This window comes from Ischnura elegans, chromosome 2 (assembly GCF_921293095.1).
Source record: "Ischnura elegans chromosome 2, ioIscEleg1.1, whole genome shotgun sequence".
Taxonomy (NCBI): domain Eukaryota; kingdom Metazoa; phylum Arthropoda; class Insecta; order Odonata; family Coenagrionidae; genus Ischnura; species Ischnura elegans.
This window is the reverse complement of record NC_060247.1, coordinates 114,326,731-114,392,918: the sequence shown is the minus strand read 5'-3', so window position 1 is coordinate 114,392,918 and position 66,188 is coordinate 114,326,731. Positions and strand designations below refer to the sequence as shown.

General features: G+C 39.4%; 2 protein-coding genes across 2 annotated transcripts in view; one reads left to right on the top strand and one right to left on the bottom strand.

Moving 5' to 3' along the window:
- The window catches only part of LOC124154439 (serine/threonine-protein kinase 4), a 20,019-nt gene extending 17,673 nt beyond the window's left edge, over positions 1–2,346 (top strand). The window contains exon 10 of the mRNA XM_046528157.1: positions 407–2,346. Within this exon, the coding sequence (XP_046384113.1) occupies positions 407–565 (159 nt within the window). The 3' untranslated portion in view covers positions 566–2,346. The remainder of the gene's footprint in view (positions 1–406) is intronic.
- A 28,166-nt stretch (positions 2,347–30,512) lies between these two features.
- On the bottom strand, positions 30,513–53,540 carry LOC124154438. Its single transcript, XM_046528155.1, has 7 exons — positions 53,265–53,540; positions 42,816–43,104; positions 41,128–41,244; positions 39,246–39,427; positions 38,440–38,799; positions 35,500–35,643; positions 30,513–32,616 (listed from the first exon to the last, which is right to left on the bottom strand). The coding sequence occupies exons 1-7, from the start codon at positions 53,356–53,358 to the stop codon at positions 32,570–32,572; spliced, it is 1,233 nt and encodes a 410-aa protein (XP_046384111.1). The 5' UTR covers positions 53,359–53,540; the 3' UTR covers positions 30,513–32,569.
- Positions 53,541–66,188: the final 12,648 nt, after the last annotated feature.

The window sequence follows — 66,188 nt, the reverse complement described above, 5'->3', positions numbered from 1 at the left end:
AGGAGGTTGAAAGTGGAGGGGGTGAAGGAGATGTCATTTTATTTTTGCATACCTAATTTGAGAGCAGGAGCCCATGTTTGGCTTAAAATCAGCAAGACAACGAATATAATATATTATTGAAAGATGCACTCAATGGTGCATTAGAGTTAGTAATGTAAATATGATGAATTGTGTGATTACTGAGAATAGGACAGTCCCAAAAAGATTTTCTAAAGTGTTGGAAAAAAAATGAGTGGTGAATTTTAGAAAAAGTTGACTCTGTGAGTTGAAGAGGAAATTCCCTCCTGTGTTTCGTACTCTTAATACCCTTGTGTTAGTGGTTTCAATTTTTTGGTAAAAGTGAGAGCTAGAACTTTAAATTTTTCTTATTCTCACTCTTCTTTCCTCTGGGATCTTCCATTTTCAGTTGAAATTTTTGAGCTACGAAGACTTGCAGCAGAGGATGGCCAATTTGGATTCCGAGATGGAACGGGAGATAGATGAACTGCGTCGCCGCTACCAAACCAAGAGGCAGCCCATATTGGACGCCATGGACCAGAAGAGGAAGCGACAGCAGAACTTTTAATGGTCAAGTGTGTGCCTTTTGGCCATGGACGTGTTTTGATCACACAGTCAGCACGAGGGTTCTGTGGACGGGGGAGGGACTCCGTGCCATTGTCTTCGGCTCACCTAGGGTGCATGCATGCATGACCCGTCGACTGCCATTGAACTTCAGTGGCGCTACCATCAGCAGTTGGGTTCATTTGTACATATGTGCGTCAAAATATGAATTGACTTTCAGGTTTCTATTCTAAAGCCTTGTGATTGAGAAAGCGTCATGATCTATTCATTTTTTTAGTGGCGCAATTAAGGTTAAAGGAGTGATAGGTATTCAAGCCATTCGGAAAAAGAATGAGTGTTGTAATAATTTACCTTATTTCCCAGTACCTCACAACCTCACACCAAGATTATCATTCATAGCCTCTATTTTTCAATATTAATTGAGTGTGTGTACTAGTGAACATTTTTAACGCAAGCAGGGTCGAGGTGATCAGAATCGGAGTCACCCATTGAGGGGAAGCTGTGCAGGGATATTCTGTACCTGATATCCGGAACTTATGCTCAAGTGAGTTGTAAGGATGTCTTGTTGCCTTAGTTGAGGGTTTTTACTGTGTGGGCTTCTGTAGGAGGTGATCATCTCGAACACAACCGCAGATGGAGGTCAGACAATTAGGGTTTTTTCAGTCAAAAGGTTATTGCAACAATGTTCCTATTATAATGCTTTGAAGTATGGCTGTGTCTTGTTCATAGATGCAGTGTTAGGGGTGGCTATGTTAACCTGATCATTACTGCTGCTCCATCAGGAAATTGCTCTTGGCTCACCGTCTAGGCCACGCTGAGATGCTAGTCGTTTGGCCGAAGTATGTGTCAGTAGTGTCGCTCTGGTGCAGGATTCAATTATCTAATTACTAACTGAATCCTCATTTAGGTTCCTAACTTTGATGAAAATTTTTCCTTTCGATATTTTTAGTTGCTGTAATTTTTGAATTTTTTTTAAAGCATAAGATCATATTATTCATCTTTATTTCAGTAAGTCAGCCAGTAATTATTGTTTCCTAGAGGTTTTAATGCTGTCAGTGCCATGAGTCTGAATATGTTGCTAATTATTTTAGCTTTTAATTACTATATTTAAATTAGTGTTTCATTATTTTCATGAGGGCTCTCGTGCTCTAAATGTATTTTTTTGTCATTTTTATGTTGCCTGTCGTATTTACTTTTCCATTATGGTGTCAATTTTTTAGTAGTCAATATGAAAGTAATTTATTCATGCATACACTTCCTCCAACATATTCTGACTGATTTCCTTAGCCTTAATTAATTGTTTAGTTATACCCTAGAACTTGTGCAAACTGATCGCTCTTTGGGGAATTAAGGCTAGCATAGTTTAAATTAACTTCTTTGAAAATCCTTCCTAAAAGTAGTGCAAGTATGTCTTTCTGTTGGTGAAGGCTAAAATGCACATTGAATTGGCATTTTCAGTTGGTTGGTTAGTGTTTTTTTTTTTTTTTTTTTTTTTGACTGATCAGTTGTGGCTTCATGATAAAATGGGTGGAATTTGATGGTTAAATTCAGAATTAATGAATACTCTTGCATTACTTGCAGTAGCACTTGAATAAGTTTTTTTATCAATTGATTTACATTTTTAGTAATTTTTAGTAATATGTATTAATTTCACCATGTTGCATCGATTAACTTCTCAGAAAAACAAAATAAGGACAAAATATTTTAGTCAAAAGTTTTGTTTGGCTTGTACTTTGATAACCCCTATGAATAATCAGCCAATGGGATGAAAGGAAAAAAATATCATTTGCAATAAGGATATTGTGAAATATTGGGTTCCCTCATTTCTGGGGAAAGCAGGGTAATCATGTGCTCCCGAGAAGGAGAGTGCATAGTTCAAAGGATCATGTGGAGCTGAAAATTACCATTAGGTGCATTGAACAAGTGTTGCTTTTTTGCTGATTGTTTATTCATATGTGTTGTAAGTCTTCTGATTTAGCCACCGGTATACCTGACTGCAAAGGGCCTCCTCACTGTGCCATGTAGGCATTGGGTCACCTCTAGCCCACGCCATGTGGAATGTGTTTGAGATGGCCGACCTCCCAAGTAGGTGTGGCATTTTTAAGTGCCTGACCTCAACTCCTGCTATTAATTGTAATCATGAAGCGACCACCAATAATTTACAAAGCTGCTGGAAGTTGCAATAATCTGATAATACTTACAGTCAGAAGGTCAACCCCTATCATATATTTCGATAAGAAAGCATTGCCTAAGAAGATAATGATGTATTTCAAAATGGCCCGTTGGCTTAATCATATTTCTGAGTACTTTGGTAAGAGGAAGAAAAAAAAACTATTTTAGCAATAACAGAAAAAGTAGTACCAAAGAAACATTCTCCCGTTTGTATTGTGGAGGTATTTTTTAGGAGAGAGGCATAATAACCTAGATTTTCATTTGACATGCAGGAATTTTGAGTCAATGGTCATAAATGTAACCACATTAAGTTATAGGCTGCCTGAAATCTGCTGAGGGTGAACTAGGTTAGTATGATAGGTTTGGAGGTGACGTGAGCGTCATGTTATCGTAGGATTCTGTCTGATTATTTTTACTCTCTTCCTTGTAGTCACATCAATGAATGCATCACTTCTGTACCCTCCTCTACTTACAAGGAATGTATCAAGTGTCACAACCTGGTTGTGTTCAAACTTTGCAGTGTGATAAAAAATGAAATTTAAAGGGATGTGTTTTTGCTCGATCGTCCAATGGGCTGTGGTTTTAGAGATATTATCAATACAAAGTACTCGTAAAATACCTAGATTTATATAATCCATGATAGAACCTTTATCATAATACATATAATGGAAATACAACCTTGGTTGTTTGCGACTAGGTGATTTACTTGTAATTTCTACTGATAATATCTCAAAACTAAGACCCATTGGATGCTTGAACAAAACACGTTTGTATATCTCATAATTTCATTATTAAACCTCACCGCAAAGTTTGAACATGAACTGTTGAGATTTTGTAACCTTCCTTTGCTAGCTCATTCTGTTAGTATTGCCCTCATAATGCAAGTGGTCTTAACTTCTGCCATTAATTTCTCTTTCAAGCCAATCTCGGTGGTCGCGATTTTTCTAAGCCAAATAAAGCCACTGAGAAAGAGTGTAAAAATTGATAATGCTGTCATTATACAATTTTGCCAATATTACGTTATTAAGTTTTAGCATTCATTTATTGGGATATTTCCAGCATTACTTATTTTACATTTTAGGGTAAGGATGTCTTTGTCACGAGGGATGGTGGAACGTATTAAAATGCCAATCCAGGTTCTGATCATGTGAGCACATTCTTATGTGCACTGCTGATAGTTTGGAGCCAATTAGAATGTGCTAGTTGGGTAAACTCAGAAATTGGGAGTAATCAATTGAGTATGCTGTAGAATGTGACTTGAATGTGGGAGCAGTAAAATAATAGCTTGAGCCACTATTCTTTGTGGTGCTTTTAAGCTCTAGAACTCGAATGATCCCTGATCACTTAGTCAAAAACCAAATACATTTTGTGATTTCCTTTAAAAATTATGATGAAAGGTGTGGCAGAGTGTGCATTTTTGGAAATTAATGACGGAGGGAAGTTTGGTGATTGGCATTGGCTCTTGTAAATATCCTCATCACATCACAGGTGGATAGGTTTCTCCTTATAAATCTCTTTGTTGCTGTATCCTTTACTGCATTATAATTTTTTACGAGGAGATTTCTTTGAGGAACTGATTAGGATGCTGAAATGGAACAGAAAGTTACCTTAATTTTCCACAGATTTCAATAGGGATTGAGATAAGTGCTTAGCGTTTGTAGTCCCTCATAATGAATACAGCAGACTCCTGATTATCTGGCTGCAGTATATCCGTGTTGCAGATTATCCGTGCATAATTTTCACTCTCACTCAATATTTTCCGTGATCTTAGTAAAAAAAATTAAGCCAAAGGCAAAATCACCTGAATTACTATATTTTAATGCTAGGATTCACCAGACTTATTATTTCTATTAGAATCCCATTTGTAAAACATAAGCAATTGCAAGCTAGCTGCATTCACGGGAGCTCTGTGTTCCTGTTTTCCAAGCCTCGCATTGAGCGACCTTACTCCATGATCAAGGATACACGTTCTGCAGCGGTTGCAACCCAGACAAATTTTGCGAGACGCGAGTACATGGCATGGTGCCTGACAGTGTAGTTTCCAACACCGCGCATTGGTTTTGAAGCATTTGTGCGAATCGCTATTCTGTATACGTGATCATGCAGCCGCTAATGCTTGGTTTTTAAAGTCCGGTCTTATATGGAGCAGTAATAATACGAGTGCAACCATGTTATCACTGCTAGAAAGATTGCGGACTGGCGGAGAAAGCTATCAATGAGTCAAAGCACTCTAAAATGACTGAATAACTGCACAAATAATAATATATTGTTTGTTTTACGTAAATTATGAACATTGCTAGTCATTAAAGTGAAAGATTGGTTTATCCTTGTTTTCCGATTATTCGTCTCTCCCCGTCATTAGCCTAGATAAATGGGAGTGTGCTGTAATTCAAGGTCAGGGACACATACTTTACTTGAGATGGAGACTGCATTCGGTGCAATGTTTGCTTCGTGATGATCCTCTTTATGATTTTGTGGAGCTTTTTCAGTGAAATCAATTTTCTCACTTTTGATTTAGTTGAGCACTTTAAATTCTAATCCATCAGCACCCATTTTGTATCTTGCATTATTGCCAAGACTGACTTTGTAGGGTAAATCATGGAAAACACACGCGTTTCTTACCACATTATTGTTTCATTCATTGCTGTTACTGGGTACCACTCTTGAGTCTGGCTTGCAATACTGATTACAGGAAGAATTTTGTGATTTTGTTACCTATGATAGTCATTTTCATTATTCTGAATCAATTGAGGGTATCAAGCACACTGGAATCTTATTAACAAAGAGCATTGGATGAGAAAGAAGCATATTTCTTCTTATAATTTCTGCAAAGCATAACAATTATTATTTTAAATTATGGTAGTGATGTTTATAATTATTCTTTTCAATCACCAAGTTTGAAAGAATATGTACTTGTCTCAGATAGAGTTGAAGACTTAAGAAATATGTGATTACTGCATGGTAATGTGTAGATTCTTCATAAAATTGTTTGGAATTCATGACATGTCAATGGGATCAGTTGTATGAAATTCAGTTCTTTAATTGAAAATACTGCAGACTAGAGAAATGGACCAGACTTTGCATGCGTCACCCATAGACTTAAAACTGTCATTGCCAGGGTCCTGATGTTGCTGAATTGAAGTTGCTCAACTGAATGAAAATTTTCATTTTCGTTTTTTAAGTTGATGGAATATGGATGCATTCAAATGGATCAGATTTAACACCCTAGCATATACGTGTGTGCTACTTTTTGACTTTTCTTGCATTCTCTCTGAGCTCCTTTAATCAGGCTTTTTGTTGAAGACTTTGAGGGCTGATTGCAATCATGTTGTGGCTAGCATTTTCGTTATTTTAGCGACAGAATTGGAGAAACTTGTTCGGAACAGAAATTGAAGTTTTATTCCTCACTGCTGATTTATTTTTATTTTTTTTCTTTAACCCCCGTGAAGGTTATTGTCGATTTGACCTTATTCTAGTTTTCTTTGGTGATTTGAAAGTCATACACTTTGCCTTCCTCTTATCAATAATTTCACTATTTACTGTATTTTTTACTTAACCCAATATTTTATCATGAGATATTCGATGGAACCTGATTTGTGTTGCTAGCCAAAATTGAGGTACTATGTTTATGTACATAAACAAAAGTTATTGTTCAAGTTGTGTAGAAATTGTACATATATGTATATTGTCATTATTGATACAAACATTTGTCAAAACTGTTTTGAGAAAATGTTGAAAGTTAGAATCTCTATGAAATGTGTGAGTAGAGGTATTTGTTGTATTAGCTTTTTGGATAACGACGCCACCAAGCCAAAGGAAATTGATGCCCCTCTGAAAGGAGAGGTCTCCGAAGTGTTCATAATGCGGCCATTGTTGACAAAGCTGGAAGTTTGATGAACCAAACTGGTGGTTAGCTTCAGTGCTTGCTTGCGTGGTGGATGGGGGTACGCATTTGCGCGTGTATGAGTCTTTCTGTGAAGATGATCTGTGGAGAAAGTGGGAGTGACGGGAATATTAGGTGGTAGGGTGTGTGCGCAAGGTAATGCTTGTTGTCTGTGATTGTTAGAAAGCACTCGTGGGAAACTGCTCATGAAACAGTGTTTTGACTGTTGTGACCTCAAATCAGATCTTGAGTGGCATGCCGTGATGAGGCAAATGAGCCTTTCTGAACGTTGGAGCCCACTTTGAAAGCCTGAATCTCCTTCAAAAGCCATTGGAAATAGTGCCAACATTAAGTGTGCCAACAATGCTCCTCTTTGATTGAACTTTGACCCCTTCACCTGGAATTTATGGGTGGAGTGCTAGCATCCATACAATGTTTCTCTCTCTCACTCTACCTCTCTCTTTTTCCATTCCTCGGGTTATTTGTTTGATCCGTTTCCAACAATTTTTTTAGGTGGTTCCTTTTGTGAGAAAAGATAGACTTCACTGTGATATTGCAAATGTCGTGGTACCTATAAATTACTACATTCAATACTACATTCACATGATTATAAGACAATTTTCTAGTCTCTGGTATTCATATCAGGAAAAATGAATTTATTTGTAATATCCTTGAAAATTCAGGAAATTCTCCCTCAATTTTTTTTTTCTTGCATAATAAGTCAAAGGGTCCACATTTTTCAGAAAATGCCCGGAGGCAATAGAAAGTTTGCACTCTTTCTACTGTAGGAAATGACCTCTTGGTAGTGATCAGTCGTTTAGTTATTTTATTGGGAAATAAGAAGCTATACCCATTTTTCCTGTGGCTAAATTATGGAAAAACACTCCGTCTTGTATTCAGTTAAATATGGTCCTCTATGATTGAGGTATTTATTTCCATTCGATGTGTCTAGGACAGTTTCCGAAAGCCTTGGGGATTTGCTGTCAGCTGAGCGAACTCCCATTCAACCTTTAGGACCTCTCTTCTTTGTTTGTGCTCACTCTACTCTTGATATATATATATTAGGAAGAGGTAATAGAGTTCGTTGCTTGTTGTTTGTGAATTCTATTTGGGTTTTCCACCACATCTCACTCTGCCTTTTTGCCTAGCTTTCTTGGTACATGTCGTATATTGTCTTCAGGCTATTGCCCTCACCTTGGCATCATGCTGGCGTATTTTGCATATCGCAATATTCATTACATTTTGATCGTCACACATTGAAATAATATGTATGAGTGGGAAAAAATTCTGCCACATCAATAGAATTTGCTCATGGGGATGGGAAACCGTATTGAAATTTTCCTTTCTGGGATGACTATAACTCCTTGTTGCAGGGTGGTATCTGTATGTATGTGAATTTTGCTTGTACTTGGCAGAAGTACATGTTTGGTTAACACTTGAAGTCTCAGCCGGCATTAATTGTTCTGTTGGAAAACATGGTTGTTTAAAAATGTTGAGAGCCGTACTATCCACTAAATGCATCATAATCATGCCAATGACAATGTACAAATTGTACCCTATAATGAACCTCAATGGAATTCAGTACGCATCATCATTGTTGGTTCATTTTTCCCTTGTGAAGTGGATTTCTTAGCTCTTTGTAGGTGGGACTGAAAGTAAAATTTGAGAGTAATCTCTCTGATATCATTGCACAATTCATATTTTATGTTACGAGTTCCTTACTGCAATATCTCATTGCCAGTTAGTTTTATGTAACTGCCGAAATACCAAAAATGGAGAAAGAGAGATAGAGAGAAAGAGGGAAACAAATGTGCATACGTGAGTGTAATTGAATGAAAAGTGTTCTCGTTTCTTAATTTGATGCGTTAGTGCTCTCTTTGCCTGAATGTTTTTGCGTGTGATGAGAGAGTCTCTGTGTGTGAGTGTGTGAATTGAATGTGTAGCCAAAGCCCAATTCAGTTGTGATTGATCCAGATGTTTTTGTGCACTTTTGTTTTATTCACTCGGAATTTGGTTGGCTGGTCTATAGCAAAGGCAAACTTTTCTCAGCAAGCTGTGACTGTTGATTTTCGTGTTCGACGGGAATTCTTTCCTGCTGGATACGACCTTATCGAGGAGTGGCAGTCTCACCGTCTGACATTATGTATCAGCCAACGTGGATTTTGCATTTTCTGCATCTTAGTGATCTGCTTGTGGGTGAATGTAACTGTGGATTACTGACAATCAATTTTATCTCCATGACAGAATGCCGCACTGAAGGTTGCGTGACTGCCCTTGCGCAGTGCCTAACTACTACACTAAGCAGTTCAATTTTATGAAAATACACTACAGAACATATGCGTGCATATGGTACATATGGAAATTATGTCAATAGTGTTAATATTTTTATATTTTATGCCTTAAAAAAGTGATCAAAATGCTTAGGAAAGGAAGTGGTTGAGTCTTCTACTTACAAGGAAAACTGTCTAAATTTCATTAATGAAACATTTAAGAGGCCCTTTTTAAAATGTTTTGCCTGTGGATGCACATGGCCGAATAGTGTGTGGATGTGATGTTGAAAAAAAATAATTGAGTGAGAAATGTAGCTGTAAAAATGCAATTGCACTAATAAGGTGCTTCTCAGATTTTTTTAGATCTTGAACCAATAATGAATTTTTTTACTGGCAAAGTATTTTATCTGATGATAGTTCTTACTTGAGGAATGTAGCCACTTAAGGGAGGTATTTTGTTGGAAAATACAGCTGATGTTTTCATTAAAATAATACACAATCATATTGATTGAATCATGTGTCTTCATTTCTCCATTTACCTGTGATGAGATACAACCACCCACCATTGGAATCCTGTCACTTAAAGTGAGAGTCTCTTGCTAAAATCCCCACATTATTCCATCTTATTATAGCAGCAAAACGAAGGGTATAAGGCTGGATTTAAGCTTTTTTGTGTAGCTATACCATAGTTTTGTAGATATGTACTTGCATGGTTTTACTCTTAGTTTACATGGCTAAAAAAATGCCTTCACTGTAAAGTGTTTAAATGTGTGCTCGTGCATCTCTTAGAGGAGCAGTTCTCAACTGGTGGAACTCGTACTTCTGGGGGGTAAGCGACGAACCAGTCGGTATGCCAAAAATAATCAGTATTGGCAGACGCTAAATTCCCTCAATTTAAACAATTATTTATAACTGCAATTTTCTCCTAACCATGGTGATATTATGTTTTAAAATGTACACGTTACATTTTTGGTGCTGCAGTGTTAGTTATATGCGCATAGAGGGGTACATGAGGAAAAAAAGGTTGGAACCCCTGTCCTAGAGTGGAGAGAGTGATAAAATATGCAGAAAACTGGTTAGAATGTGGAAAAGGTGACTTGTTCATCTCATCATGACTAGAATATTTTATTGTGCTCTTCGTAGCGTTCAATGTTGATAGGTTAACTACTTATTTCTAATGACCTCTTCAAATTGAAATTAACCTAATCTTTGAATTTGCAATGGTTGAAACATAGATTTCAGTTTTTGAGGTGTGGAATAGTGTATTACCCTGCATCCACATTATGCATGCATTATTGAAGATGGATAGCTAAACTTTTCATCAAAAGAACTTTAACCCTTTCACTGTGGCCCACCCTCCGGAAACCTACCCGTCACATGTGGCAAAAGTGCTGAGCACATGGCAGGGAGGATGTTAGGATACGTTCACAGCAGCGAAAGGTTTAAATACCGTTCCCACATTATAAATTAGACCACAAAGAAGAAAATCGCTTTTTGACAATGTGCACTATTGTGTTATGCAGTTGACACCAGAGGTGTCATGGTGCCGAAACGCAGTTACGGCAGTGGTTAAGAAAAGACAGTCAACACTTTTATCAATTTTGGTGTCTCAAAATTTCTAATATTATTTGTAACCAATTTTCGATTTGTTCATTCTGTATTTGCTGAAATAATTGAAACACACAGAGTAGTATTTCTTTTGTAAAAAAAGTTAAGGGAAATGCGTTCTGGCACTGCTAATTTTGCCATGACGTCACTGGTTTTTTCCCTTGTCAAACAGCGTAAAATGTAATTATAGACTACGATCTTAGTAATTAAATGCTAGTTTTAACTAATATTGAAGAAAAATAATCAAGCAATTTTTTTAATGAAGTCTATCCAATGATGATGGATTAATGTATTAGCACTGAAAATATGCATTTTGAACAATGTCACACGAGCTTAGATGTAGGGGGCGGAGCCAAATCTCATGGTATCTCACGTGGGAAGAGGGGGTCCAAAAATTGCCAAAATCACCTCGGGTAATTAACGCTTATGCTACAAACGACGAAAATATGCAGCAGGACGTTTCTTGACCCGGAAGACAAAAGCTGCAAATTTTCGTCGGAGATTTTCCATCGCAGGCGATCAAATGTCGAAAATATGTTTCCTTGACCTCCCCCTTTTATGGCGGTGGCAAGTTTGCAAAGTCTTAGTTTCGGGACCTAACAAAGTGGGACTTAGGCTGTACCCTCAAACCGGGGGCAGTTACCTACCCGAACTCCATGTCTTATATTACCCCTCTTTGTGGCAAGGGGCAGCGGTCATGCAATTGTTCATTCAGTCACGTTTCAAAATAAATATTTGTTCCTTTCTCAAAAAATATGAACTAACAATTGAAGTCTTTGTCTTTTGAGCAGCGTTTACAATTTTTAAACGAAATTCTACCATAAACATCAACTTATATCTCGATTTCACTATAAACATTCTCATCGAAATTGTTGATGCATTATATCCGTTGATATTGACAGTAGAGCTTTGTTCAAAATTTAACAATTGTCTTAATAAATGAGGAATTCAATTTGAAGCCTGCAATTTACGTGCTAGCAACAATTATCCATACTCTTAATTCATATAAACAAAGCATGAGTTGACTGCAAACCAATGCCATTGGTAGGGTTATCAACCCCAAAGGAGGAAGCCCAACTACCCTCGGAGTCAGAGATAATTCGGAGTCCCTGTTAGGAAGGGTCGAAAATGGTTGGTGCTTGGAGTGTGTGATTATCCACGAGACCCTTCTTGACGAATGTCCTGCAGAATTGCTCCACACAGAGGGGACGGAAGAGTCTCTTAACTCAGTCTCAGTCCAGCAGTCATGCTAAGGAGAGAACTCCACAGTCTCAAAAGGGTTAATGGGCATACAGCATCGTAATTTCTGGAAAAGTTGGAAATATAGTAATCTTTAACGTTGCGCTCCAATGAAATTTTCTATTTCATGAGTTTAACAAATAAGGTTGAAATAATTGATGATTAATTGAAATCCTCTGGTCTAGGCGTATCAGATCTCAGACTTATTATCGCTGAGAGGTGTTGCATACCATCAAGGTGCGAGGGAAAGTTATGAACTGTCCCATACCCCCAAAAACAACAGCCTTAATCAGTGTCTGCACTTACTACGGAAGGCAACAGTACCAATCAATTTTCAATTGACTCACTGGTTTCGAAGTTAGCAGAGGTTTGCGTTGTTTACAATAACTCCGTTAATTTTTGTGGTATAAACAATTTGTTTTCGGCAAACTGCTAGTAATAGATGTGGCTTCTTTATATCAAAATTGCAAGTTATAGGAACGAAAGCTACGGGAATGCCAAGCGCTCAAAGTTGGGCAACTTGATTTTACGTGCAAAAAACGGGTACTTTTTTGAGAAAAAATTAAGTACAGGAAATACTATTGAGCCGAAGAATTTTTAAAGTGCATGATAAAACGTAGAACTAAATTCTCTTTCGTATGATTTTTATTGCATTGAAATCGATTGCTTCGTTTAGACGCTAGAGCTCCTCAAACTCGAGTATCTTGCTTTTTTTTTTACAGACAGTAACTATATAGTAATAATTAAATAATATTATTGAGAAGTACTGTCAAGAAACACAAGCTTTAACATAGGGAAGAGTCGTGAAGTATTCAATAATTCCTAATTTCAACATTACTCCTTATAATTTATGCAGAGGCTAAAACATTTACATATTATTTTGTATGCTTTTTTACTTGTCTTTAACTGACTTTAACATCATTGCACTATTGCCAATGGGTAGAGTGTTTAAATCACTCAAGGTTAAGTAAAACTAGTTTTATTCATTACAAAATGATGCTACGCTAACTCAACTCACTGAGGATTGAATTTATTAAAATTTATCCATTCATTATCAAATGCACAAATTATAATTTGTTTTTGGGAAATTAGATAATTTTTTATATCTATTTCAGATTATTATTTTATATTTTTTAATATTTTAAATTTCTTCTAAATAATAAAATTTTCCTGAATAAACTTCTTTGGAAATTATGTGAACTTCTCCGACACTACCAAAGTTATAATAAAAAATGTAAGCAATGTGGTGAAAGAGTCGAGTGACAAAAAGTATTATGATGTTGGCCTCATTCCATGTGAAGTCATCTCTCTCCACGGACATTATTCCTGTTCAATAATAATACTCATAGTGGTACATAATAGTTTTCATGCTGAAAATTGTTGCATACTTTTTGGTTGTGCATTACTTCTCATATTTTGAGCTCAATAGTTTCAATTTTCCTTGTTTTGTTTGTTGTCTCGAGGAAATAATTCAGTTGAGCTGTGTCTATATTGGGTGCTGTGAAGTGCTTAAGCCTCGATTGTGTGCCTCAGTGGTGCTTCATGACATCTTAAGAGGACCCCAAGACCCAGGGCAGTGGGATGCAAAGTATTGGATGTTTAAAATGAAAAGGTATGAAATTAACTTTTAATATTAAGTTTTATATCTTTGTATTGTAACTCTTCCCTCAGCAAGGCAGGTTACTTCCGAAGAGGAGTTATACTGCCAGACCATTATCCATTTTCTTCCAGCCCGTATTGGCTGGCATGCGCAAAGACTGCCAAGGGTATTTTCCGGAATTTGCAAGATTTCAGATTTGGAATTTTTATAAGTACTTAATTCTATTGAATGCATGGAGATTTTTTCCCAATGCTGAAGATTTATTTAGAGCTTAGAATCGTAATTGGGTTATGGGTCTGTATTTCTGAGAGACAACAAGAGAAATGGCTGCAATCACAAAATAAAATATGTAAATCAAAATAGTCGGTCCAATATATCGGCCAGTGGCAGTGTTCGCACAACCAGCAAGGTAGAAAATGGTTTAATAGGTAGATGGTTAGAAATGCAGGGGCCATTAAGGGCAGAGGTGGAATGCTGTATGCCTGGGAAAAAGGGGAAGTGGTGACGATTTGTTGGGTTGATGTAGGAATATCGTGGATGGGAAGAGGCTTTCTCACAGATTGTGTTGATACATCTATTTTAATTGCGAATTTAGACCAACAGAATATGAAATTCAAAAATCATTGGAAATACAACAATATGATTTTCTCTTTTGTCAGGGAGATGCAGGAGTTAAACAAAATTATCAACTTTTATGCAGTGCTTCAGCTGGGAAAAAAATTTAGGCGGTACTAACCAAAATTTGCCAACAGCTGAACATGCATTATACGTACATCCGGCTGCAATTGAAACTCCAACTCTTATATTAGTTCCCAGTTGTGCCATGAGATGAGATGCTCTGAACAATAAATATTCATTTCCAATTTTTCTTTCTGAAATCCTTTACACATTTTACAGTAGGGCTAATTTTGACATCTGTAAAAAGGTACTTTAACTGGTACGCTTATAAAGAGTTGGGATTTTAGGGGGTACGCTGTACCGGCCCAACTACAGCACTGCTTTTACAAAATAATCTGGTGATTGAAAACAAAGAACTTCCTTTTCATATTGTTCATTCATCTTTTCCCCAGGGGGACACAAATTTACATATAGTATGACCTGAACATCCAAATTTAACCACAATTTTTACAATATGCCAAAGTATTACACACACTCATACCCTCTGCTGTTTTATGGAAGGGACAAAAAGGGGGAGTGAAGACAAATGATACGAAGTTTTAATCTTCTTCACTGGGGGGTGTGTGGGAGGAGACAGTGCGTATTTGGCAGATGAGGACCCAGGGTGGGCCCTTAAAAATGATACAATGTACCAGGGCCAGGAACGAAGTCCGATACTTATTTATGCCTAGTCGTCCTGGGGAGGGAATTTGAGAGGAAGGAACAAGAGGAAAAAAGCACTGCCCAACAAAAAAAAACCTATGAATTTCCATAATTTGCTTGTATTTGGCTTAGAACTTTCTTTTTTTTTTGTGCTGCTGTCTGCATCCAGTAGTTGCTGCGGGCTGGACTTAATGCAAAGACCAACTCCTTTGGGAGGCTGAGTTTTAGAGCTTATTTTCTCCTCATCATTTGCACATATAACCCTCAATCTCATTGTTTTGTCCTCAAAGAACTTTATTTCATTGCCTCCCACCTCCTGTCCTCAACCTTCTCTGCCCACAATTCTGGGAGAAAATTATTGTTCTCTCACCTAGTAATGTTTTGGTCCCTCGTAATGTTCTGCTCCTATTTTCAATGCACACCTTCATGTTCTTCTGTTTAGAGATGGGAAAATAAGGGGGAAGGAATGGGAAGAAGAAACACTTTCATCTAATTCTAGGGGTGGGGAGGGGTTTTCCAGCCTAACTCACCTATTTATCGATGTTATGGTCAACTCTGGTTTCTAAACTCTGGGTGACAAGTTAGACCACTCTAACTCAGTGGCGTAGCAAGTGGGGTAGTTCCGGGGGTCTGGAAATATACCATACCCCCGAAATATAAAAACACAATTGCTTTGCTCCATCATAGAAGAAAAGAAAATATCAAAAAATCATGGATTTACAAAAGATTTCTTTGAAAAATTAATTATTTTTCGCTTTTGAAAGATGTTAAAATTATGTACTTTAAAACCCTCTACATATTACCCTGTTTTTCCAAAATTTTCCCCTGCACCCTCCTGGTTTTGGAACCCCCCCAACTCCCCTCCTTGAATCAAATGTTTTATCAATGAAATGGCTGCAGATGATGCATAGAATGCACAACACAGAAACTAAATTACATATTGGTGGGGAAATTTTCATGAGTGGATTATCGGTGCATAAAGTTGGACCACAGGAACTGCCCATGGTAAAGATTCTGGATTAGTTTAACGTAAATATGTTCCCGTTGTGGCGACTGCCCGCGATACGGCCTCTTAGGAAACAACTAGCCCAGGTTCTCCCAATCTTTTGTTCATATTTTTTGTGTTGTTATGTTCATATCATCTTTTGTTCTCCCTACTATTGAAGTTTGCGGAGTGTTGTCAGGATTTCAGATCTGAATGTTGCTCAAAATGGGAAAACATGAATCCCCACCTCGCAATCATTTTTTCCGTCCCTCTGAGTGTTAACTCCAGCGATAGCTTTTCAGGGACCAAAGAAAAGATCGCCAAGCCCATCATTTTCAGAATCACGCCTTCATTCCCACCATCCCTTTTTCCATCGCTTATTCCGTCACTTTGCGTATTTGCAACTGTCATCCAATTACAAGCCAAGCGTGGGGTCACAATCGCTGTTAGTAGCCGCACGCTCATGTACATACTACCCCGCAAGGTGCCTAAAAAGGAGTGTGGCGGGGGGTGTTAGGACATCAGCCATTTACATATAATAAGCAAATTCTCAGAAAATATTACGCCTAGCATTTATTAAAGTCCTTTATGGTTCGGGGGGAAAAAAGAATTCCCATATCTATCCGTTCGGAAAAATATCTCTCCTAATATGTCGCTTCTGTCGAGTGGATCTCTAATATTATGTTCTCCGTGTCGCTCTTAAAGATATCTATTCTCAATTGCTCAAGCCATCTAAGCCTAGCGCCCAGCCTCCAAATCTCTAGCGGTTCCCTGCCGAATTCGCTTAACATCTGGGTAACTCTCTTTGCACTCCCGTAGCTGTTTTTGACGAATCGCGCAGCTTTCGTTTGTATTTTATTTATAAGTTCCAGGATTAAGTCTTTCTGCACCGGATTCCATACAGTGGCTCCGACTCCATGGGGCCTGAGGGTACCCGAGCCCCTTCAAAAATTCGTTATGGGTGTGAGGAAAAAATGTGTCAGGCTTGTCGATTTTCCCCAGAGTGTCCAGGTATCGATATTCGAGTTATAAGGGTTCTAATGTTGATCATATGACTAATCTAAAACGCTTAAAAAACTCACTACTTTCATATAAAATTTACCGGGACAGGATTCCCGGTTTGGGCCCCCCTAAAATTTTTTGTTAGTCGGCATCTTTGATTCCATATGCCCGATGCATATTCGAGGTGTGATCGTTCTGATTGGAAGGACTGTGTATGGCTATGGTTTCAGCGACGGATAAAGGGACATACCGAGCGATGGAAAAAGGGATGCTAATCCCATCCCTCGAGCCATCGCGGAAAATGATCGTGAGAAACGCCAGTTTTTTTCGCCATCGCTGAAGCCGTCCCACCTATGGGATGGAATAAATTACGGTGTGATTCAGGCTTTATGCAAGACTCCCAGAGCTCTAAAGTTGAATTCTTTCGAGAAATCGGGCGGATTTCATTTACAAACGCCTATGGAGACCAAACCATAATAATTACTGTGGCTGTATCGGTGAAAAACCAATGGTGAATTTAAATTTCAGCATTATGAAAAAGAATTTTTTTATCTTAATTTATGGTTTTCTGATGCGAGGGACTTGCCAATAGATTAACAATGTAGGCTTCCCTCATGCCTCTCAAGCCCTTCCAGACAAGAGCATACCAAGGATTAGAACTATGGGGGGGCAAGCCATGGTTGTTCAAGTTGTAGGTAAGATCATGGTCCTTATATATGGACCATGGGTAAGATTTAAGCATGGAAAAGGTGAATGAAATCAACATTTTAAGGAAACTGTAACAGCTCTTCATTAGTTTTGAAAATTATATGCTTGAAAAAATATTATTTTCTTTAAAGACATTTGCGAATTTTGCTTCTAGGGGTGGGGGGGGGGGGGGCAGCTACGCCCTCCTGCCCCTCGCTGGGTACGCCCGTGCTTCCCGAAGGTTCTTGCTTCGTAACAATGATATTTCTTGGATAGGGTCAGAAGTCCGCCGGTGTCCCTAGCCACCGCGCTTATCTCCGACCCCTTTATCTGTGCTTGTTTTAGGATTATGTATTTGCCTAGATGCGAATGTATCGCATTCTCCGAGGGGTTGGTATGCCTGCTGATACGTCTGACTGGCCATTGGGCGTCTGTGTTGAGGGAACCGCCGCGGTCGCCCTGGCAACGGGGGAGGAAGGTGCCCCATTAACACCACTCGCGAGAGAGGGGAGGGGGTGACCGCAGCTCACGTGACCACTCTCCCGTTCCACTAACACTGTACACCGGCATGCCTCTCGAGATATTTGATGGGATTGTTTTCGTCCATCTGCCTCATTTTGTGGGGGCGTTGGACTCATTAATTGCGTTAATTTACGATGCGATGACCATTGAATGCGATTAACAAAGCTTCCGCCGTTACTTAGCGATACAAAACAAGCACACCAGTCCAGATCTGTGATTATTTTCTAAAAATACAGTCAATCTTCCAGGTAACTGGTATTTATCTGATCGGAATACGAGGGTAGCGTTTTAAGTGTCGGGCATAAAACTTTTCATATCATCTATGAACTATAAATAGTGTTTATGAACAACTTTTTGAGTTGGTTAATGCCCATGAAAAGGTTTCATTAAGATCGGCCTGATCGTTTTAAAACGGTGGCGTGTCAAAGTTCCCAAGTCGCCGAACGAGATGGAATTAAGTCAAGAACATTACCGCACCATAATTTCTTTTGACGAAGCCTCACCCAGCAAGACTGTGTTTCTGAACTTTTAGTTGTTTTTGGCGCACCATCAAACGCAACCGTTTATCGCTGTTATGCAGAGTTTCAGCGAGGACGCTCTAGCCTCGGTGACGAACCGCGTCAAGGGCGACCAAAAACGGCCCCCACTCAAGAAAACGTGGATGCTGTACGTAATGTGACTATGGAAGATCGTTATGTTGCATACCGTGAGATTCAGGCATCATTGGATATCTCAGGGACCTCAGTTTAAATGATCTTACACGAGGAGTTAGGCGTTAAAAATTTGGTTTCCCGCTGGATACCGCACCTCCTCACAGAAGAACAGAAAGTACCTCGAGTCAAATGGTGTCGAAATACTCTACAACGATTCAACTCCGGAGCATCAAAGCACGTCCAAAACATCGAAAGTGGTGATGTATCATGGATCTATAGCTACGAGCCTGAATCAAAACGCCAATCTTCGGTATGGGTCTTCCAAAGTGAGCTCAAACCGACAAAAGTTGTTCGCTCTCGCAGCATTTCCAAGAAAACGGTCGTATCGTTCGTAGCCAAATCAGGGCATGTAGGGACGATTGCTCTTGAAAATCAAAGAACAGTTAATGCTAAATAGTATGCGACCATTTTCTTGCTGGAAGTGATGGCCGAGCTTCGGAAAGATAACCCAAATCGACGCTTTACGCTCCATCGTGACAATACAAGCTCACACACCGCTCGAGTCACAAAGTCGTTTTTGGAACAGCAAAACGTCGAAATGCTTGATCATCCTCCATACATCCCGGACTTAAGCCCCAAAGATTTTTTTTACATTCCCCAGAATCAAGAATATGCCTTGAGGAAAGCACTTCCAGACGTCTGAAGAAGCGGTTGATGCCTGCAAAACAGCCATTTTGACTACCCCTACTTCGGAATGGAATAAATGTTATAACGACTGGTTCCATCGAATGCAAAAGTGCATTGGAGTGTAGAGAATACTTTAAAAAATAATACAAAATTGCGTTATTTTACCTCTTATAGTTTTCTTCATTCCCGACACTTAAAAGGCTACTCTCGTAATCGTCCGCTATTGAGGTGTTTCCGCTACTGAATCGGTGTCCGCTAGTGATAGGGGGCTGCTGTCCAGATGGCGAGAGTTTTGTGAGTTGCGACTGCGTCGTGTCATAAAAATATTATAATTTCAATACCTTTTCAAGTACTTAATATTCTAAAAACTGAAACATTAGATAGGTATGCTTTTTCCTCTGCGATCAGCTGACAGATAATTCCACAACACCCGCAGTCAGAAATGCATGGCATTAAAAAAAAAGGAAGGAACCAGACATAATGTAGCACAAAAAAGCTGTTTCTCCCAAAATATTAGCAACAGTTGTTTTTCTGAGGAAAGTTCTTTGTAAACTAAAGCTTTTAATAAAAATAGCGCAAAATGTTTTAGGAAAAAAGTTTTCACAGGTTATCACTTTTTGCGTGTTCGTTATTTGAGGTAGTAGTTTCATAGGGCTCAATGTTTCGCTTCCGGGACGTTCAAAAACTATCCAGTGGGAGGTGTCCGCTATTTTCCTAGTGTTTAGCTGTATGGCCTTCACATAGGTCCCTCTTTATGTAATCAAGTAATTCATTAGTTTAAAAAATAAAACTTAGCGATAGATGCAATATGGAAAGAAAAGACTCAATTGGCCGGGTAATCAATGCCAGTCCACCTTGCAATCACTCTGTTGGTGTGTGGTAAAGGGGAAAGTTTCACCACAGAGACCGAACCCCAGTCTCTCAACCGGAATAGCTAAACCCACCAATAAATGTTCGTACTCACATACACTCGCGCATGCAAACAATCAAACCAAGATCCTTTGTGTAGGCTGTAGGGACCCAAACTAAAGCCTGAATCATACGATCATTTTTTTTCGTCGCGAAAGTGATCACTATCGAGATCACTTTTCCCGTCGCGAAAAGCAATCGCTCTTGTGATCATTTTTCTGAATCACACGGTCACTCCCGCCGTCGCTTTTCGCATCATTTCCAATATCACAGCTCGTTGTCATAGGACCCACATCACGAAATTATATAGCGTGTTTGTTTATTTATGTCGTTCCCACAATTGTCAAACGTTGCGCTGCAATCGCTCCATAGGGGAATGCGTTCCGATTGGCTGATATGGGGTTTAAGTGACGGTTTTAGCACGGAAAAAGCGACCGGACGAGTGATGAAAAATAGCGATGGGAATCCTCATCGCGATCGCGAAAAACAATTGCCGGCGACGATCATTTTGCGCAGTGATCGCGATAGTGATCACTTTCGCGACGAAAAAAAATTATCGTGTGATTCAGGCTTAAGGCTTCTTGTTCTACAATTTGGTTTTCACTCGGTGATAGAGCCTATGGTGGCGCGAAACTCCTGCACTATTGGTCTTTTTTTTTCTGGTGTAATTAATACTTGCTAAAAAAGAATGCTATCGCATTGAACTTTTTTAAAGAGATAAACTGATGAGTGGACCCTCGGCAACAATTACCTGTAACTGTGACGCACAAAGCTCCTGATTTGGGGGGCGGTCCCATTCTCAATATATTTTACACTTCAATTCATACGAATTTTGATAAACAGGATTATCATAAAGGAATTATACGGTTTGGAACACGATTTCAATGAAAACAATTACTTACACTTTATGTTTTTTATTTTCGAATTAATAGTCGTCTCAAATAGTTTTTTACGTACATCCTTAATCGCTCGACAAGAGATAAACTCGACGTCGACATTAGCCTCCTCTTAACGAAAGGCGCCAACGGAACCACGGCTTAGCGTCCCATCCGACGGACGTAGTTATGCACTTGAAGTGCCCTGCTCAAGCCACCCAAGTAGGAATAATAATAAATCGACTTTATTGGGCGAGATTGGGACTAGAAAGTCCCATCTTCCATCTAACTCCTCGTCAAACATTAAACTTTTGCAGTGAAATACATTGTCAAGTTGCTCTTGAGATTACATGCAGTCAATTATCCCAAAAGAGACATAGAAATACGCTTTTCAATCAACAAACAAAATTATAAGTTTACAAAGTTACCATTTACCAAGTGTAAAAATATTTGAGAAAACGTGGGAAAAACCTAAGGATATTGACTTTCGTCCTTCTTGAAAAAAAACCGCTGCAGGAAAACGCCCACACAAGAAGGGGGCGTGGAAAACCTACTAAGAAAGAGCTAATGTAAACATGTGTATCTTCATATACAAGAAATGGCTAGAAAATTTCACCCAGTACCTAGAAAGAAAAAGAAAATTAAATGAAGCCGGAGGAGATAAGAGTGTAATCTTTCCTACTGTTCCCATGATGTTACTACATGTCTCGCTGTTGTTCTCGGAGAAGTTATACGTTTCGTGCCCTTTTGAAGGAGGCGAGTGATTTTGATTTACGTAGCGAAGAGTCAACGTTGTTCCACTTGCGGCATGCAGTCACAATGAATGATTTATTGAATCTGACTATCCGGTGGTGAATCTACGGAAAATCGCAGAAATGTCCTTCCTCATTGGAAATTTTTGCCTTTCTTTGGAAACATTAAATCATGGTTTCTCTATTAGTGGGCCATGGTCGCTCTCATAGCGGCGAGGGTATTCGATATCGATCCCTATCCCTACCCTAGAGGCGTCGTCGGGCTCCTTTTCGCGGCGGCGCCTCAATCCTTTTTCCTTCCCTTCCACTCCCCTCGCCGGGAGCGCGTGCGTATCAGTTGTAGTACTGGGTCCCGACCCCGGTGGTTGTAACCTTCAGAGAACCTCCCTTGAGTTCTCATTGGTGTCCGGTGGTGAGGAATAACGAGTTTTTCATTTCCCTTCGTATTTGTGTGGTGCACTCTACTAAGGGCCGGTTTTATAATGTCTGTTTAGCCTTAACCGGAACATGGTACAGGCAAAACTTAGCTGGAGAATGTTAGTAAGTTACTGTAAGTAAAAGTAGTTCAAAATAACGTTTAGTTAAACTCATGATCTCCAACGCAAGGATGAATTAACTCCAGTTTTCATGCTCCGCAAAATTTTAACCAGATATTATAAAACCGGCCCTAAGTGTTTGAAAATCGTCTCTGAGATACGCTGGTGTATTTGTTTGCAACATCGCCGTTGATGTGAAAAGAAAAATGTTTTCCTTGGGGTCCTTTTCTTTGTAAATTGCCTGAATCGAGCAGCATATGAGACGGAGATCGCACCATTTGATAACTTTATCATTCATAGATGTAATTGCGTTGATTGTTCTAACTTTTTTTCAGCCGATTTTAAGGAAAATGTACAATGGCAAAAATAGAACCATGTTGTTGATGAATGATAGGAGGAATTTCTAAACCGAAAATCAAATACGTGAAGGTTAATAAATTTCTGTGTAACGATTTGAAGATTTCATCAAAGGTTGTTCGACGCAATATTGCCGTTGACGTGAGAAGAAAAATGTTTTCCTTGGGATCCTTTGCTTAGGAAATTGGATGATCGACAACATCTCAAAATTAGACGTGCGACGGTGACTTTCATCAGAGGTCAAGCGTGAATTAGTAGCGCAAACTATTGATTTGGTTAGTGGAGTTTTTTTAATTGGCGTTGAGCTGTCGCACGGGTACCTCGTGTATTTATTTCTCGACTTCCTGTTGTCGCGATTTGGTCCTCCTTACAATTATTGGTGATAAACCTTTACGGAGTCAGCCGGGATTACACTTGAAGGACGAAAATCCTACCGGCGAAAAACTGTATTAATTTAAATATATGAAGCACTCGCCATGCATTGAAGAAGGTTTGGTTCGATTACAGGTCAATTATAATGATTTTTATTAGTGATGGGTCGGTTCGATTCCTCGATTCTTCGATTCCTCGATTCTCGGCCAAGAACCGGAATCGAAAATGAGTACTTGCCAAGGTGAAAAATCGATTCCGATTCCATTAGTACTTGAAAGTAAAAATTTACATTCGACCGCGTTTCCGACAGTCATTTGAATTTTCGCGCCATGTAATCGTAATAACAAAACACATATCTTGGGATGTGCGAGTACTCGAAATTTCGATTCGAGTCGAGTAGTTGGTACTCGATTCGAGCGTTTCGAGTAGCATTATGAATGTCGAGTCGAGTATACTATAGTTACGGTTACAGAGCTTTCGAGGCTAGTAAGTCCAGCAATCTGCCGACAGGAAACGCTATCATGAAACTCATGTAATAATACAGTTTTTAAAGCCGAAGAGTCATTCTAATGCCTTTGCCTGGTAGTTTCAGTTTGCCGAATACACTATAGTTGTCGCGACGTGGGCGCCGAATACCTTTACGCCAGCCGCGGCGGCCGATCGTCTTCCGACCCGGCGCGCACTGGTCCGAAATCGGAAAAAGCTGGAATAAAGTCCAAAGTGACCTATTTGGTGATAGAGACTTGAAAATTAGCGTAAATACTCATAAATCATTACCAGATATACAGGGTTTGTCCGGAAAGTAATAGGACTGATTTTCTTCCACCGCGACTGTACTTCGGAGCGTGTTTGCACCGACTGAATTTGGTAGAGGGTGTTTCTAACTAACGAACGAGCGGCTGGTCAGTTGTCTGCGAGCACCTGGAGAGTCAGGACAGACTTTTTTGCGCGACGTGTTTCTGTGAGTGGTGCAAACCGAAAATGCAGCGTTCGTTGCAGGAGAGGTACGCGATTGAATTCTGAGTGAAACTCGGTAAATATGCGACAGAGACGTTTGTTATGATCAAGTAGGCTTACCCAGATGTTGCTTTAGCAAGAAGTGGTGCGTTTCGGTGGCACTAGGCCTTTTTGGAGGGCCGGGAAGAGGTCACTGATGAAGACGGTGCAGGAAGACCTGTGACTTCGGCAAACACCGACATTTTGACTCGTGTGCACAAAGTTTTGAACTCAGACCGTCGACTAAGCATTCGTTCAATTGCCCAGATGTTACATTTATCAAAATCTGTGGTTCATGACATTGTGACGGATCATTTGAACATGCGCAAGATATGTGCGCGAAGATGGTCCCAAAAGTGCTCACTGACGACTAGAAATTGCGGCTCACATCGCCTTTCATGTGAACAGCTAATTAACCAATGCCGGCATCCCAACGCTTCCGCAGCCGCCCTACAGCCCAGATGTGGCCCCCCAGACTTTTTTTTTGTTTCCTTGTGTAAAATGGCCGATGAAAGGCAAGCATTTTGAGACGACATAGGGGATCCAATCAGCATGCACCTCGGCTCTCGAGGCTATTTCGGAGAATGTCTTCTGTGACGCCTTCAATGCTTGCAAATTGCGCTGGCAGCGCTGCATCGACGCAGAAGGAGCCTATTTTGAAAGTTTTTAAAGAATTGTAACGATTGGCTCAATAATTGTTTTTAAATCGACTCAGTCCTATTACTTTCCGGACAAACCCTGTAGATTTATATGCCATTTTACATAAATACGACCCTTTAGTGAGATACAGTGGCCCAAACATGACCAATTTTTCAATGCCACGCGAGATATCATTTTTCCTCAAAAAATATTTGAATTTATCCAGGTGGTGTTGCGTTGGTATGAGTTTTATGGAATAAAAAACGGAATATTCCTTTCACTTGGTGCTTTGCCTATACTTTCCATGACTTTTGAAGATTTTGGCTCACATCTGTCTGGTTTTACAACGCAAAATGGCCGACCCGTTTTTCTCGTGAAATTTGACATAAAGTAGACATTATCTTTCGTTTACGAAAAATATAACTCGGAAAATTTGAACCACAATAAAAAGTAGAGATTTCTAAAGATTACTAAGTAGAAATCTTGGAAAAAAAAGTTTGCGACAAAGGAAATAAGAGCGATTTTTTCAAGCGCGCGTCAAGACTGAGCTACACGCTGCGGAACTCTTGAGGCTCGGTAACTGAGGCCGATTTTTCAAGTTTTTTAAAACTTTAGTCTTGAAAATCGTCATTTAAAGCATGGATAATCGTCTTCATTGACTTAAAACACTAAACTGAGGATGTTAAAAAGGATTATGTTTAGATCGACTTGACCACTTAGCGCATTACTCTAGTGAAAATACTAAGGATTGGACATTTTTCGAAACCATCCCGCGCATAAGAAATATGGCTCGGGTATTGAAGTTAAGTGAAGAGATTAAGGTGGCATGCTTAACATCTTAAGCATGCCACCTTAATCTCTAGAGAGAGAAAAATGAACTGTTTCCGTGAAAGGCAATAACCGATTTTACCGACCGAAATACCCTTTTTCCCTTTCCATCTTCGCCGAGGTGAGTCGCGTGGAAAGGGGAGTTTTCACATCACAAGTTTTTTATTACTGCGTCCGTCTGATGTGATATTCATTTTTAGCGTTTAGTTTCTTTCTTGAACTTAAAAAAACAAGAGTTTTTAAGGTTGATTAAATGACATGAGATGCATAGAATATGTTTTGTCTCTACAAAACTAAAGCTTAGTTCTATAGTTTGTTCGCTTCGTCCACTTGAATTCCATGAAGATTCAAGATCCATAAAAATCGTTGATATAATTTTTAATAAAAATTCCAATGTTTCCAAAATCTTGCAATTTTGGTAGGAAAGTACTTGCCCAGTCACACAAGTGTGTACCAAAAGGCAATTTTCTGCAGGCAGTAATACTGTAACATGGAGACGTCAAAACCTGCTTGCTGAGCATGTAGAATAATTGATTTTTCTGCTTGGGAATTTGAAAGGGCCAAATATTACATGATTCATATACGTAGTATGTAATCTTTATTATAGCTGTGAAAATTACTGTACGCAGGGCTCTCCCTTTTAGTTAGGATACATATATATGGTCGACCTATTACTTGGAGTTAATTAATTTCAATTGTGCCAATGGAACTATTGAAGACACATTAATTTTCATTCATCTCTTACTTCTGACAATCACCATCAACGATCCTCATTATATTTTCCTTCTTACATTAGGCTAGACATTCATCGTAGCAAATGGGAGTAGAATATATTGTAGTATGCATTGCTGTATTGCCTGGTTCAGAAATTATCATACTCGACTCGATACTCGCGAGTAATTTTCAACTCGACTCGAGATCAAAAAGTGCTACTTGCACATCCCTATTATATTCCAAAGGAGCAAATGCAGACTAAATTTGTGAGACATTATTGATAATGATAAGATATTTTCAATATAAGATAGATATTAAAGGAGATACTTTTATTTTAAAATTAAACATGAGTGCTAATATTCTAAAGTAATACCTATGAGGTAACACCACTTTTCAGGTATGTTCTGTTTTAAAATTTAGCTATTACATTTTAATTACATAGTGATGAAAGATGCTTTTATCAACTGATTCTTTCACAGAGTAACATTTTTTTAAGTGGTTGTCTTGTTGCCTATTTTTCTTGGAGCTTATGGTGTCAGAATCGATGGAATCGGTATCGGTAGAATCGGAATCGAAATGTCAGAATCGGAATCGGGATCGGAATCGATAAAATTTTGGAATCGACCCATCACTAATTTTTATGCTGTTGAATATTTCGCTCTTCATGCCCAGGTGATTTTGTTTCTATGGAAACTCTTGTGTAAATACGTCACGAGGTAGCTGAAAGGCATTCGTTCTAGCCAAGTCCTCCCATTCTAAGTTTGGTATAGTAGTACAGCCCTCCACTTCTTCATTTCCAAAACCAGCTTACTTCAGTCCAGTTCATTTCGTGTTCTTTTTTCCACGCGTTCTTCTTCAGTTGCCTCACGAATATTACAATGGGGCCTTTTACAGATCTTGATGTGTTATCACCTACCGCGCATTTACGTGGGTTTACAAAAGTCTCCACTAGCGTCGCTGACTAGCAGACCGATTCGAATGTCACGGACAAATAAGCTTAAATTAGGGCTGTCAACAGAAATTTATCTCCATGGTGTAGTGATCCATCAAATTTGTAACTTTTTTATTCTACTTCTAGCAGTTACAAGTTCTAGACATACAGGCAAAATGTTGGAGAAAAGGGGATCGCTTTGCACTGACCGGTGAGTTGCGGACATATTTGAAAACCGATTGAAAAGCAACCGAAGTCATGACAGAAGTCGACCTTCAATTGGATGTCATGAGGCGTCCTTTATCTATCCCCGTGAGCTGCATGACGCTTTTACTTCATGTCCTTCCAAGGGGCAGTATCTTTCAACTTTTCTCTCCAATAGATATCTCTCGTAAATTCTGTGTCTTATCACCTGGCCTCTGATATGGAGTTCAGCGCTTTACGGTGTGGAAACATGGACATTACGACGAGAAAGGACTAGAGGCGTTCGATATGTGTGTTTGTGTGTGGAGAAGAATGGAGAAGGTGAAGTGGACGGAGAGGAGGAGGAACGACGAAGTGCTTGATATGGTGGGTAAGGAGAGGCAGCTTCTAGATGAGATACGGAGGAGACAGAACATATAGATGGAGCGATTACTGATAGGGTATTGGGTATAGGGCATTGAAAACAGTGTGAGGGTAGAATGTTGGGTAAACGTGGGAGAGGAATTAATAGAATAGGATTTTTAGATAGAACGAAGGGGAGTACACCTTATTGTGAATGGAAGAGGAAAGTACATGAAGGGAGGGTAGACTACCAGAATGCTTCTTAGTACTCCATGGTAATAGGTAGAAGACCTTAGGAAGAATAACATGACCTATCCACCTTTGACCTATACGTCCTTTTCTGTCGTCTGGTACTCCGCAATTCCATTCTTCTCCTGTTCTTTGGTACTCCTGGTTTCTTACCGTATCCATCCATTTTGATCCTCAGCACGTACCTCCAACGCCTGGTCTCGAAGGTTTCTATTCTTTTAAAATCAACTTTTTCAATTGTGTGGGTCCCTGATCCGTGAAGTGCCACTGCCCTCACGAATTTCTTTGCATGCTGTTTCCTCTTCTTCAGTCCCGTCTTCGATATGAGTTGCGGCCTTTACGTCATTGGTTTGGTTACGGCCATTACGTTCTCTTTTAATCATACCTCTTTGTAAACTGTGGTTACTTCATCGGTAATTGTAGAGCGCTCAAAATTTATTTCGGATATCTAAGGGTTTAATTCCAATCCACGCTGTCATTCAGCCTTCTTAGATTAGGCGGTCGCCCCCGCCCCTCCACATAATATTTGGAAAATTTAAAAGATGGGCAATCTTTCAGGTGGCTCTTCAATAATTGTTTTTATTTCACCAGCTTAAAAAATGCTTAAAAGTAATCCATTAATACCTAAAAGCCACCTGTGTACGAATATCAGACCTCAGACGTATTGCAGAGGATTTCATAATGCATATATTGCATACTACCAAGTAGTCGCAGACATGAATGAGCCCCAAAACAATGATCTAAATTCTCTCCCGCTTAGCTTGGGCTATACGATGCTTGATGTCTATAGTGCTTTTTCCGTCCACGAAATTGGTTCTCTCGAGGGAGGGCTTCAAGACAGGAGTGCGCTAAGTGTACTCGAATGCAAATATTCTGTGAATCGATAGGAAATCATGGGGAAGCAGCATCATTCCAGGTAACCTGATTACCGCTACCATGCATTCCGATATCAGCCTTGTGTAACGCCTTCATTTTAATATCGTTTCCTCAGAGCTGGGTTCTAATTTAATCATAGCTTTATGTAAACTGAGGATAATTCATCAGGAATATTAAAGATTTCCAATTTACTTTGGAAATCCAAGCGCTAAATTCCAAAGCCTACTCCAAGTTCTCAAACGTCGATTTATTGTTCACCAATCTCTTCTATATGAGTAGCGCTAGTATCTTTCATCTTTTGTGCCTTAGCTTTCCCTGAATCCAAATTATTCAATATCTGCATTCTCTGCATTTATTAAAATTCTCCTTTGAGTGATTCTCATTAATATATTCGTCAATCGGTTTTCTGGCTAATGAAGAAAAATCTTCCCTGTTTTCAGCTGTCTTTTTCATCGTAGAAGTTTTGGCATTCTTGTTCTCAAAGCCTTTAGCTATATTTCTTTTGTACATTTTGGAGGTGATTTTGTATATTTCAGTTAATATCTAATCTCCCGTAGTCCACGCTCTATATCCGAATGAGGAATTAGTTTACCTCCAGAATATACTCGGAAGAACTACATCATGCCTATAACAATGGAAATCTCTTATATTTCGATACCTCCACTGCACAAACGCTCAACAATCGCCCACCGAATCAAATCCGCTCATCTAGGAGCCCAAGATTGCGAATGCGCTCGTATTTGCTTCGGCTACTCACCGCTGAGCGCGTTCGTATTGTTGGGCTACTAGATGAGCGGATTTGATTCGGTGGGCGATTGTTGAGCGTTTGTGCAGTGGAGGTATCGATATGTCTCATAAAAATAATAGAGTAGAGTAGTTGCGGCTCCTCGGGATAATAATGAGACGGTTCCAACTTGCCTTCTACATCACAGTTCTATTTAAGTATGAGTTACCACGCCTGCAGTGAAATGAGTGTCACTCTAACAGCCACTGTGGCCTCCACCTTCACTCACATGAAGAAGAGCTGCTGCCCCCTCCTCCGGGTGACGAGTAGCATAGTTGTTGGCGGCCTCCCGTCGCCAACTCACGGCATCTTCACAGGTTTAATGTATTAGTTGAATGGTCTATCTCACCTGGGGATAGACCAATACCACCTCGAAATGACTTCGCTGTTTACTCCACGAGCGAGCTCGCTTGTCCTGCCGCTTATCTCTAAAGCTAGCTGTCAACCCACCGCCCGCAACTTGGTGGACGCACTCGGTGGCTTAAAGCTTGTTTCTTGTTTAACAGGGTGGATGGCCGTTTATTTAAATCATTCATTGCGAGATAAAATTCCGTAGTTGAGTGTATTATGGGAGAAAAATCACCGAGCCCAGTGTTTTCGAAACGTTCATCGTATAAGGAACAGATGTCTAGCGATAAAATGTCAAATAGAAATAAATAAGCAGTCTATTTAATTGATCTTGAAATCCATTAATATTCATGTTAACAGAGTCACTTAAAAACAAGAATACTGAAGTCAACATGTAGAACTGACTGAGCTTCTGGTTGAGTTACACAGTAAGGGTGTAAATTTCAAACCCTTTCTGATTTTCGGGATGCTAATAATGCCGTTTGAGGAACACTAAGTTGCACAGTTAATGCAATTATTTATTTAATGAAGGGGTAAATGCGGTGTGTATCTTTAAAATATTTATTTTAATAAATTAATTATGGAATAATAAAATATTAAAACAGTTATAGTATATTACAAATTCTGGTGTGTATTGTACTTTTATTGTGATCGCTTTTATGTTCGCGTGAACAATCGAGCGCATTGCCCGGTACAGTCTCCACTATTCTGCTTCCCTTGAGCATGGGGAAACCCATCTCTTTTGGTAACTACACAGCCCTCTGGCCTCAAGTGGAAGAAGTCTAGTTGCGGGGGAGTAGGGGGGAATATCGCAGTAAATGTATAAACAAGAGCGATTTTCGACTAGTACTCATACCATCGAGATTGAATGATACACTCAGGTTAAAATTCTAAAAACAGGTCACATGATCCCTGGTAATTCCGATTGGCTGCTTTCAACGATAGCATTTGCTTTCATGATGTTTGTTTTGATCGTGAAACTTATTTCCATTACTACAACGCTCACGAAGGAGGAGAAGCCTCCGCAATGTAATACAATATTTATTACTATTTAGTCTACTTACTTTTCCATTATCCACGACATTAATGAAGTTGCTGGTTTCCCTTTTGTCTTGGTTACTGCATACCCAGGCTTGGCCTCTTGTTTGTTAATTATCATTCCGAGGCCGGAATAACTGCGGCATACTGCAGTACTGTTCGTGGTATTTCATTAGTTCTGATTCCAGTTCATCGCCTGAGCCCGCTTCAGTGAAAAAACTCACAAAAATACATAGGTATTTGAAAAAAGGAGCCGCATTCCGCGCAAATTAATCTTTAAATCGATTAAAATGCGAACAATCGTTTTATTTTACTAGAAAAAAATCATCGCCTCCGAATATAGGCTCCGAAAGTCAATCGAATGTTTTCCGAAAGTAGGAAAGCATTTATATATTTTTGATTGGACCATGACCCGTACATCATTTACTCGCAATAGTTCCCCTTTCTTTGGGTCGCTGTCTTTCATTAGCTTGTATCTTGTATTAGTTATAGCCCTTTATTGAGAAGGATGTTTTTTATCTATTTAATGAAATTTTTATAAAGTTTATTATCAACTGATTACTCAATTCAAGAGAAATGAAACGATATACTTGTGGTGGTAGCGATAGTTTGCATCAGTGCAGTGACTAGAATTTTTTCGGGGGGAGGGAGGGTGAGAAGGGGAGTGGGTGGTATTCGGTAATGTTCACTGAAGACCCAAAATACCAAGGGGGTTTGAACCCCTTGAATCACCCGCTAGGTGCGACCAAGACTTTTGTGGACTTATATCTGAATGTCTCTCGTACGACGCGACGCCTATAAATCAAATCATGCCATCAGTGTAAACAACGCGCTTGCTCCCTCTGTGCGTCTTGGGGGGGGGCAACATGGCGGTGGTGCGCATTGGATTTTATCTCAATTAATCTCCCATCGAAGTAGCATAGGAAAGAGCAAATTTTGGATTCTATACATGCGCCCAAGATTGAAAAACATCGAAACCACGTCACCTGAAATCTATTATATTTCCGTCAAATACTGGACACATGGAAGAAATAGTTGAATTGAAACTGTTTGGATGGCTTTAATTCGTTAAATTTTTCCCAGTTTCCGTATTTATGCCACCATTTTCCAGGCGTCTCGTGGTTTCGTAGCCGGCCTCAGCTTTCAGCGGCGTAGCGAAGCCGAGCGCTCTTGTTTATATTTACTCTGAATATCTCCATGGTTATGCGGAGGGCGTCCATCTTAGCGCTCCTCTTTTGTTTTCTCATCTCGGAGTCCATTACCCTTATACGCACACACAAACTGTGATTTCACCACAGTCACTCTGTCCCTGTCTTTGGGCGTTCGATCTCAAAGGATCTTGAAGCAGCCCTTGCGTCCATGTTTGGCACAGTCCTCCTCGGCGCAAGTGGTTCTTCGTTTTTCTTTGGCTTTGCGCTCAAAAGAAAGGCATCACGCACATTCTCCGTGAAAGGAGGACATAGCGTTCTGGAGTCCATGTCTTGTGCGACATGCCGCGCACTTCACTTGACTGTCTTCTGCATTCCACACACATCACTTGAGCAGCTGAACTTAGTGTGGTCGCTGTCCGTCTGAGTGAGTGAGCGTGCTGGCGCCAATACTGTGGTCAGGAACTCTCCTTACAGCGCTTTCAGAATTTCCCGGGAGTGGAGCCATTCTGCATTGCTGACAGAGACTCTGTTGAAGAAGGAAAATTAAAAATATTTAATGTGAAGTCTATAAGTGTCGTATGAATATATATAATCCATACAAAGTCTTTGTATACTTGCAGACGTAATGAACGGTAAAATAAGAACATCAGCCTAGTATTGTACCAGGGTTTTAATGCAAAACACTCGGACCCTAGTTCCGAGGGTTGACCTTCATTTTCAACGTGCCGAGCACCAGCAAACAGGCAGAAATTTGCTTCCGTGTGCGCTTGGGTGGTGTGGGGGCTACCTATATTTACTGGTAATTCAATATTCGTCAACTCCCACGCATCAGAAACCATTAATTCCAATAAATAAGCTATAAGTTTCGTTTGCATAATGCTTGAATTTTTAGTCATCATTGGTTTTTGCCGAAATTCTAGTTATGAGCTTGTATTATGACTTAGTCTTGGTAGTAGTTTTTTTCCGAATTATGCCTGTTTGCAAAATTTTAACTTTAAGGCTATGGAATCAGTGGTGACTTTTACCTAATTTTGAGAAAATTTCGGTTCTGATATCCTTATATTAGTCTACAACTTTGAATAGCTGATATTGTGTCAGAGGATGAGAGCCCATGGGCTAAATATTCCATGGCAGGGAGAAGCGGTGGTGAAAGATAGGAATGATAGAGATTTCCAGGCTACACGGACGAATTTACCTACCTCAGTGCTTTTTTTTCCCCCCACCCCTATCAGAAACATATGTATTGAAGCTTTGCTGGTGCACATTGAAAATAAGACCATCGAAACCTTAACAAAAATTGCATATCACTGCTAGTCAATTTTCAATCGCTAACCAACTCAATCAATAGAGTGGAATCAGTCCTAACTGTACTAATGATGTTGATGTAACTTCTTACAAAGTAACGTTCAAGAACAGGAAGAATGAGCACCTAGTGGTCAGAGCTTTTGGTTTCTAATCTAAGGGTTCTTGGCTTCAAATCAGGTAAAACCCTTGGAAAACCCCGTAGCGACGCGAATTGACACGTGAAAAAAATTACTATCTCACTTACACATAAAGCGAGAAAGCCACAAGCTGGCAGAGCCTCGGATTAACTGTATCATCACATGTTCACACAAACCTTCGGGCAGTGGCATAACTAGGAATATGCTTCGCGGGGGTTAAATGGGGAGTGGGGGGCGCGCCCCTCAGGCAACGGGATGTCCGAGGAAACTTATGAAAAACGACATGCCTGGAAATAAATTTTACATCATTAAAAAATGGTCTTTCACTTGAGCAGATGCAGTTATTACAGGCCAAAACAAGACAATAGTTTTATCTATTTTTTTTCCCTGAGGCTTTTTTTGGGGGCGGGGGGGAAGGGGGAATCTATCCCCTTAAGTTATCCCCTCATAGTTATCCTTCTGCCTTTGGGTTTAATACCTGATGGATGGAGTGTCAAAAATTCAGATTATTGGGGTTGAAAGTTCATATTGACCACTTTCCAAACAGGTTTTCATCTGTATGCCCTTGATGAAAATTCAATTAGATTGAGGAAAACGGACAAACACCAATTTCCAACCAGGGAAAAGGGACAAGCCTCTGGCCTCGATTTACTACAGTCAAATCAAATCAGACCGGTATTACCCTGGAGGCACATTTGACTGATGAGAGGATTATATTGAGGATTTTCAATCGATAACATCCTCTTAACTCAATAACAATGGATTGACGGTCGCTCTCCGCCATGGGATTAACTGAAGTCAGTCTGGGATCTGAAAACATGGCCAATTGCATTACCTACTCATTCCAGATGAGAAAATTCGCCGAATTCCAGTGGTAGGCATTCCGCGCCAAGTGCGATAGCAATAACCGTTCACGTCTCCGATTTCGACAATACTCGGTCACAAGACTCGTAATGGATGGAAAATAAGCAATACAAGTTTTTTTTGTTCTATCAACGACGTAATTCCGGGTAAACAAAGCTCGGAAGTTAACGCTGCAAGGCGTGGGGTTCAAAAATTAATATCTGGTTGGATATGAAGTAAAGACACTTTGTTCTTTTCCACGTAAGTATTTATTTAAAAATGAGTCATAATAACTGAATAATTTATAATATTATAGTGATATTGGTACATCAATGACTGACTCATTTTTAAAATAATATTTATGTGGAAAAGTGCAAAGTATCTTCGCATCATATCCTACAATGGACTGTCACAAAGTGTGGATCCCCACCATTCATTTCCTCAAATATTTGGTCAATTAAGGCTAAACGCTCAAGGCACTATATAACCATTATTCCTGTTCTTGAACGATGCCTGGTAAGAAGTTACACCAACATCTCTAATACATTTAGGACTGACTCTAATTGTTTCATTGCGTTTTTTTGTTCTAGGGAAAGAGGAGATCATCGTTTTTAGTTATTGGTGGACAAGCATGGATAAAAGTATATTTTGTATAATTGCAAGTGTTATTTTATTAGTAAAATTTTAACATCTAAATTAATATGAATCTTGAAAATTTTGATAGGATAGCTATTTAGCGTAATTCCATTGCGGTGAATATTTGCAATATTAAGTAACTCCTCAAATAACGTCATTTCATGAAAATTTCAAATTATGCTTGAACTGCCGTGTATTGTAACGGGCCGAATGTTTCAAAATAAAATTTAATATGAGTAACATGAGCGGAGAAAAATATCAATGTGACAATAATTTAAAATGCATATAAATGAAGATCAATTCTCGGAGTCCTTTCCAAGATGGCCGAATTGCGTGGCGTCAATTCACACTCCGGCGCGGAATATCCCCAGGCCATTTTTTTCCATGAGTTCAGTGCCTAAAATTCTGATTATCATCAATTTAGAATGCCCGAAATGGCGGAGGTGGTGTGTGTAAGGGTGCTGTGTGCATGAGTTCGTGATTTTTACCTTTGGATGCTTTTTCGTTGCGCTTGCGGACCGCCCTCTTCTCTCGCCACGTGACCCTCCTCTCGATGACCTCGTGCACGATCACGAAGAGCACGAAGGCGCCCACCAGGCCAATGCCCATCATGGCACCCAGGCTCAGCCCACCTGCAATAAAGTTGCATGCATTTGATTCGAGTAGATCATTTTGGACGGGGGACAAGCGAGCGTATGGCTGATTGTGACTGTGTTGTCATTGTAATTTTCAGGTGTTCGTTTGTTAGCAACCAAATGTTTACTTTAAGTAACACTACCCTTCTTATCTGATGTTATTTAGAAATGAAGTGTCTTGAGTTGAAGTTACAATTTTCACTTATACCAAACCAGTGTCTTTTACAACTCCGCGTTAAAGATACTGATAGAGTGGCCTGTAATGTAATAATTACAATGTAGTCTTTATTTGTCAACCGAATTTAAGACTATGAAGTCCTTTCTCACAATTAAGTTTATGGACACGCACATACATCAAATACGGAAATTGCGCAGAATTAGATCCCGCGACCCCTGAATTGACAGGCGAGGACTAAACCCCGCCGTCACACAACGGAAAGTACCCTAGTGCCACCACCAGATAGCGTTCAAACTTCCCAGTGTGTTAGAATATGGCATTTTAAAGAGATACGTGCCTTTGCTCCAGCGTCAAATGGGCCTTGGTTATCTAGATATTTGCGATAGAAGGGCTGTTGGTTATCCTGGAATTATGCAACCCGCGGTTAAAATAATAAAGCCTTATAGTCACACTAGTGGCTCTTCTTCAGCCCTTGAAAACGAAGTAGAATAGCTTCAAGTAGAGGAAGAGCCAGGCAGAGGAGCCAGGAGGGTTGTATTGCTATACCGCGGGTTTTGTAATTACTGGCAGTTTTCTTGCGCTTTCTGTCGCAAATAACTCGAAAATCTAGACCCATTGGACGCATTTGAAAAAGCTTGTATTTCTTAAAATTCATTTATCTATCACAGTGCAAAGTTTAAGGGCCCTTGCACACACACTGATTTTGGACGGACGCCGGTAAAATATCGTCCGATATTTTACCGGCGAAGCGGTGCTTGCACACGCCGGAATTTTTCGGATAGATATGAATTCTTCTGGAAAGTTAGAAAGCGCAGCGAGAACTAGAGGAAAACGGCTGGTCGGACGGTAACAATCCGGTGAGTGTGCAAGCTCCCATTTGGCCACGTACGCCACTGTATAGCCGGCACCGGCCCGGCGCCGGCGATCCACAGTGACAATGGCCGGCAGCTAACCGGCATTTTGCCGGTGCCGGCGCGAGGTCGGTGTGTGTGCAAGCTCCAATGCTCTCCCACTATTCACTATTGGAATGTGGACGGACGATATTTTACCGTCCGTCCAAAATCGGTGTGTGTGCAAGGGGCCTTGGGTTCCATCCCGTGTCAGCGGAGAAATTTTATTCGGGACGAAATGGGGCTAGAAGGTGGGAGTGTTTGACTGATCGGAATTATTCCGATCGGTTTTCTTTCCGAACTGTTGATCGCGATTGGCTGCTAAGCGATGGGGATTTGTTTTTTTTTTGAATTTTTTTATTTCTAACTCTCACGACGAGGGCGCACATCGTCGTCGGAGTGAACATTAAGTTCTGATCGCGTAGAAAATCAATCGGAATAAAATCAAATCCGATCGGAAATTTCCGATCAGTGCCAAGGACACCCCCTTGGGTGAAATATTATAGACCATATATAGGGACTATGTTAGAAGGATAACCAATCACAGTATTTTAACATTGTATTTCCTTTAAATTTCGCGCAGCGGAATTTGAGCCGATAAGGTAGCCTCCGTAGTCTTGAAACAATTCCCCAAATTAAACACAAACCCAAACAAAACACTGGCAACCCAACGTGTAATAAATCACACTATGGTCACGTGTTCTCAAAGTCTTCACAATACAAATTTACACGATGATTGTATTTTATACCACTCAATTTTGTAAATAGATTCAATTAGGCTCAATGCAAATTTATCTTATTGCACTAATTTTAATTCTACTTAGTGCATGTGAGTTTCGTTTAATTAATAGAAACAACTATTCAGAAAATGTCATGATTAAAATATATTATTAACTGCAGATATTTCAAATTCATGTAATATTCCCTTTTTATGTGCTCAAGGATTTCGTTGTCATCAGAACTTGTATACGTACATGCAGGGTTATGTAGGAGGAGTATTCATTTATTATGAGCGTATTCTGCCTAAATGTTATCCATTATTTCACAAATTTGTCCTAGAAACTGGAAAATATTCAAATGAGTGAACCAATAATATTATTCCTTTAATATGTGTAAGTTTTAATCCACAGTTTACGCAATACCAGGTATGCAAATCTGTACAGCTAGCCCACATCTAATTTTTATCTATGTAGATTTAGAGATTTGATTCTAAATAGTTTCTTGACGGGTTACTTAATTTTTTTGGTCAAGTTCCATTAACTGAATATTTATTTTAGTCCACTCTGAATCCTTCCGAAACCTAGAAATAAGTGTTGTTTCACGTCTCAGGGTAAAAATCAGCTCGCAACTATCCCCTGGAATTGTATGCAATTACTGTTACTCATGTGTCAGCAACGTTGCATATGCGATGAGGATGATAACACGTTCCCTTCCTAGCGCGCTCACAAATGAATCGATTCTTTGGAATCAATGCATTCCTAAGAATCGATTCATTTGTAAGGTAACGAATACCAAATGGAAGACCACAAACAACCATTCCCTAGTTAAGGGTAACCTACCCAGGCGGGGCTCGAACCCGCGGACTTCAGTTTGGCAGGCGAGGACTGTACCCCAACGCCATTTTGAGGCGTAATCATGCTAAAATGTGAATACGCACGTATATCCAATCATAAGGCCATAATCCGTGCAATTAATGTAATCGCTCTGTACGTATAAGTTTCTCACCAGGGAGGTTGGGGGGCGGGGGTCGAAGGGTGAGTTGCGCCCTCTGCTGCCCCTCCTCCCCCGACACGCCGACCACGCACAACCAATCGCCGGCGTCCGAGTCCAGCACGGACGTGAGCGTGAGGCCGCAGTCGCCCGTAGACATGCCGTTGCCGTGGTACTGGAATCGGCCGTGACCCACGCCCGCCTCAAGGTTCAGCCCTGGGCCCACGTCCGCGTCGTCGGACACGAGCGGCGATCCGTCGGCGCGCTGGAATCGGCAGAAGCGCAGGGGACTGTGGTCCGTGGTGTGGCACGTCAGGATGGCCCACGCCCAGTCCTCGGGAACCTCCACGTTCGTCTTGAGCGGTGGCGCCGTCGCTGAAAGCGTACGGAAATGGAACCAATATTTTTATTCAGCAATTGCATGAAACAAGTAACATCGTTAGCGGTCAGACTCACGGTCTCAAAGTTATGTACACCAAGAACGATATCCGCCTTGAAAAAAATAATTTGGATTTAAAATCCGAAGATTCAAGGGTGATATAGTGGATTTTTTTCATATTGATATAATTTCATACTTGCAGTTTTCCACGATAATATCTTTTCCTTGATTATAGTCTTGGAAAATTGCAAGTATTTATTTTAATGATTTGAATTGGAACCCTTATCCAGTATTCGAACCCATATTGCCGGACAGGTGTGCTATCAGTAGCACAACCAAGTCATCTTCTTCCAAGGCGAATCTCATTCTGGGTTTACCGAGTAAGGTGGAGACGTCTCCAGCCGTCTGTACAGTCTTGGGGGTTGGTATATGAGAGACTGACCTTCGTGCAGGACTACCTCCATGCGTGCGGCCAGTTCGACCATTTGCTCCTCGATGCCCACGGTGACCCTCCAGATGCCGGCGTCCTCCAGCGACACCCGGCGGATGGCCGTGCTGCAGTCTCCGTTGGAGAAGCCCTTACCCACGTAGTCCAGGCGTGAAGACCAGCCATAGAAACGACCCCTGCGGTCAAAGGAAGAGGGAGGTGTGATAGAGAAAGTGGATAGTTGATTAGGGATGGAGGTGGGCTAGTCTATTACGCTCCGGTATCGAATTCTACTGATCCTGATACATTTCATTATGAAGCAGGAGCGATGTTGGACATATCTCCAGACAGAAGTCCAATCTAATGCCGAACTAGAGAGGTTCAACCTGAACAGACTTGCGATTTATTTGTACTCGTGATTCCTAGATTATCCACTTCTAATGACAATATTTGTGCGAGCGATTCGTAGTTGTATCCACATTTCTAAATTAGGGGAACGATCCAAGTAGGATCCACCGAAAAACTGTTGGAAATTTCATTTTGTCATGCTATATTTTCGCGATGTAGCTCTATTCACAATAAACTTACTTGGCGTGACTTAATTTATTATGTTTCAGACCAATTAATGACATTCCTTCCGTCACAGCACATAGCGCACGTCAATATAAAATGGATTTTAGGCAACTTACGATAGTTTTATGTCTCTTCACAAACAAAGTTATCTTCCTTGATACTTGCCAATATCAAGAGCTATTTGATATTTTCTAAAAAGAAGATAAATATAGTGCTTTCTATTTTCGAGTAACGCTATTTAAATAGTTGCGGACCAAAAACGATATTTTTGAGTTTTATCTCTGTAGCACGTTGATGACAGTGAGGGCCTGCGTTTGCGACAGTGATCTCCAAATCTTTATTCCAAATTTTCGCAAATGAGAATTTTTATAAAATGTTTCGTCATCATATACGCAATTCATTGAGGTTGATGAGCAAAATTATAATGCCCTGAATGTTGTGAACATATTCCTTATATTTGAAAATTAATACATTTTTCATTTTATGTCAAAATGACGGTAATGAACATGCCGTAGAAGGTTACTCGGGATTTCCACCGGGTCAGGTTCTCCACCACGGACGATGTTTCGGCCGATGTTCATCGAAACGTCGCGTCGGCTTGATAGAGAAACTGACCCGATGTAAATCCCGAGTAACCTTCCACAACTCAATACGGCGGGTAAGCTTGCTATCTTTAGTAATGAACATGTTTTTCATGCAAAATATGAAGCAATTCTTTCCCGGCGAATTATTAGCACGAAGTCTTTTTGGGATTTCCATTGGTTAAATTCGTGGTATAGTAACCACGCTTCAAAATTATTCAAATTATTCACCCTGATGACGATGGACGAATCGTCCGTTGCAACATTTGTGATGTACAACGAATTATACCGATGGAAATTCCGGGATGACTTCACGTAAATAGTTTCCATGCTTAGACAATTACTGCCACAAAGACCTGTATAAAAATGCGGATTTTCAAATTTAATTTCCATAAATTTTATCACGAAAAAATTATTTTTAGTGGCCCTTGATCGATAAAGTGCAATGAGACGATCATAGGTACTATTGTTTAAACTGATAATCACTCACTTCGTTCCTCGCACCAATCTCTTTAAATTAATTTGTTCGAAATATAAAAAAAAAAATTTATTTCGAGAAACGGATTTTATTCGGGAAAAATTGTTTTTCAAAATGTAGTTTGGTCACCACTGTCACCAGTCCTCATGGTCAAGTTTCACTGGAAACCCTTCTCCTGATTTCATACCCAGAAGATCAGTGGAATAGGGCATGGAAGTTTGTGTGAAGGAGCTCCTTTGCCTCGTCCATTTCGCCCTCAACTCACCGGGTTTCCCTCCTCGTCCTGTTTACTCCGCTTGTGGTCGTCGGATGTCCCGTGGTCGATGAAGGCGGTGTACTGGTAGAGGTGCTCGTGGTGCTAGTCGTACTAGTGGTGGTGGTCCTGCGAAAACCAGGTGGTCGGTAATTATACGGAGAACACAAAGGAAAGCAGCGCGATTGATTGAAAACTTCTATGAGAAGGGCCGGATTGAGATGAAAAGGGTCCCTAGTCTATTACAGTTATGGGGCCCTCTCACCTCCCATTTTTAAGTTTGTAAATTTCATGAGGGATGTATAATCTTAGGTTTTCCCGGCGCAGAAAAGTTTCTCGGGTTTTCCACCGGTTGATGTCGTCCGAATGACCGGAAGATCGCCTGAGGATGATCAGCAAGTCGCTGCATGAAATTTCGGGAGACATGGACGACATCAACCGGTGGAAAACCCGAGAAACTTTTCTGTGCATGAGAGATAATAAAATACATGATTATATATCAATTTATCAAATGAAACATGTAGCGATTGGTACTTACCTTTATAAAAAATTTGGATAGATAACATATTTCGATGCAATCTAGTATATACAAACTAACACACCTAATGAGCCAAACGCGTTGATCTTAACCGATACATTTATATATTTCTTAAGTATTCATAGGCATAGAATTTATCATTGTTTTCGGTTCAGTGTTTTATGGTTTACTGCTTTTAGAATTGAGTAATTTTAATTTTGACAATTTTTATTTATATATTTATTTTAATATAGGTCCCTCTTGATCTTGAGGCCCTAGGCTAAAACCTAATTAGCCTATAGGAAAATCTGACCCAGGATATGTGTGGCATTACATAGTGTTTGCACGCATTAGGTTGGAAGACTCTAGAGTATCGAAGGCTATGCGAAACGTTTAGATTGCTTGAGCGATTAATAAAAGATATATTAAATAGCGAGACCGGGAATATCGCCAAAGAATCTCACTACGTTTTTCGGTCCCGAAGAGACGATAAAATAAGAGAGTTATATTGCCGAGCGGATAGGTATGGGAATTCGTTTTACCCCCGAACAGTAAAGGACATGCCAGCACAGTTGTCAAACCAATTGAACACGCAACTAATTACTAAAACCCTTGACCGCACACCTATCGAGGGGACATGCAGTGTATGTATATGTAGATAGACATCGGCTTTTCTGGTTGACTTCGACGTGTCTCAGACCGAAAATTGTAGAATTGATATTTTATTCTCCTCCCATAAATCGTTACTTGAATAAACCGAAAAATCTGTTTCTAAGATATCATTTCCTGCTTCATTTGGCTTTTTAGTCATTGCTTCATTACAAAATATCGGCAAATACTTAATTAAGTGGGAAAGATTATCCTATTTGAGTCGATACAAGTAAACTATTCTCGATTCATTTCAAATTTCGTGGTCCATTTGTAAAATTTTAACCAAAAGTTTTACGATGTACAAGATTGCAGAACAAGCTTGAACTTATATGCATATATGAGTACCTTTATGTCCTTGGCTTTGGTGCTCATGGCGCGGAGGCTATGGCATAATGTTTTCGTTGTAACTTACCGTTCCCTCCCGTCTACCGAATTATTTCAATGAATTGGGGTTTCAAATCTAGTGAATAAACATTGAATTCCCCATTAATTAGTGTTTTCATGCGTTTATGAATAATTGTGTACAACTTACCTGTATGTCCTTGGCTTTGGTACCCATGGCGTGGTGGTGGGTGGCGTGGTGGAGGTGCTGGACGGGTCGATCCAGATGAGTTCGTCGACCACGTCCGAGCCGATGAGCGTGTTAGTGCCGTCCTCGACGAGGATTGGCGAAGAGGACCAGGGCGTGCGCATCTCGCAGTACCGGATGACCGTGGTCGGGTGCACGAGACAGCGGAACGTCAGATCCTCGCCCGGAGTCGAGTTGCTGCCCTCGATGCTGCAGCGCAGCTCGGGATGACTCAAGTTGTTCGGGTTTGCGCCTGCGAAGTTATTGTGATTTGATCGTTGGATTATTCTTCCTCGTTGGATAATCCTCTAAAATCGCTGGCACAGCAATGGTTCTCCAGGTTTCGCTAGTGGTAGGACCCGCCCGACTTTGTGACGGTGCGGGATTCCTCGTCCCATCCCTTCCTTCCCTATCCCGTCCCAGGAGGCGTCTTCGGGCTCCTATCGCGGCGGCGCCTCCTTCCTTTCTCCTTCCTGTCCTCCCTCTTCTGCGGCGCAGAGGTGATAAACTAACGATTCCAGACCTCGGCCCAGGAGAGTAACCTAGCGAGCCCGCCCTAGGGTTTCGTATCCACTGCCGATTAAGGTATCCAACGATTTGATCGATAGGTTTTTCTTTTTTATAGGAAAATCCTCCAAAATCGTCGGCACATTAATTGCTGATGCCAGCTTTCGCTAGTTAGTGGGCCCTGGTCGCTTCTATCGCGGCAAGGGTATTCCCCGTCCCACCCTTCCAACCCTATCCCTATCCCAGAGATGTCATCGGGCTCCTATCGCGGCGGCGCCTCTTTCTTTTCTCCTTTCTTTCCAAATCCCTCCCCGGGAGCGCGGGCGTATCAGTCAAGTTACCGTCTTCCGGCCCCGGGGTGTTGTAAGCCTCAGAGGACCACCCCTGGGTCCTGATCTCTGCCGATTAACGTAGGTTTCCATGGAGCACTTAATAAGCCTTCCTTTCGTTCATAAAATTCCCTCTTCAATTAACAATGAGACATACTCCCTTTCATTTTACCAAAAAATCATATTCTCTTCCTTCCTCTACCTCGCTTATTCAACGTTCTTCCTTTCGACACTGTTTTCAACTTCCTCTCCCGACTGAATACTCGCTCCATCCATACCTTCTGTCTCCTCAGTATCTCATCGAGATGCTATCTCTCCTCACCCACCATGTCCAGCACTTCGTCGTTCCTCCTCCTCTCCGCCCACTTCATCTTCTCCATTCTTCGCCTCACCCACATCTCGAACTCCTACAGTCTTCTATCGTCCTCCTTCCTAAATGTCCAGGTTTCCGCACCGTGAAGCGCTACACTGGATAAAAATGGTAATTTTGTTCAGTTGTCGAATGTAGAGGGTGTTCGAAAAAAAGTATCCAATACTTTGAAAGGTGATAGTACCCAACAAAACGTCCAATTAACCTTGGTCCACAAACACATGCTTTCTGAGTTATGTTCACTTGTTCATAGCGGCTGAAGATGTTCACTCCGGAAACGGATACTTTCTACAACCTACAGTAGGTACTCTTGTTCTTAGAATACGTTCAACGTGACGTCCATTCATAGGAGGTGCTCAATGCGACGTCCGTCTATGGCAATGCCCTCCTCTGCCCTTCGACGTAACGAAACGCGCACTCTTTGAAATGCACCCTGTTCTTGTTGTCAATTCTGGCGTGCATTGAAGATGCTGTCCTGCAGTATCTGGGCATCCAAGACTGCAGTTGCGTAGACTATCGCCTTCAAGTGCCTCCATGACCAAAAACATAGGAGTTTGAGATCTGGGGTTCGGGAGGGACAAGGTGTAGCGCTTACCCGTCCAATCAAGTGGTCCCCAAATGTCAGCGTCAGATGTTCACGCACATTGCGAAGGTAATGTGCTAGAGCGCTATCATTCATAAAACGCATCTCTATTCTTTTCTGGCATGACACATCCTCCACCAAGGCAGTTGAGATATTAATAATAACTAAGAAAAAGTGTACTGCAGGTTGCAGAAAATATGCTTTTCCGGACCGAACATCTTCAGCCGCTATGATCAAGTGAACATAACTCAGAAAGCATGCGTTTCTAGATCAAAGTTTATTGGACTTTTTTTCTAGTTTTGTTGGGTATTACCACCTCTCAAGTATTGGACACTTTTTTTAAACACCCTTTATAGATGAGATGTGAGCCTCGAAAACCCATTAGTTCACGTGTAACACCGTGCGTCGCAGGACCGATCCGATTATACCGCTATTGAACACCCGTCCAAGGTCATTCACTGTCTACGTAGTTGACGTGCGTGTGTCTATGTATTATCCAATGTGTTCAAAATTAGTAATGAGACAAAGTGTTGTTACAATCCCCGATATTCTCAAGATTTTTGAAACTTCCCGGATCCCCTTCACTGCTTTGAGGTTACCCCCCGGCCGCCAACCTACCAACCTCCCCCTTATCCCTATCCTGGATCCGCTATTGCGTTTTTGACACATTATTTCAGTGTCAAGGATTTCGCACCCCTTTCGGAGATGCTGTGAAATCGCGGAGTAATTTGGATGGGATATCTTTTGAAATAAAAACGCTGGCTACTTTTATGTCTTTCTTGGTAAATTTTGCGCCGGTTTCCATGTCTTCTATCATTGTTCAATTATGATTACTAAAAATGTCGTTATAGGAGTTTATGTTTACGATTATGCTGTGTCCTTCCTGTAGTGTTGGTAGGAAATAATTTTTTATTGCGGAATAATTTTTACCAACGTTTTGGTGAAATATTCACCTTCACCAGGACTAACAGCAATGACGAAAGACAAAACCACCTGTAATATGACAATCATTGAAATTTTTACAAGTTTTAGATAGTAAGGCAAAAAAATATTAGAAACTAGCACGCTAAATAAACAGCAATGCAAAATAAACACATTTCTATCATATCATGTCACTGAGAGGGACTCAAAAAGCGGACTTCAACTTCGGTGAAACTATTGACCGTAATAAATAGGGACAGACTCGGAGTAAAGCCCGGAAGAGCTACAACTTCATTCACGTTAACATCGCGGAAGCCTTCATTAAGAAGTCGGCCTTTTATTTTGACTGCCAAACTCGTCACGAGGATGTTCGCCGAGTGCGCCTTCGAGTTTCCAATTTCACGACCGCCTCTGGCGTGTCCATGGCGACAGCTAATGAGTCCTTGGCTTGCTCCTCGTGTAGCTTCTGTCGTTGGGCCAACCGACCGCGCATGATGGTCACTGTCAAATGATGTCTCCGTGACATCATTCGACAGTGACCGTGACAGTGGAAGCCATTCATGGTCACCGTTCGGGATGCCGCAAACGACCCAGAGGGAGATAATTCAGATAAAATTCTCCGCGTTTTTTTGATTCGATAACGACTGTTTCGGCCAATGGCCAAGGACCATCTCTCTGGAAATGAGTCTAGGAAGTTCAATAATCGGAGAAGTTGAAGGGCAATGTCATAAGTTTCCACATTCTCGTGAGTATGGTGTGTATCTGGTCGCCATCGAATTACGCAATTCGACCGTTAGGCAAGTCCGTTTCAATCAGTGACGTACTGTCCCAGACAGAAAAACTTACGGAACGGGAGCCGAAAATTTTCCGAATATTAGATGAGACTCGTTAAATTTTTTCAAATCTCCAACTGATCATGCCTAGGACGTCTGATAAATATATTTCGTCTCTTGCATTAAAGACAAGAAAGTGGGAAAATTACTTCATTCCTTGATTTAATGTATGTAATGTAATGTAATGTATTGGTGACCTTTTTGTAGGTATTTCTCTGTTTATATTTGATTTTATTCTGCTGCTAGATTCCGTACTTCCTCGAAAATCACAATGAAATAAAATTAATGAACTGCTTCAATTACATTTCGTGGAAAATATAATTAAAATGGAGAGAAACATAGTAATTACCGCACCCATTCTTCGCTAATAACTTGAATTAATGAATTAATTTAAGTCATTTTTTGTATTTTTTTGTATTTGTGTAGCTTGGAGTCAATGATTAGGGTGTGGAAAGGTTCAAACATCGGGTGAAGACTTAGTAAACCCTAAAACATAAGAATTATCGAAGTAGGAGATGGTTAAGGGGAAAGAACTCTCACCCCCCCCCCAATTACCAGAATATTTACCGCGCTGTGACTTAACCTGAGGAGCTTCACCCTCACTTATCCAAACTAGCCTTAGGGTTGAAGCACTGAGTGATTCTCACAGGATGTTTATGGAAGCCGAGAGTGTTCTTTGTGCTCGCACCAAAGCTATCTCTAATTTAAACTTTGTTTTCATTTCCAAAGTCCTTTTGAGATCGACCAACATATATTTCACTCTTATTTAAGGTTACCTTAACCTTAATTAAGCTTTGTACCTAGGTACAAGCTTAATTCATTTCACGAACAGTAAAGGTGAAACTTATGTCTTAGAGGAGTCAAAAGACAGCCAGACTAAAGCCTCTACTCATTCAAAGCAAAGCGCTACGCGGAAATTTATTTTTAAAAAGTTTTCCCTGCTTTCATGTTATTTGATGATTGAGCTAATATGCATACTAAATTTGACTAATATCATTTTTGTGAACTCAGTCTCTCAAATTACCCATAAGTGTTGCCACTGATTTACAAGGGTTGTGATATGCAAGCTCTACTAGCTACCAAGCCTGGGAATATGAGTATTATGAGTTACCTTTTCTATTACGGTTATTTAATGATCAAGCATGTGTTTTACCTTTAATTTCATTATTTGGACAGTAGACGTAGCCCTTACTGCTAATTTTCTCAGTGAGTGATAATGAAAAGTTGAAAAATACGATCGTTTATCAACTTCGACATTACCTAGTTTCAATAACTTCTTCTCGGTTTCTTCATCTAGTCAAATTTTCCATTTCCAGGGTAGCCAGGTTTACGCGGTAGAGGACCAGAGAATGATTTCTTCTGATTGTTCGCTAGGAAAGCTTACGATGTTATTTCTTCGTTATCGAGAAATCATTAGGTTCTCTTATTACTAACACGTGATGAAATCATTGTTTTTTTTCTCATAATCCCCCTTTAAACGGTGAGATTTATTTCAGAATCATACGACAGCACAACTCTGCACAGTAGTAATCAGGTACAAATTCGATCAACGATTTTCCCCACGCTTATCGTCAACGTCGTGTTGTCGCCTTATTTCGAGACGAAACGTGGATCAATATGTAAATTGCCGCCACCCATTGATTGAAGTCATATAAATACACGCCTGAAAGCTATTATTTTATATCCTTCCCACGCGACGACACTCAGTGAGGCGATTAGACCCACAGTGGTGCGTAGAAATCTTCTGGGGTCTCCTGAGATAATGCATTTCATTAAGTGTCGACCATACACTCACTCTTGCATTGAAAGTAAATAAATTAAATGGCCTAATACAGTATTCAACGCAATACAAGTACCATTGCCAAAATATCAGTGGTGTCAACTCTCAACTCCGACTATACACTGTAATCTGGCCTTGCAGCATTCAGAGACACGAGTTACCTGGTATCCTTGACTGGCGACTTCCCTTCACCTCAAATATTTTCGTAACTTCATGTTTCAAAAATTTTGCAAATTTCATACATGCACATTATACGACCCCCGATTTCTTGTGTGGGCGTTTTCCTGCAGTGCGTTTTTTCCAATAAGGACGACAGTCAATATCCTTAGGTTTTTCCCACGTTTGCTAACATCTTTTTACAATTGGTAACTGGCAACTTTGTTAACTTATAATTTTATTTGCTGATTGAAAATGGAACTTCTATGTCTCTTTATGTTATTTCTCTACATGTAATTTCATGAGCAACTTAATTTTGTATTTAACTGCATATATTTCATGTTTGACGAGGGGTTAGATGGAAGATGATAATTTCTAGTCCCAATCTCGCCCAATAAAGACGATTTATTATTTTGTTGCGTAGCGGCAATATCTAGGATAGATACAGGAAATATATACATGTGAAATTCAATAAGTTTTTTTTTTAATTTGAAACGAAGCAATTTCAACAATTGATGCCTCGAACTACTGATTATTTTCGTCACTTTAAAGTCAAAGATTATTCATACCATAGCTATAACTTTTTCTCCTTATTTGGTACTCAAGAATGTGTTTATTGTATTCCAAGGTAACCTTCATGAAGCCACATTATCGGGAATAGTAAACAAAGCTATACAAGGAAATTAAATCGGATATGGCATAACCGAGGCAGGCAGAAGGAGAGTGTGGACTCAACAGAATTTAATTCCTGAATCATAATTTTAACTGAATGTCCATGAATTTAATTTGTTTCCCGTGCATTTTTAATGATTTCGATTTTTTGTCCATGTCATGATGGAATGGCATTACATGGAATCAAAATGTGTTGCAACCGATGAATGATGAAGATAAAATAGATCGACTAAATAAGTAATGTAGAGGCACTGAGTAGAGTAGGAGAAAAGAGAGGTCTTCTAAAACCCTTAGAAGAAGAAGGACAACTTAGCTGGCTACATTTTGAAGTATGATGGCCGAATGAAAAAAATGTAGAAGTATAGGTGGAAGGGAAGAAGGGCAAGGGACGACCCCGAATGAGTTACTTCGAACAGCATATAAAGAATGCACAAATAAGAGAAGAAATACATCTCTATGAAAAGCCAAGCGGATAGGAAAAAGAAATGGAGAGCTGCGTCAAACCAACTTTAGGATTGTTGACACATGATGATGAGTATTTAAATTTAAAAAATGACATGCTGGTAAAAATCGATTTTTATGTTACTTAGGCAAAACATTCTATGGCGTAGGTATCTAGAAAAATGTATCAGTGTGGATGTGATTACTATTCGCACGCGAACAAACTCATGAGAGATTGATGCAAGTTCGACCCAAATACAACATTATCACTGTGTGAAGTACTCTTCACGTTTCTCTATGCAAAAAACAGTTGTGGAACTGTGTATAGAGCGGGGTACAAAGCAAATCCAATCTGGTGCGAACTACACCGGTCCTTTCCAATGCTGTTTGGCTCGAGGCAGAACATCGGTGGCCACGGGTGGAATCTTCGTCAGCTATTGGTACATAAAATGAGCGTTGTACTTGGTGTATGGTATGGTATTTGGAGGAGGCGACCGACAGCTAAGGTCATTTGCGCCATGAGGGAAGGGTATGGAAGGAAGGGTGGAGAGAAACCCGGCGTCGGCGTTAGCCTGCTCTTAACGAAAGGCGCCAAGGGGACCACGGCTTAACGTCCCATCCGACGGACGGAGTGTTGCGCTTGAAATGTCCTCCACACAACATTCAAGCAGGGGTCGGGCAGTCTCTGAAAATTCTCTGCCGCTACCGGGATTTGAACCCGAGCTTGCCGGGTGGGAAGCCAACACTCTAGCCACCACACCAACCCGATCCCCCATTGTACTTGGTCTTCCCTAAACTAGAACATATATTCATCATCGTCAATTTTGTAAAAAATTAGTTATGAAGTAATTTTTTGAAATAAGTGTCATAATTGGTAGTGAATTTATTGTAAATAGTGTTTTACCTTGAGTTATTGGGAAAACATGAATATAAAGTAATTAATAAAAATAAATAAATAAACAATCAATAAACCTAAGATTATTTTGACGCAAATCTCCTCTCAATTCTCCTATCGAATAATAATTTACTGCCTACAATAGTCTTCTGCTATACATAGTGAATAATCTGCAATATATGTATGTGATTCTTGGCTTAACTCCGAGCTTGCATCATGTCTCATGGTGTGGCCGCTTAAATTGTCTAAACTTCTAGCCGAGGTTTTCAAAATGACTTTTTTGAAAATCCTCTTAGAACGTAATGTATCAAAGCGATTATACATGTAAAAGAAAAACTTCAATATCACTTGGCATTATTTTATCTTTCTTTTTCCCACGGCTATTACAATTGAGGATCCTCAAGTCGGTCTCTAAATGTGTTATCAACCACCGCCCATTTAAATGAGTTTACAGAAGTCGCCACTCGCGTCGCTGACGGACAAATTGTTCCACGGGGAAATAAGGTGTAATTAGCGGTATTAACAGGAATTTGTCCGCATGATGATGTGATCTATCAAATCCATAACTTTTCAATGCTATTCCTTGCTATTATAAATATTACAATGCAAAATATTGGAAAAAAGTGGATCGCATTGCACTCATCACCGCGCTGCGGACATTATTGAAAACCGATTACAATGCGACCGAAGTGGCGACAGAAATAAACCTGCTGGATGGAATTGAGCCTCATCTATGCAGTCCCCTGCCTATATCCCTTATATATCAATATGCTCCTTTCTCGACAATCCCTTGTTTTTCTCTGTGTAACCAAGGCGCCAACTCAACACAAAACACTAAAAAATCAGAGAGCAAATACAACAAACATCAAATAACTTCAGAAAATGAAACACATAAAAAGAATGAAAACGAATTAAAAAGCATATTTGAAAGTGATGTCGGTTATTCAAAGTATAGGTATTCGTCAAACTTCCGCCTTACTCCCACAATCTATCAATGTGTTCCTCATTATTCCTCTATTCTTCTGGCCATGGCGGTGGTTAGATGGCGGGGTTGTTCCTTTACTCTAGCTTTGCTTCTCCTCCCAGTTTATCCAACGTCGATTTTCTCGCATGCCTTACATTTAACCCGCAACAATGCTTCGGTCTCCATTTTATTATTGTCTTTGACGTTCCTCAATGAGTACCTAATTACTTCCCTCGGATTGAAGATCGTTTTTCAATATTTTTTTAAAATTTACCTTGATATTGTGTTCGTTTAGCCGTCAATAAGAAACGTGTATGCTCTTTTCTTTTTGTCAGTCTTATTATCTTCTTTTAAAGCTGGCCGTCGTCGCACTTTTCGTGTGATTGTCTTCTTAATTTTCCTTTCCTCGTATCAATTGCTCAGTATCTTTATTTGTACTCTCTTATGATTCTCATCAAGTAACTGAATCAATTAATGATGCCATTACACCTTGTATTTGAGCCGGGTGAAGATGTGATCTTGCCTGAAGATGTCACCTTTGTTGGTGGGTTTCCTCTAGACCGTATGGCCCAACGTGTCATCATCTCTATTGATGACCAATACGTTTAGAGATAGGAGATATCTATCCCGCTCCTTTTTTGTTTTTTTTAAAGATTTTGTTTAGATACTCAAGATATTCTTCCAGCTTCTGTCGGCCATATCTCCACATTACGCTGACAATACTTTTGCAGTGTTGAGACATGGCAAAAAGAAAAACTTTCATGAAGTGGGTAAGTCTAGATGAGGGAAAACTTATTTTTTTTAACTTATGTATGTGAATTATTTTCTTACACATGGGCGACTCGTATGCATTACATAAAAACGAGAGTGGCAAATAGGAGGATGTTTTTGAAAGATGGCCGACCAACGCACGGAAAGAGTGGTTGAAGCACTCTACACGTATTACAAGTAATCTGAGTTCGAATCAAAGGAAGATAATCGTTCATCTCCGAAAATTTCGCATCAGAAGATGTTTAGACACTGTTTAGCGTTTTTGGCTTTATTTTATGAAATGAAGAAATAAGGAAAGAAATTCGACTAGGTACGTTACTCACTGGCACTATTTATGACCAAAGTTTCCACACTGTTAAGTCATTATAAATATGTTGACGCTCACGAAAAGATGGTTGGAAATACAATCTCACAAGGAAAGGTAGTTGTCACCACTAGATCGCGTGCAAACTTCACAGTGTGGTGGAGGATGAGATTTTAATGACCTATGTTTTGTTTTGTTTATGAAAATCTAAGGGTCGATCTTTCGCTCAAGCGTCCAATAGTTTTCGAGATTGATCCGATTTACAGAGCGAGTGAAACGCCTGAGTTTATGTTACCCGCGACACAATAATACCGCAATACTATGGCAACATAGCTCTTTATGCGCTCTTTCTCGACCCCTGGCAACAGTGTAGAAGAGTCTCCGTAAATTGGTGAGATTGCGCAATCGTATTGTTGATGATCGCTCAAAGCTCTCGTTTAATTAAGCTCAGACATTAATTGTTACATACAATCATCGCAAATTTTATTCCAACGTTGATTATTTAATGTCCTTAAAAATCTAGAGTAATAAATAAAATTTCGAAAAGGCTGGATACCAAAGAAAAATTATTTTAATGATAACAGCGAAATGCATCCAAAAATATGATTGTGCAACCATAGCACAGTAACTAAGGAGTTGCTACCCCATGTTTACAGAACAAGCAAATTCTTAAAATCGTCTCCCCTACCATCTCATGAAGTATTACAGATTCATTCTGGAGCACTCTGTATATCGTATAACCATTGAGTAGCGATATTGTTTTACCGCGGGATATCCAGGCGTTTTGTTTTTGCGAAACGCTCCAAGGGAATGTCCTTTGCCTAGGATATTATCGTCACACCTGTCTTTCGCGTCTCCTCGCGATAGCACCCTCTCTCTCGACTCACCGATGTACTTGGCCTCCGGCGTCAATCCAAAGTAGAGCAAGAGGACAACAATCGCGGCGGCGTCCAGGCAGCAGACGCCGAGGAGGCGAGCCATCTTCAACACCTTCCGTAGTCCGTCTTCTCGTAATCCTCCACCTGATCGTTTGAGACACTCTTTATTTCGCCTTCCGCTGCCGCGCGAAGTCCCCCAATCTGCGTCGTACCCAGGGACACATCCACGAACTGAGAGGGAGAGAGAAAGAATCGTGCTCTCCGAGTGTTGTCTGTCGCGGGTGTGTTGGCTACTGGGGGCGACATTAGCGAATGTGCCCCCTTCCGTCATGGCCTCCCCTACCGCCCCCTCGCGCTCTCCTCCCTTCAGCCAATCACTCTGCTCCGTTGTTCACTCTTCCTCCCTCCCCTCCTGCCCCTCACAAATTAGGTGGCATAGGCCATGTTGTTTGCAGCAACGAAACGCGTAGTGTCGAAAATAAAACTCAGTGGAAATGTTGCGATGCCCAACTTTACTTAAAATATTAAGAACTTCCACCACATCGTGCCTAACATCATACATGGCAGACACCACGTTGTTTTTATAGATTAGCCATTTAAAGTACACGTGTTAACTTAATATACCGATATGTATACCATTTTTCAGGTCGAAAATGTAGCGTATTACTTAGTTCATTGCGGAGAATACATAAAATTAAGGATTATAAAAAATTGCTACTTGATATGAAAAAGAAGGAAATAATGAAATAAAATAAAAAAATATATATGCATCGAAAAAAGTTAAATAAATAAACCTTATTGTTACTTCATTCATAAATTGCCGTACAAAATTGTTCTAGTTGTTAATTTTTAAGTTTCTGCGGACACAAAAAACACACTACTTACGCAACACAGACAAAGCGCCACATAATTATTACATTGAAGATGGTTTACCGGGCTTGCAGCGCGTCATATAATGTGAGTCAGGTGGTATAAGTGGTACATTTATTTTAATTTTAGCCATTTTAGCCGACCTTTGGAATAGCTGGCGATGACTTTGCCCCTTCCGCTACCGAGACCGGCTAATATTTACACAGATGTGAATAGAAAATGGAACTTCAGAATGGTACACCAGCACCGTAACCACTAGAACACATTTAAAAGTTAATTTAACCCTCTGGTGCATGTTGGTGTTGGTTCGCCCCCTGCCAAACACCTCTGTAGATGGCTTGGAGGGTTATATGTAGACTTACATGCTGATGGAAATGTGTATGATGTGTATGAAAACCGTTCCATATGCGTCGGGGCGCCCTTCGTCGTATTTTTTTCTGATCCTTAGCCACAGATTTACCTGCGCACGCAGAATCCTATCCTCGGAGTGGTTGGGGTTCCCTGAAATAGGTCATTGACGTTCCAAGCGGCAGAGAACTCTCGCCATTGGTCGTTTTCACTTTGAATTAGGGGTCGAATGAGGGGATGAATAATTTTTAGGTTTTTTGTGGGAAATCTATTTCAACGCCCATGTATCGATTTCATGATTCAAGTGGCTATTTCTGGTTAGCCTGAACGACCCCATGTTTAGAATTTTGAATTCTGAAATACAGAAGTGTTAAATATTGAAATAACTCACTGGTCAAGCGAAATAACTAGAATATATCTACTTCTGCATCATAGTGGCTGCTCAACTGGTTTTTATTGAACACTTTCAATAATGTAAAAAGAATTTCGAGCCACGCAAATTGAAACGGTTAATTTTTTGTTAGAAAATACTAAGGATCTGGAAATAAGTTCGATTTGAGGACGATTTCAAGTTGTAAAAGTTTTATTTCAAAGCAAATAAAAGGCTTCAGGATTGAAGATCCATGAGAGAAATATTAGAATGTTATGATTTGCGGATGACTTAGCTGTCGCAGCAGAGACCGAGAATGATTTGAAGATAATTCTTGTAAATATGGGAGGGATAATGGAAAAATATCAGCTGAAAATAAGTACGGAGAAAACTCAGATATTAGTGTGCAGCAGAAGAGAAAAAGTCAAGAATAATGTTAAAATGGGTTATCGAAAACTGGAAGAGTTGAATGAATTTGCTACATAATCAACAACATCAACAATCAATCCGTTGCCTACCACTACCAATCTTCAATTGCACCTGCCATTAAACGATAATTTTCATTATTCGATTGTTTCTCATGATGTGTTTGATTCCCGTCTTCTATCCAAGGTTTTCAAAATACTTCTCTCCTACTCTTCTTTATAATTCTGCATTAATTACTCGATCAATTTCATATTCACATTTCTCTTGAAACTCCACATTTCAAAAGCTTCCAACCTTCAATTATCCGCTGCTATCATCAATATAGCTAGCGATGGAAGAAAAAAAAGAAATTAGCGAGAATTTCCTAGGCGAAGGGAGAATCCCAAAAAAAAATAAGGATCACTCGCTGCAAGTAATTTACTAACCCACAAACCGTTTCAATAGACGTGTCAAGGCAAGGGGAGAGGTTCGGAAACCAGCCGTTTACAAGAAGGGCATTGGTGAGCGATTATTTTGTCGGTCTTCGGCTCGACCTAGCATTTATTTCAGCCCTTCATTTTCCAAGTGAACAGGAATTCCTATAACCATCCGGTAACTGAAAAATATCTCCCTTATTTTATATTTTTCCCAACCTATTGAGGTTATGAGGCGATGTCAAACAGGGATCATGTTATACCATACGATGTAATAATAAATAAATATCGGGATAATAGTCGATGAAATTGGAAACAACAAGTACGCAATACTAGAAAGAAAATCTTACGTATATTACACCAATCATATAGGTGCAAGTGTATTGTTACTCCTATAGATTGCACCTCACTCGTACAATTTCAAACGTCACCACCTTTAGACTATTTCTGTTCACTTTTAACAAATATCGATGAATAAAATAACAACAAATTGCAAATCATCATGAAATCAGCAATACGCTAACATTTTGACTTGAAAAAATGGGATGATATACAAGTTCATACATAAGCTTAAAATGGTTGCATTGTAAGAAATTTCGCGTCTACCACCTAATCTTTGTTACACTTAAAATGGTTGCAGTAATCCTCCGTATCTTGTTGGCGGATTTACCTGGAAGAAAACTATTCATGCATTTTCGATCCGGAATCATCTCCTTATTATACACTTCTCTTGACACAGAATCTGAACAAGTGGTTCGTAGTGGTTGCGGCTTTGCCTTTGTAAAGAAATTGTTCGGATTACTCCTTACTTATTAGCGATTTCTTGTGTTGTAAATATATTAGGAGTAGATATAACTGTTATGGGACTGTATCGACCACCTAACCTCAAATTTAAAGATTTATTAGAGGAATTTTTTGATGAAATTATTAAATTACGAACTAGAGATGTACTTATATGTGGAGATTTCAATATTAATTTCATGTCCAATCTTGGCACAGATATTAATGTTTACAAAGATGCATTAGCTCAAAGAGGATATCTACAATTAATTAAAGAAAATACTAGAGAGGTGATAGTAGATGGAAATTTAGTTTCCTCATGCATTGACCATATACTCTACCGAGGGAATGCCTTTCATTGTGATGGGGTGATATTTCAGGCTTGCATATCGGATCATTATGCTGTAGCAGTTGGTATGGTTAAAAAAGATAATTTTCCCTCATTGAAATTGACTGCTTTAAATAATACAATTTCTGAAACGTATGTTGGTGAAAGAACAGTGAAACAGCTGATTTCAAGCCTTGATTTAAACGATCTTCAAATGTTAGATTCGCAATCTCCCAATGATATATATCTAGAATTATCACGTCTGTTTCAAGGAATATACAGTAAAGCCATGAAAAAACGTTCTCGGAAGGATAATAAAGATAATAAAAAAACTTGGATTAATAAAGAAATAATTGAAAAAATTAAAGTTAGAGACTGCCTCTATAAGAGATGGAAAAATAGTCCCTCGAATTTGAGTTATAGAAGGGAGTATCAAACTTTTAGAAATCAAGTTAATAAAGAAATCTACCGAGAAAAAAAGAGTTTTTACTATCATAGTATAATTCGTGCAGGTAATGATGCAAAAAAGATTTGGGAACTAGTTAAGTTGATAACCGGAGCAGATAAAAATAAGGGGCCTGATCATACTATTGTTAAATATTTCTCTGGTAAGATGAATTTAAAATCTGTGGTCAATCTCTTTGTAAAGCAGTACTCAAAAGATAATGAAGAGCTTAGAATAAATTGTTCGGAAGTTTTATACGAGTACAGTCCTGTTACAATAAATAATAGTATAGTGGTAAATTATGCAACTGAAAAAGATGTTAAAAATATTCTCAAGAATATTGAAAATAAAGGACCTGGAATTGATGGGATGAAAATTAAAGACTTAAAATCTAACAGCATCTTTATACCGGCTTTAAAAAAATTTATTAACACTAGTTTAGAAAATTCCATTGTTCCTGTTGAATTGAAAACTGCTATTGTTCGTCCGATTTACAAAATTGGAAATCACCTTCAAACACAGAACTATAGGCCCATATCTATCTTACCTTGTATGAGTAAAATATTAGAAATATATGTGGCAGATATGCTGTTAAATTTTTTGGACTAAAATAGAGCAATTTTTGAGCATCAATATGGTTTTCAAAAAAAGAAAGGTACAAAGGATGCCTTAGAATACTTTTCAGAGAATATTCGAAATAATTTAGATAGAGGAATGAATGTTGTAATAACTTACATTGATTATAAAAAGGATTTTGATATGGTTGATCACACATTGTTGCTTAAAAAGTTGTACAATATTGGAGTGAGAGGGTTGTTGCTTGATTGGTTTAAAGATTATTTATTTAATAGAAAGATGGTAGTGAAAGTTCAAAATGTTGTTAGTGATATTACCAGCATAAAAATGGGAGTGCCCCAAGGATCGATTCTGGGGCCAATTTTGTATTTAATTTATGTTAATGATATGCATGAATGTATTAAAAAATGTAATTTACTTTTGTATGCTGACGACACAGTCTTGATATCTAGTCATGTCAACTTCAAAAATGCCGTCAATAATATGCAGAATGATATCAATAATATGTTAAAATGGTCCCATGACAATAATTTAATTTTAAATGAAAAAAAATCTAAAACAATGCACATCACTTATCTTGCTTCTAATATTAAATCAATACATATTAAATCTCACGGTCATGAATTTCTACATTCCAACATGATAACTTGTAACTGTAATATTTTAGAACAAGTGAACGAATATAAATATTTGGGTTTGATAGTTGATTGTAATTTCACTTTTAATTCTCGTGTATCAAAATTGAACCAAAAGCTCAGATGCATTATGTACAAATTTTATTATCTGAAGGATAGCGTCACGAAAAATGTACTCAAAATGATGTATCGCGGTCTTTTTGAGAGCCTTCTCAGATATGGCCTTACTGTGTGGGGATCATGTGGTGTAACTAATATGAAAAGATTGAAGTCCAACCAAAAAAGGATTTTAAAAATGATTCATCAAACAAACTTTGAGGAAGATGGTGGATATTCAGGTGACTCGTATTTTAAAGACCTTGGTACATTACCACTTGATAAATTGTATCAGTACATATTAATAATTGATAATTATTTTAATAATAGATACAAAAGGAAAAGAAATAATAATAGTAATATCGATTTAAGGGCTTTAGGAAAGTATGAGATTCCGCGATCTTATACGCATAAGGGTTGTAGGCAATTGAAAGTTGTTGTACCTAAACTGTTTAATAATTTGAAGAGTGAATTTAAAGAGTTAAAATCGTTGAGTGAAGTAAAAAGAAAAATAAAGACATGGATATTGACTGGTTGTTGATAATGGAATGTAAGAGTATTTTATATAATGATATGCTTATTTGCTATTAAGAATGTTTTTTTTAATGTTTAATTTGTTTGTTAATGAAATTGTTAATTTAGTAATTTTTACAAGACACAAATTGTAATGCTCAAGTTGGCACCTGCTGACAAGCCAATTTCGGCTTAGCGGGACCAGAATGTTTGTTTTCATTTGAAAATTGAAACTATTGTATAAACATTATTTCTTGTTTGTACATAGTTATAAAATGAATAAATGAGTAAATTATTTAAAAAAAAATATCTGGCGATTCCCTCCGTAAATTCCTCGCAGTAATTTTGGGGAAAGAAGGCCTGTATTTGCACTATATACTAATGAGCAAGTTTTTGTAATTGTACCTCGAAAAATGTTGATTTTACGATCAAATTGTTATTCTTTTTTCTTGATATGTCATTGATTTTTTTTCATTTTCTTCGCCGTTCGAAATGTTTGCAAGTGATGCAAAATGATATTTGTATTTCTTTTTTTCATATTGTTTTTTTTCGCATTACTCACTCCCATTGTTACCTTTGGTTTTAAATAAAATTCGTAATTTTGCTCAACTTTTCCACACTCAATTACTCTGTTATGTTTATAATTCTTAAAGGGCAAGTAAGGCTCACGGTGATAAAGTGAATGGAATTGAATGTTCTCCGAGTCGCTTAGAAAGGTGCCTGTTTAAGTAACCCACCCGGACGCAGGACGTGGACTCAGAGCCTGATTCAAGTAAATGCTGCGGAACGCTGTCAATTCGCTCGAAGCAGTTTTTGGCGAATCGCAACGCTCTCCATCGTATTTTATTTAAAGCTTCTGCGGCGAATCCCATAACGATGACTAAGTTCTAACAACACGTATCTCATAATTTGGCCGGTTTGAGACAGTTATCTTAAATAAAGTGTTATGACATTAAAAAAAATAAAATTCAAGCAAAAAAAACAACTCTTTGTTTGCAAATGTATGCTTCTTTTTCAGTTTTATGAATTTTTGGTTTTTGATTTCAGTGTACAATTAAAAATATATATCGTTTATTTTTCTCTTCGGAAAAGTTTCTATTTTTGAGATTCGTGTTGTTAGAACTTAGCCATCGATATGGAGGTGGGTGCCGCGTCGCCGACATCAAAGACGTGTCTACCTCTCCCAGAATATGCTCATTGCCAGAATAAATACCCTATATTTAATCTTAGTTTTAAAATTCTTAATCCTTAGAACTCAATTTCGAATCGTTATCGACCAATTCGCGCCGTAAAGACGTGCGCCACCATCGAATTTTTAATGTTGGCGACCGTGTCTAATCCCAAATACACGCCGCTTATTCGAAGTGTTTCGTGACGTGAGATTAGAAGAACATCTCACTTTTCCATCTGAAAACCTTCCCAAAATACGCGTGACAAAACCTTCCTTCTTCAGGGCTCTTCTAAAAATATAATTTATTATGGGTTGCCCACCATACTTTTGACGTTATCGTAACACCCTGATTTTCGACTCCATCTGACGCCCTCGTATGAACTCAATCCTCAACAGATGCCTATAAGATGATAGTTACACGTCCCACGCAACAAAATTTAGGATAGCATCAAGTTGGATTATACAGTGGTGATTTTGTAAGGTAGGTTTCTCTACAAAATGCCTCAGGAGAAAAATAATTCGCCCAGAATTGGACCCGAAACAGATACCATCGACTTCGCGCAAAATGCTATCAAAGCGACTTCTTCCACCGTGAAGTTATAGTGGCTAAGTAGGGTATTGCTTCGGGTCATTTACAATATTTTTCGAAATTCAAAGACCAACACATCGCAAAATGTATCCCAAATGTAAGCAAACTAACGGATATGTATTTATTTTCACGATTAAATGACATCCTACGGAGGCACCGAAGCTTGTTTTTTTAATACTATGCAACCTGTACCAAATATTTGTTTCTACGCTATTTCTCTAAGCCATGATGAAATGGGGATATTTTTTGCGGCAATATTTTCGATAATCATATTTGCCATTGTCCAAGTAATCCACAGAGATGAAGAGGAGGCCGTTTCGCTAATCGATAATGGGCTCGTTCAACTATTTTCATTGACTGTTGACCCATATAGGGTAACGAAAAAGAGACCCATATTTTACCGTTTTTAGACATGTCGACGGTCTTAACCCTTTCGCAAATAAGTTGATGACGTCACGATATTCGGTCGATCGCGTCACTGCTACTCTTCGCCCTTGTGCATGGGCCTGTTGTTTACACTCTGGTAAGCGATTCCTTCCCCCTTGATGGGGAAAATTAACCAAAAATGTTACTTAGAACTATTTATCCATATGTAAATTTAGTTAATTAATTAGAGCACAATAGAACAAAATTTCAAACTTATAATTATTGAATGGTCAATCAATCAACTGCCAGTCAAATGAAAAACAATCATGTGTGCAGAAATTCAGGCCGATTCGTCAATGGGAATCGGGTTAAAAATCAATTATAAGATTCCATCAATGAAACAGCCGAAGCAAGTTAAGGAAAAGCGCGTAAATTTGTGCAATTCGCCTCTAAAGTGACGGAAACCAAAATTGTCCATTTCCGATACTTATAATGACGCCTCGATGATTGACGCGCAAAAATTTTTCCTCTCCTCGGAATTGTTTTCGCCTCCAGTGCTCTTGCGAATCTTCTTCTTCTGAGCAGTAGTACGGAATAATTTTGGTGAGAGCGTAATTTGTTCGTCGCCTCGCTAAAAATCGCGCGCCCGTCATAAGCACCACCGCACGATCACCATCTCTCCCCTTCTCATCAGAAAATCTCGTAATTCGATCCTTGCGATTCGAGCACCAATAAATCGAATGAAAAATACAAGCACACGAACCAATCCAGAAAATTTGCTCGCCATCTTCTCATGACCGAATCGATCATTGGCGTTAATTATTACACGAAGGAGTAATTTTTTAACCCTCACAGATTTCCAACGGGGTCGTTCACTCAGAATGAGAAATCGCAATTAATCAAAATTATTCGGTAAGAAGAAAGAAAAGTTACGACGTTTGAGTTACGACGATCGACGAAGACGCGCGTATCATCAAGAAGAATATCGCTGGATTATTCTCCTCATTGGATGATCAACCGTGTTTCTAGGAATATTAAACTCGGTTTCGCTGGTTATAACCCGCGTCACCCAAATGACGGTGCGGCGTCGGGATGATCCCGCCTTTCCCTATCTGCACCCATTCTTACCCTGGAGACGGGCTCCTTATCGGGGTAGCGCCTTCTTCCTTTCTACTCGCTTTTTCTTAACTTCGTCTATCTATTTTATCGGTGGATTCATTGTAATTCATTTTTAATACACTTCTCATTGTCAGATCGGCTTGACATTTTGCGCACTTTCTTAAATCTTAGGGCAATAAAATATTCAATTATCAAACATTTAATTTTTTCATTTATTTCTAATTAATTAACTAAAGTTCCAAGTGGAAAAACAATAGTTTCAAAATTTCTCAAAAGATGGCGACAGTTATAATTTTTATACAGTAATTTCTTGAATAATAAAAGAACTGTGGTGTAACTGACTACGTGGCTCACCAATAAAAATAGAAAAATGAAGTAAGATTTTACCATTCTCCCGTACATGTCCAGCATCAGCAACAAGATAGCCCGGGTGCAACGAAGACAAAATATAGAAAAAAGTCACATACCTGCCACCAAGATTAATAGCCCGGTCAAATTAGCCCAAAAAATAGGGGTACCCTAGCATAAATTGCCAACAAGCTGAAAATTTACATGAACCTTAAAGATACCACTCTAATGAAATCCTGAAAAGTCCCCATCGATCCCGTGTGTGCAAAAAATTTTATTCAAGGTCAAAAGTCACAAAAATGGGTTGTTTGCATTTTTTGGCCGAACGGTTAGTTTTATGATAAAAATTGCTCAAATCAAAATTGTAGATCGGAAAATTATCTACAAAATTGTTTCTTCACTTTTTTCTCTAAGATTTACCGTTTCTGAGAAAAAGCCATTCGAAAGTTAGCTGAAAGTGTATTCTCCGTAATATGCATGACTATATTGTTGCGCCCTCCGAACATTATTGGACGCATAACTCGCATATTGGTTGCTAGCTCTCCCCTGACCATACGCCAAAAATTCGGACAATCGTGGGTTTAGTTTTAAATATTTCCTATAAGTGCACTTTCATGAAGGCATGTGGTCAGTGCTAGAACTATAAGTTAAAGTTTGTGCTATATTTAGTTCTTAGCAAATTTCGGGTAATGCTTCATCTGTAAAATAACCTTTGCCTGCAAGTGAAGTTGCTACTGCTGATCGTCGCTCAAAGACGTTGATTGATGCAAGTGCTGAAAGAAGTAATGAATTCATTAACTACCAAAAAAGCCAAAAGCATTGGCAAAAACTACACTTGGAGTAGTAAGTACTATTGCTTCAGTGGAAAGACATCATGAAGCGGATGAAGCCAGTACATCGAAAGTAAGTCCTCCTCGTACAAGACTACACGTAAATAACTCAAATTTTTGTTTTATCGCTGGCGGCGGGGTAACGTCCTCGCTTGCCAAATAAGAGGTCGTGGGTTCGAGTCCCGCCTGGGTAGGTTTTCCCTGTCTAGGGCATGGTTTTTCGTATATGATTAATTGTTAAATTTGTTGAATACCCCGAAATAAAATTGCCAATATGAGCTGTATTCGATGGTTTGAGAATAAAATAAAAATAAATAAAATAAATTCCTTCTTTTGCGGCGATGAACGGAATGAAGTATAGAAAGGAAACGAGCTGAGAAGTATTGGCTAAGAATTTGTAAAGTTACTACACTTTCATTCAAAGAATCTGCTTTGTGTATAGCTCATAATAATTCGTTCTGAAAGTAATTGCAAAATATCATCGCTCGCATGAGGTTTAAACATAATTTTGTAGCTGCTGAGGCTAGTTATCGTCATGGTTGCAGTTTCTTTTTTAAAACCACCCACTGGAAGTAAAACTGGTTGTCCCCGAGGTGAAGCATTGAATCTCGCCATGGAAGAAACAGTTGCCTACACCGAGAGTAGTGACAACTGTCAGTCTACAGTGGAAGAATTAAAAACTGTTTGCAAATATGGTAATAAGGTTATTATCACTGATAAACCCGAAAAATTAACATTATATGCTTAATTGATAATCATAATTATCGATTAAACAAGAAAATAAGAGTGACTTAAGATCCTGGAAGCTGCGGCAGCAATCATCCGAGATGATATGCAATCGTTAGCCATTGATAATTCTCATTATCCTCCACCTAGTCGCATGTTTGTAGGTATAAAAATATATAATCCGTGGTCATTGACAAAATTTTTTAGAGAAAATTATTTTAAAAGATAAACGGTTAAATTTAAAACATATGAAATCAATATGTACAAATTTGTCCTAGTATTATGACTGCTGCTAGACCAAGTCCCAGCTAAAATTTGGTATTGCCGGTTTTTTCGTCGGCAGTTTGCCTCAAAACGACTCATACAAATTTTAATACTCCAATCGCTCACAGAATTCGCTTTCTTCTTTCAGTCTATGGATCTCCAACAAAAATCACGTGCACTTATCTTTTGCTAAACAATCACGTAATAAAAAACGTGTGCAATTTGCTTGTCTTCCATCAACCTCAGCTTCTGCTCAGCGATATTTCTATCGATTGTATCAATAGGTTCAAGTGTGACTTGGCAATAAACTGGATCCAGAAGCATGGGCGTACCCAGCGAGAGGCAGGAGGGGGCAGCTGCCCCCCTTGAATCAAAAATCGCAAATTTCTTTAAGGAAAATAATATTTTTTCAAGCAAATAATTTTTAAAGATAATAAAGAGCTGCAACAGTTTCCTAAAAATGTTGATTTCATTTACCTTTTCCTCGCTTAAATCTTACCTACACCTTGAACAACCATGGCTTGCCCCCCCCCCCCCCACTTTTGATCCTGGGTACGCCATTGTCCATAAGAATGGGGTTGGAAGTTAATTCGCAATGCACTGGAGCCAATCCACACTCTACGCCTGTCTCCTTAACGCCTTTATTATTTTTTACAACTGCAAGAAAGGGTGTAGTTCAAAATTTAGTTGCAAAAAGTGGGCTTATTTTGTTCAACGGCAAGCATCACTTGTCAAGCCCAGTCGGGTTCAAACGTTGAACTTTCAACAGAAGAAGTACCGAAATAAGGTATCACTGTTACAACAAGTTACAGCGACCCACGGGAATGTAGAGGAAGAAGAAGATAAGGGTGGAAGAAGAAATAAATAAGGAGAAGCTCAATAAGACCCGATTTACGAGTAAAACAGACCGTGGAGTAGACCTACTGGGGAAACTACGCTTTAAAAAACGCACCTCGTACACTACCACATAGGTGGCGAGGAAACGTGTGCATATTATGGAGAATAGTTAACCCTTTGTCCCGATTGTTGGCGGATGGTCAGGGGAGAGCTAGCAACCAATATGCGAGTTACGCGTCCAATAATGTTCGGAGGGCGCAACAAAATAGTCATGCATATTATGGAGAATACACTTTCAGCTAACTTTCGAATGGCTTTTTCTCAGAAACGGTAAATCTTAGAGAAAAAAGTGAAGAAACAATTTTGTAGATAATTTTCCGATCTACAATTTTGATTTGAGCAATTTTTATCATAAAACTAACCGTTCGGCCAAAAAATGCAAATAACCCATTTTTGTGACTTTTGACCTTGAATAAAATTTTTTGCACACACGGGATCGATGGGGACTTTTCAGGATTTCATTAGAGTGGTATCTTTAAGGTTCATGTAAATTTTCAGCTTGTTGGCAATTTATGCTAGGGTACCCCTATTTTTTGGGCTAATTTGACCGGGCTATTAATCTTGGTGGCAGGTATGTGACTTTTTTCTATATTTTGTCTTCGTTGCACCCGGGCTATCTTGTTGCTGATGCTGGACATGTACGGGAGAATGGTAAAATCTTACTTCATTTTTCTATTTTTATTGGTGAGCCACGTAGTCAGTTACACCACAGTTCTTTTATTATTCAAGAAATTACTGTATAAAAATTATAACTGTCCTAAAAATTATGACCTTGAATAAAATTTTTTGCACACACGGGATCGATGGGGACTTTTCAGGATTT

Bases quoted from the DNA above. Each gene is read 5' to 3' on its own strand.
- LOC124154438 (XM_046528155.1), bottom strand. From the start codon at position 53,358: ATGGCTCGCCTCCTCGGCGTCTGCTGCCTGGACGCCGCCGCGATTGTT. The intron at 43,105-53,264 runs GTGAGTCGAGAG...ATAACTTCGCAG, and splicing joins GCCGGAGGCCAAGTACATCG to GCGCAAACCCGAACAACTTG. The intron at 38,800-39,245 runs GTCAGTCTCTCA...GTACGCTTTCAG, and splicing joins GGAGGTAGTCCTGCACGAAG to CGACGGCGCCACCGCTCAAG.